At 37.1% G+C, this 72,089-nt stretch overlaps 2 protein-coding genes, 1 long non-coding RNA gene and 1 other non-coding gene across 10 annotated transcripts; 1 reads left to right on the top strand and 3 right to left on the bottom strand.

The window, feature by feature from the left end:
• Positions 1 to 35,432: 35,432 nt before the first annotated feature.
• On the bottom strand, positions 35,433 to 35,504 carry TRNAH-GUG (transfer RNA histidin (anticodon GUG)). The gene has a single exon. It is a non-coding gene; the product is annotated as a tRNA-His (tRNA).
• A 416-nt stretch (positions 35,505 to 35,920) lies between these two features.
• On the top strand, positions 35,921 to 36,597 carry LOC130997763 (uncharacterized). The gene is made up of 2 exons (XR_009093175.1): positions 35,921 to 36,149; positions 36,292 to 36,597. It is a non-coding gene; the product is annotated as an uncharacterized LOC130997763 (long non-coding RNA).
• A 53-nt stretch (positions 36,598 to 36,650) lies between these two features.
• On the bottom strand, positions 36,651 to 41,623 carry LOC130997762 (uncharacterized). Of its 7 annotated transcripts, none has more exons than XM_057923186.1 (9): positions 41,471 to 41,620; positions 40,961 to 41,064; positions 39,995 to 40,163; positions 39,303 to 39,355; positions 38,866 to 38,950; positions 37,983 to 38,752; positions 37,184 to 37,762; positions 37,054 to 37,110; positions 36,651 to 36,986 (listed from the first exon to the last, which is right to left on the bottom strand). In XM_057923186.1, the coding sequence occupies exons 3-9, from the start codon at positions 40,158 to 40,160 to the stop codon at positions 36,786 to 36,788; spliced, it is 1,911 nt and encodes a 636-aa protein (XP_057779169.1). In that variant the 5' UTR covers positions 40,161 to 40,163; positions 40,961 to 41,064; positions 41,471 to 41,620; the 3' UTR covers positions 36,651 to 36,785. The 7 variants fall into 7 exon arrangements, with proteins under 7 accessions (XP_057779169.1, XP_057779174.1, XP_057779170.1 ...); XM_057923191.1 differs by having other exon boundaries at positions 37,983 to 38,728; XM_057923187.1 differs by having other exon boundaries at positions 40,961 to 41,077; positions 41,471 to 41,598.
• A 753-nt stretch (positions 41,624 to 42,376) lies between these two features.
• On the bottom strand, positions 42,377 to 51,718 carry LOC130997761 (putative white-brown complex homolog protein 30). Its single transcript, XM_057923185.1, has 14 exons — positions 51,093 to 51,718; positions 50,927 to 51,003; positions 50,332 to 50,607; positions 49,325 to 49,388; positions 49,100 to 49,246; positions 48,956 to 48,990; positions 47,983 to 48,056; positions 46,963 to 47,807; positions 46,056 to 46,352; positions 44,257 to 44,706; positions 43,514 to 43,662; positions 42,974 to 43,263; positions 42,763 to 42,896; positions 42,377 to 42,656 (listed from the first exon to the last, which is right to left on the bottom strand). Exons 1-14 carry the CDS (start codon positions 51,329 to 51,331, stop codon positions 42,500 to 42,502), a joined length of 3,234 nt encoding a protein of 1,077 aa, XP_057779168.1. The 5' UTR covers positions 51,332 to 51,718; the 3' UTR covers positions 42,377 to 42,499.
• Between the last annotated feature and the right edge of the window lie 20,371 nt (positions 51,719 to 72,089).

Here is a 72,089-nt window from a genome sequence, read left to right as displayed (position 1 = left end):
GAAAATCACATCATGAGTAACAGAAGGATGAGAAAAAACCCAAATATTCGAACTCATGTTGTGTCTTGAATTTTGAAAACAAGGAATAAGATTCAGAGAACGCCAAAATCTTGAATAAGTCTTCTTGAGATTCGTCTTAGGCTCAATAATCCCAACAATCACAGGGGAGAAGGAGTCGCAATGCTCCTTTAAAACTCGTTTGGACTCGTCCGTAAGGCCCCGGACATTCCATACGAGGACATTCATCATAAAGACTGAGAATTCGTGTTCGGGTTTTCACCCGATTCCACTTCAGCTGCCCAACTCTTGGCCGCCACATTATTCAGGGCTCTATCATTCTTCGAGCTCCCTGACGTAATAATGAAATCTCGAGGTTTATCTCCTGCTTCCCAAGCTTTGTAAAGTTTATTTTTGATGAAATCTTCAGCCTGTTAGTTAGGTTGCTGGTTAGGTTGCTGCTCCACCGACTTTCGGAGACGACTCTTGATATTATCTTCCCCACGAATCATCGGTTTCTTTGCCGCCAAATCTTTCGGCGGTCTCCCCCTTTTTTTCACCTGCGCCTCCGCCTCACAATTCCTGAAAGTTTCCACTATCCGCTGAGCTTTGATAGCGCTTTCCATCATCCTTTCCTGTTTCTCCCAATTTTTATACTGATTGTCCGAACTTTCAAAAATAACGATCTGTTGTGAATTTGCTTCAGGCAGTGTATTGCCAACATCCGACTGCCCATCAGACTCGTCTCCCCAATCTCTCTCTTCCGTAACCGGCATAGTGATCGCCTGTAAGATATCCGGACCCGATGTCAATCTATCTCCATTGACATCCTCAAAATCAATATTCCTATCAATTAAAGCCAACGACTGATTGTGGTTCTTTGTTCCCCGCGGTGTCTGAATCTGCTCTTCTTCAACAGCAACCTGTTCCAAAACCCCCAACTGATTTATAATCTGCTCTTCTTCGACAGCCACCTGTTCCAAAACCCCAAACTGATTTTCAGTGATAATCTGCGGTCTGTGAGCTTGGGCAGTCCTATTCTGGTCCCAAGATTTAGGCTTCCAGTTAGGTGCCCTAACATCCTTGGCAGCTCCCTTATTAATTATTTCATTGTCTTTACCCAGCGGCATGTCTTTGGCCTTCCCCTTCCTGCTGTCCTCCTTGGAATTGTTCTTCATTCTATTGCAGTTATCAATAGAATGTCCAGTGATCTTACACTTAGAGCAGAAGGCCGGGAGTTGTTTGAATTCAAATTCGACGTGAAAGGAACGTTCTTCCCCGTCAACCAGCAAAGCCTCCGGAAGAGGACGCGAGAGATCAATTTCCAACAAAATTCTAGCATAATGTCCAGCAGCACCAAGTGCAGAAGCCCCATCAACTTTAATAGGCGATCCCATTGCCCTTCCAATACCCGTAATGACATCCAGAGTCCAAAATTCTAAGGGCAAATAATAAATGCGCATCCAAACTTCACAAAGTGAGGAAATTTCTTTATAGGGATCGAAGAATCTTACCCATTCGCGTAATCGCATGGTTCCGAAAGGTAACTCCCAAGAGGTGCTTTTCTGAACTAACGCCTTGTCTTCAGCGGTATTAAATTTAATAGTGTAGAAGCTCTTTCCCATGGGGATGATTTGCCAATCATTGTCAAAATTCCAAGCCACCTGAAGATCACGTTTAAGATCCGTAAGAAGACGCGGCTTCTCTCCTTTCCTAAGAAGAAGACGACCAATTAAAGCATGCTCAAATTGATTTATCTTGGGCAGCAGATGCTCTTTTGGCACCCTAAGCGTTGGTATTTCACCAGAGAAATCCGGTTGCAGCGAAGTGAAGCGATGAACAAGCACATCCGGCGTACGTTCAATTTGTCGGGGTCTCCTCAGAAGCGAAGCAAAAGAAGTGGTGCTCGGCCGATGAAGCTCCGTCGCCGATGCATTCTTATTATTGTTTTCCTTGATCAAATCCGGAACCCTAGTATTGGATGTCGTCGGCGTAGATTCCTCAGCCACACCCTTAGGAGATTCAGCAGCAAATTTCTCTTTGTCGTGACATTCTCCATGGCTATGACTAGAGAAATTATTGGAAACTTTCGGCAGATTCAGCCCTGACTTATCAACCATTATCGACAACTGTTGTTGGTTGATTTGCATGGTTGGCGTCGATGACTTGCTCGTCGACGTTGGCGGCATCGGTTGGTCGTTCGACGGCGTGCCAGCGATCTCAGCAAAGAAATCCATTTTCCTGAAGGGAGCGGACCTTCACCAATGGCTGCAGGGCGGAGGCGGAGGTGGCGAACGCCGGGTGGCGGAGCCACCAGATCGGGCCACCAGAAACACCAGCCAACATCCACCAGAACGTGTATACCTTCGACGGGATCCGAGGGCGAGCAGCGTCTGCAACCCTCTCTGAGCCGGCGTCCAGAGCTTTTGCGATCGCCGGATCCAGCAGCCCGCCTCAATCAGAGGGCGAGCAGCGTCTGCATCGTCTGCATCGTCTGGACGGACGAGCCGCGCTGAACTCTTCGCCGGACGCTGCTGAGGCCACCGAACTCCTGGAAGCCGCCACTGCTGATGCTGCTTGCTGCACCGGATGACTGATCTTCGTCGATCTGGTGGCAGCGGCAGACCGGAGAGAGATGGCGAGCGTGGCTACGCGCAACCGGAGAAGGCGGGGCGCAGCGTTGACTGCGATTTCTCACCGGAGAGCCGCGCTGCTGCTGCTCCTCTTCGACCAGTAGGCCGACGCTGCTGTGCTGCACCGAACGCCTGATCTTCGCCGGTCGTCGGTGGTGGCGGCAGACCGGAGAGAGATGGCAAGAATTCAAGATCCACGGCTCCTGCTACAGTAGGATGAGAGAAAAGTCCTCCTTGTCGCCCGATCTTCTCTTTTTAGTGGTATTGAACTGAACAATTCTTCCCTCTAAGCTTTTGATACTCTTAACTCGGAAAAAAAAATTAATTGATGTGGCAGCCATGTAGGAAATTATAATTTTTTTTGCTGTTAAATTCGAATTTTCATAATATAGAATTAAGGTATTAATTTTCCAAATCTCCAATTTTTCCCAAGTCTTAACGACGTCCTTTCGTACAATTTTAATTAAAAATTTCTTCAAATTAGAAAGGGACTGTATCTTGTACTTACACCATAATTTTTCAATATTTAGTGCAATACGTCATAACATGAATATTACGTGGAGAACTAATCCACATAAACTCCAAGTCAACAATTCGACGATCAGAAAAAATTGGGGGGGGGGAGGGGGGACAAAATTGTACAAATTAAAAAGATGGTGATTTAATTCACCACATTTCAAAAGTTACGTTAAAATTGTTAATTTGAAATAGTTCATGATTTTATTTGCCAAACAAAAGTTTTATCAATCTTGATTTTTTGAAGTTGTTTTGTATGAATTTGAAAAACTGTTTGAAATGTATTTTTGTATGAATTTTTTTTGCTGTTAAATTCGAATTTTCATAATAAAGAATTAAGGTATTAATTTTCCAAATCTACAATTTTTCCCTAAATTCCCTAATTTTACAATTTCCCCCATTTTATAATTGCCCTAGCGTTCAGAGTTGAATTTTGATCTGCTCCACAATTGCCCTAGCGTCCAGCGATCTGCTCCACATTGCCTTAGCTCCAGCGATTACACCAACACCAAGAGAGGCTCTAGCTCCGGCGATTACACTTGCTCTAGCGATTACACCAACACGAACCGGCGGCGAAGGCTCCGGTGCACGCGACGAACCGGCGACCAAGGCTCTGGCTCACGGGACGAACCAGGCAGGGAGACGAACGTGTCGCCGTTGATTTAAACTAGATTGCGATCTTTCTCCCAACACGAAAACTTAGTTGATATAATCATTTTTTGGCTGGTTTAAATGCATTTATCGTTGTCGTGTTGTTGATTATGGTAGAACTGCAGGGCTGATGGGAAATTGTTGTTTTCTTGGGATCTAGTGATGGAAGGTTGCGATCAGCGATGTCAGGAGGCCAACCATCGGGTTCAGCGCAAGCCGATAAAGATCTGTCCGTTCGACAATTTGTTGTGAATGAGGAAATTGTAAAACTAGGGAAAAATTGGGGATTTGAGAAATTAATGCCTTAATTCTATATTCTAAAAATTTGAATTTAATAGCAAAAAAAAATTATAATTTCCTACATGGCTGCCACATCAATTAATTTTTTAAAGGTGATGTGCAATTTCAGAAAATGAGGAAAGGTAATGTATTTAGGGGCAATTACTCCTAAAACTAAAGTCATGTTGTAATATAAGGTAAATGATAAATATAACTTTGAGTTTCAAAAAAGTATGTTTAGTTTATTCGACACAAATTTTAATAAATGATAGGTGGGCCATAGTGATGGAGTCATGTTCAAAAATAAATTGTGCATATTTTTGTAGGACCAATTGCAGAGTTAGAGGTGGGCTAGTGATGGAGTCTTGTTTAAAAAATAATATGAGTATTTTCATAATTTTATATTTAAAAAAAATATGATTTTATATTCGTCATTCTCGTGTTGAGCTATTTTATACTGTAATTGATAAGTATGCTTTAAAGTTAAGACGTTTTGAAGAAGTGAACACATAATTAATTTATAAATATCATGCTTGGATTGGATTCTAGAGATTTACTTTTTAAATTTGATATTGAAAGTTACTTTGCCTTACAAAGTTTTATGAAAATTTGGCAATAAAATTACAAACTATTTCGAATTTTTAATTTTAACGTGACTTTTGAGTGTGGCGAATTAAATCAGTATTTTTTCATTTTCGCAATTATATCCCCTTTTTTTTTCAATCGCCAGAGTGTTGAATTGGAGCTTACGTGGATTAGCAAAGACGACATCGTTTTTGTGAAATCTAAACGACGTCGTTTCGTACAATTTTAATTAAAAATTTCTTCAAATTAGAAAGGGACTGTATCCTGTATTTACACCATAATTTTTCAATATTTAGTGCAATACGTCATAACATGAATATTACGTGGAGAACTAATCCACATAAACTCCAAGTCAACAATTCGACGATCAGAAAAAATTGGGGGGACAAAATTGTACAAATTAAAAAGATGGTGATTTAATTCACCACATTTCAAAAGTTACGTTAAAATTGTTAATTCGAAATAGTTCATGATTTTATTTGCCAAACAAAAGTTTTATCAATCTTGATTTTTTGAAGTTGTTTTGTATGAATTTGAAAAACTGTTTGAAATGTATTTTTGTGTAATTTAAATGATATTATAATTGTGTTAATGATTATTATTTCTTGTAATTTAATTTATTTTTATTTTTTATTTTTTAGTTTAATTATTAATTTTATTTAAAAGAAATTGGAACCCCCGCCCACTAAATCGAAAGTCTGGCTCTGCCCCTGTATGGGACAGACGAAAAATAAAAGTAAGCATACTCTTATGAGACAAAGAGAATATATAAATATGAGAAAAATAAAATTTGAAAAAGAAAAATCAAACCTAACCCCCCACCCCCCAAAGTGTTAGGTCCTGAGGGTCTCGAATAGGTGTATGGGGGGGGAATACACCTATGAGCTATTTTTCAATCAATCCTCAATCAGAGGGATCTCAGTCAGAGATCAAAATGAAACTTTGCATGCAAACAAAGACGCCTATTTTACTGAAATCAGTTTTGACCGAACAGGGTTGACGACTGATACTGAAAGATGTATTAAAAACATCAACACTTACCTTGCCCGGATCTTTTGCTTTCTTTGGCGCTTCATCTTTGTGGATGTGGCATGGTTCATAGACATGGAAAGTTCGGCTCTCATCATGAACTCGCAGTGTGAGCTCTTCTTTCTCCACATCAATCAAAGCTCTTCCCGTTGCCAGGAACGGGCGCCCCAAAATCAGCGGAATTTTGTTCTCATCCTCAATGTCTAGAACCACAAAATCTGCAGGGAAAATAAAATCCCCCACCTTCACGAGTACGTTCTCCACAATTCCACGAGGGTAGGTGACCGACCTGTCCGCCATCTGCAGCCTCATTGATGTCGGCTTCAACCCTCCAATTTCCAGCTGCTGAAAAACAGATAGAGGCATAAGATTTATGCTCGCCCCCAGGTCGCAGAGTGACCTTCCGAAATGCTGGCCTCCAATAATGCAGGAAAGTGTGAAGCTGCCCGGATCTTTGACCTTTGCCGGCAACTTCCTCTGCAAGATTGCGCTGCATTCTTCATTGAGATTCACCGTCTCAAACTCTCCCAGCCTCCTCTTCCTCGAGATAATGTCCTTCAGGAATCTAACATACTGCGGCATCTCCTGCAGTGCTTCCACCAATGGAACATTAATGTGCACTTTCCTGAAGATCTCTAAGAACTTGGAGAACTGCTCCTTCACCCTCTCTTTCTTATGGCGCATGGGGAGAGGAATGGCCACAGTTGCTGGCGAAGTAGCTTTTTGCTTTTCATCCTTCTTTCTGCCAGAAACCTCAACAGCGACCTCCTCAACTTTTTCCTCCATCAGCCGTGCGCTCTCCTCTTTTGCCGTCATAGCCCCTTCCTGTGTAGTTTCGCTCGGCAGATCAACCATCTTAAAATGACGCTGGGGAAACGGCATCCACCCAGGAGGACGCAGATGAGGTGGAAGTCGTCGACCTTCCTCCCAGACTCTCCACGATAGCTCTGGTCTCTCCATCTCACGAGATCCATGGCTGCAATCTGAGGTGCCTTCACTATTTAACCCAATGGCCATGCACTGCTCCTTTGGGTTCACTTTGGCATTGTTTAAGAGGTTACCCGACTGTTGGAGCTTGTTGACGGCGGTGGATATTTGACCCAATTGGGTCTCGAACATCTTCATTTGAGTCCCCACAGCAACGGCATTGGACTCTAGCTTTTCCATCATCTCATCTGCCTTGGAGATGAACTTCATCATCAGCTCCTCTATATTTGGCTTCTTCTCTTCATTAATGATTCCATTCGTAACAGAGAAGCCTGGTGGAGGTTGGATTGCATTGTTGGGATTCCCATAAGCCAAATTGGGATGTGGATGCCCTCCATGATGAAACTGTTGTCCACTATTGTATCCACCCTGTTGCCCATGCTGAAAGTTCCCATAGCTTTTGCCATTGATGTAGTTGACGTCTTCTACGCCTGTCGGGATCTCTACAGCTGGCTCAGAATTGCCAACAGTCATAGCATTGATTTTCGAGTTCATCTCTGCCAGCTGAGTCAAAATCAATGCCACGGGATCTGAACTGGAGGTAGCAACAACTTTCTTCAAGTGAACTCTCTCGGATGGCCATTGATAGCTCGTGGTGGCCATGCTTTCAATGATCTCCATGGCTTCAGAACTCCCCTTCTTGAGCAATGAGCCCCCTGCAGCTGTATCCATGAACATCCTGGTGCGCTCTTCACAAGCGTTATAGAACATGACCACCAGAGTCCCCTCATCGAAGCCATGGGACGGGCACTTCCTCAACTTCTCCTGGTATCTCTCCCATGTCTCTGCTAGTGTCTCTCCATCGAACTGTTGGAATTGGAGAATCTCTATCTTTAACTTCAATGTGAGCCCGGGAGGATGGAACTTCCGCAGGAAAAGATCAGCCAAATCCCCCCATACAGGATTAGCTCCCAGCTGCAAAGTATGATACCATGACTTTGCCTTATCCCGGAGTGAGAATGGGAAAAGGCGGAGTCGTATGATATCATCTGGGACTCCGTTCATCTTGACAGTGCTGCACAACTCCAAGAATTGCGCCAGATGCGCATTTGGGTCCTCCACGGCTTTACCTCCATATTGGTTTTGCTGCACCATGGTAATCAGCCCAGTCCTTAGCTCGAAGTTATTCGCGTTGACTCTGGGCGGCTCTTGGTACTGGTACAGTGGAGTAAATGCCTCATCAATAGGCGGTTGTTTCTGCTCAGCAGCATTTTTCTGAGCATCCAACACCGCCTGCAACTGCTCTCTCAACGCACGGACTTCTTCCGCAGTGGCCATAGATTCCAAATTATCTTGCTTTGCTTGGCTGTTCTTGCGGCGGAGCGTAGCTTCAATCTCAGGATCAAAATCTTCAAGAGGAAGCTTCTGAGATCGCGTGTTCATGCACTACCTAGAAAACTCCAACGCAAGAATCAGAACCGCAGGAAAAATAAAGAACAGAAAAATAAATAACAGAAAAGAAAAAAAAAATCCAGAGTAGTATTTTGATGATGATTGCAATTCATTGAGACCATAATTTGAGCTTGTCATGATTGTGATATCTTGATGATAGGAGATACAAATGCATGTTGGTATTTTATTGACAAATCTGAAGCCATAATGTTATCCACTTTTCTCTACGCTCTTGTTGATTCATTCTTGGTTCATCTTTGTTTTGTCCGAGGACGGACAATAGTTCAAGTTTGGGGGGTTGATAAACATGCATTTTTACCTCTTGATGTGTCATTTTTTATGCTTAGTTGTGAGGATTTTGTGTGTTTGATGGTCTATTTGAGCTTATATTCGTTTATGGGCAAGAACTTGTTACTCGCTTGTGTTTGAACGAATGTTCAGAAATAATGAAGAAGAATTTGGAAGAATTGGCTGAAATACAAGTTGTAGTTCGTCTCGATAGGAGTTCGTGAGCATAAACGGATCATAAATCGGAGTTCGGACGAGAGAGAACGAGCCAAAACAAAATCGCTGCGCAAAGCTGTCAGAAGTCTGTTTCGTCACGCGGGTCAGCCATGCGGCCGCGCGAGTCGCCGTATTTCCGCCCAAAATTTGTTTTTTTTAGCGATTTTGGGTATTTTTGAGAGCTACAAGACCTAGGGCATATAAATACTCCCCAAGAACTTATTCTCTGCACTTTGTTTATCACCTTTTATCATCTTTTATCATATTTTTACTTTTCCTGAGAGCTGAGAGAGAAGGAGAACGGAGCGAGAGCAAGAACTGAAGATTCTCAATTCTACTACGGTTTTTCTTGTGGATGTTTATTTGTTTTATTGAGAATTATATTCTAGTTCATATGTCTATGTGTGGCTAGAATCCCTTTTTCCAGGGTTTAGGGAGTAGACATGATTTGAATTTCTGACTGTTTGATTCAATTAATTGAGATTGTTATTCCTTTCTATGTTCTTGTTATAATTGTTTGCTTTATTGATTGGCCACCAATTTAGCATAATCATAGGTTTTAATTTGATATCGGGAGATGATAATTATTACCTGAACTAAGAACATATAACACATATATTTAATTCTAAAGGGAATTGATAACTGTGAGGGCGTTAATCCTAGGAACTTTTAGGAGTTACATGTTAGAAGTGCGATCCAGGGATGGTAGCCTTGCATGAAATCAACGGTTTGTATGCCACGGGAGTGGGTATGGACTAGCTTAGAGATTGCCTTAGGAATCATCTTATTAATTGAATTGAACATGTTAGTTAGGAGAATCTGTTGAAACCTTTGCATTGGGAAATCTTGTCTCATCTGTTTCTCTGTTTCGCAGCTTGATTTGTTTTCTTTCCTGCTGTTTATTTATTTAGTTTAAAAACAAAAACTCTTAATTTCGTTTGTCCAGATAGAGTAGAATAATTTAGGATAGGAATTGGTAAATTCAGTCTCTGTGGAATACGACCTTGCTTGCTACTGTACACAATTGCACCCGTACACTTGCGGCGTGTTAAATAAAATAGCGAACATTATCAGTTAAGTTGCTGGAACTTAACTGATGCAAGTAAGGGCTTCAGTCGAATTTGCTAAAATAGAGATGATAACACTCTTCCTGACTATCAGAAGATAGATCAGTCAGACTGATATCATACGCAGAGGAAATTAAACTTAGTTTCGTAATAGCCTTGGTGGAGCAAGTTGTTGGTTATGGTTTCTCTTTGCAGTTAGTCAGTGTTCAGTTTTATCAATTGAAATCACACAGGTAAGAATGTAAAACTGAAAGCTGTAAACAACACAGAGACTTTTACGTGGTTCGGAAAAACCTTTTCCTACATCCACGGTTGGTTGATCAGACCAACAATCCACTCCGCAAGTGCTTAACAGGTGCACTGCAAACCAAACCGTGTGCTTGCTGGGTGCACACAACCGTACACTGAAGAAAACCCTTCTTCAGTACCCACGCTTCACTCGCGTAGGATTTCCCTTGCTTAACACAACCCGTGCTAAGACTCTCAGAGTCAGAAAACCCTTCTGACCTCCGAATCACTCAAAACACTCTTATGGGGGGGAGGTTTGAACGAGTGCCAACTATACTTACAAAGAACAAGTTCTTTGAAGCAAGTTTGACCTTTGGCTTCTGGGTGAACAGAGTTTTGCCTAAGGTCTAAGAGAATGTATGTAATCAGCAGTGACTGATTTTGGCTTTGGAATTCTCTTCTTCGATTCAAGCTTTGGGGAGTTTAAGCTTAAGGCTGAGTAGCAATTTCGGCAGAGCTTCAGCTTATGCCGTTGAATCGGTGAAGGTTGAAGTGATCCTCGAGCGCTATTTGTAGGAGAACTCTTGAATAGATCCGTTGGCGTAAATCATCCTCAATATTTCTTCCGTTGGAGAGCAATTCAAATTTGGGCTGAGGCTTCAATCTTCGAGGTTCCTTGTGTGGGTGGAAACGGCTCTCTTTGATGGACAGGAGATGTGACGTCTCTGAAAAGTAACCACCAGATAGGAATGACCTCTGCAGAGATAAGATCCTGAGATCTCTGCATTTAATGCGGCTGTACTTTGTGAGTACGTGGCTTCCTCTGAACATTGGAAGATCAGTCCAAGGAGGAATATTCAACTGATACTTGACTTTAGTATCAGTCCATTGCGCGCATTAAGTAATCAGTCTTCAACTGATTCTTCAACTGATACTTCAGTTGGTATCTGCAGTCTTCAGTCTTCAGTCCTTCGTTCTTCAGTCTTCAGTCTTCGACACCGCAAGCTAAAACTAGAAACGAACTCTAACACTTGAGTTCAAAACAATTCTAGTCTATTACAATTAAGTCCTATGAATTTTGGTATCATCAAAACAAGGGTTAGGATATTCCACAAGGTTCCCAACACAAAGTCAGCATCGCCTTCCTCCCACCCCCAGTTTCAGCGCCACCCTACTCCCCCCAAATCTTGTGTCGCCTTACCAGGCCAGAACAACCCACAGGTTTATACGCTGCCGCGGTGTCAGAGCATCTTTCCCCACCCCTGGCGACGAGTTCCCCCTCTTTGGGGCCTATACATTGTTGTGGCATCAGAGCCCCCACCCCCCAACAAAACTCATGCTTTCCCCGCATTTACGCCGTCGCGGCGGGCTGAACCACCCCCTCCAATTCCTTTGCCCCCGTTCCCTTCCTCTTTCCCAGACCTCTGGTACTCTCAACTTCTAGCCGCCATCCCCCGCCGCTGTAGTTATGCTGCCGTTGCTTCTTCTTTCTTTCTCACGATTCTTTTACTATCTCTCCTTCATCGTCTCTCCGCCCTGATTTTCCAACGTTGTCGTCGCCTCGACCTTCCCATCACCTCCCAACGATTTTTACACACTTTTACAACCTCCAAGTGTGCTTAATTAGTTTTTTTCAATTATTGAAATTATAGTATTTAAAAATAAAAAAATATGTAACTAAAATATTTAAATATGCATGTAATACAAATATATATACAATCTAAGTCGTTATCTTTTTCAATCAAGAATTGACTTTAGATAAAATTCGACAAATACATGTAAAATCGTGGAATATTCCTCTCTTCGGGGAATCATGGTAGCTTTGACAAGTAGTCGTCCAAGTACGGCGTGCGGAAGACTGGTTCAACAGGGATAGGCTCTGAGTCGTCTCCTTGAACAAAAAGCTTTAAGGCTTTATCTAAGACAATGGTAAACTAGCTAAGGCCCTCGGGAATGGAGATGTCAATCCCAAGTGCGCGATCTAACTCCTCTGCGTCCAACAGGTCCAGCAAGGAATCCAAGTCCAAGGTTGTCCTTTGCTCGAGGAAAGCACCAATCAGCTCCAATTTTTCGTCATGTTTTCTTTTTTGGGACGTCCATAATTTTTTTTTAACCTATTTTTGGACTATAGTCCATTTATCCTACAAGAGTGTGCATTTTGTCATTTCGATACGTCCCATAAGAGTGTCAATTTTTTTATTTTTGGACATTATTCCAGCAAATAACACTGCTAACTATAAAGTGGATCAGTTCTCCACTCATAAACACATGCATCTATCATTTATTAGAACTCGTGTCATGAAAGGTGATGCACAATCTTAAGGGACGAAAGGAGTATATAATTTATTTCATAATTTTAAATAATCATAATTTGGTAATATATATATATATATATATATATATATATATATATATATATAGAGGAGGGCTACAGTGAAAACACTTCTTAAAATATAAATATAAACGTTTTTTAATGTACGAATTTTATCCAACAGGGTTACGAATTCATCCAGCATGGTTACGAATTGTGAAAAATAATTTTTTGCTACCTTTGGGATTCGAACTCAGGACCACGAATTCATCCAATAAGGTTACGAATCAACCGTAGATCTTGATGATCTAAGGATTGGAAATTGTTTATATTTTATATTTTAAGAAGTGTTTTTATTTTAGCCCTCCCCTATATATATATATATATATATATATATATATATATATGGGAAGGGCTAAAATAAGAGCATTTCTTAAGATATAAAATAAGAATCATTTTCAGCCCTTAGATCATCAAGATCTACGGTTGATTCGTAATCATGTTGGATGGATTTATAGTCCTGAGTTTGAATCCTAAAGGTAGCAAAAATTTATTTTTCACAATTCATATCTTTATACAGCGAATTCATACGTGTTCTACATAAAATTCATACATTAAAAATTGCTCTTTTTTTATTTTAAGATGTACTCTCATGGTAGCCCACCCCTATATATATATATATATATATATATAATAAGTTTCTATTTGTGTTTTTATAAAATATACTCGTTTCATCCATAAAATAACTTTCTACTTTTTCTTTTTGAGACTTTCATAAAAAAGGGTAAATATTCGATTTTGTCTCATTGTATTAGCTTTTTAACGAAAATATCTCACCTTAAGGATAAGTGCATACAAGCACCCATCATTTCAGGGTTTAGTTATTTGTGTCCCAAAAAAAATTCCTACACCTGAGTACTAACGTGGAATGCTGGAATTCCACATTTGCAATTTACATAGCATTTTTTTATTGAACTGGCGAAAAAAAAGGAAGAATGCCAAGTAAAGCTATCGTTAAGGCCAACACTTAGAAAAATATTAGAACACTTAATAAAATTCTAAAGAACCCAAAACATGAGCGCAACCCCCATTCCATTTGAATTTGATATGAAGAACACAGAACTCCAACGCAACCCCAACCCCAACCCCGTAATTCTGACCCAAATTCTGCTCTGACCTAAACAAACTTAATGTTTTGATTCCAAGAAGAAGCTTCGTTGTGTTGAGAAATCATGGGAGTTAGCTAGGGAAATGGCGGGAATCAAGAACGCCACTGGGGACAGTGGCGGATCCAGGGGGGGGGGGGGGGGGGGGGGGGCTAGGGGGGCTTCAGCCCCCTCCCAATTTTTGAGTTTTTTTTTTTTTTTAATTATAGATATATATATTTATTATTTTGTTTTATATCTATATATATGTGTATATAAATAAAAAAATACAAGAAAAAATAAAGTAATACATTATTTATACATCCAACTATCCATATTAATTGCTCAACACATTGAGTTGTTACATTTATAGTATTATTTTTATCATTTTTTCTTTCTTAGTTAATTTTTAATGTTAAATTTGAGTCAATTCTAAAGGTAAAAGTAAAATTACTAATTACTAACAATGAAAATTAGTTTATTTGTTTAGAAGATGAAACAAATTTTTTTTAAGAAAAATGAATAAAAGTACGTTTTTATATGCTTTCAATCTACTTGATGTTGAATTAATTGAATTGCGAACAATTATCTTATTATATTAAGTGATTGTTGAAAAAATGTATGAATTGTCAATGTGGAATTCCAGACATTCTACGTCAGTATTCAGGTGCCAGAATTTTTTTTCGGAACACAAATAACTAAATTTTAATATGATGTATGCACTTATTTTTAAGGTGGGACATTTTGTTAAAACGCTAATACGATGAGATAAAATCGAATATTTACCTAAAAAAAATTTCTACTCATTTTTGGACTATATCTCACCACTTTTCAATATATCATCTACCTTTATTTTTCACATTTTCACCACTTTCAATATTAATTACAACACATTTTCACCACTCACACTATACTCAATAATATTTTCTCCACTCTCAATACATTCAACAACTTTTTCTTAAAATGTTTGTCACTCTTTCGTGTGAAATTTTTTCATAGACCGATGAAATGCATCAAAATTTATTTCATTTTATCTCGAAAAAAATTAAGAGATGACAAAAAATATTTGAAATTAGAAAAGTTACAAATTTGATAGGATTAAATAAAAATCTAGAGAGAGCATAAAATATCATCCTTGATAATTGAAATGGGAGCATAGGAATGGGACGAAACGACAATGATTTGATTTGATTCGACTACTGAATTAATTAAATGTCACGTGTATTATTCAGTTTCTGTAGTGTAAATATATTTTGTTAGCTGGCAATGAGATCTCCGCCCTCTATTTTAATTGTCTCCAATTCCATATATATATATATATATATATATATATATATATATATATAGGGAGAGGTTCAAGAAAGAACCATAAATAAAAAAAGAACGGAGAACCATTTTCAGCCATTCGATCATCAAGATCTACGGTGGATGCATCATCTTGTTGGATGCATATAGAACCTGGGTTCGAATCCTGAAGGGAGCATTTTTTTTAAATTTTTTTAGTGCATTAATTTTAACAGCGAATACATTAATTTTTACAGTGAATGCATTAGATTTGATGGTTCTCCCGTTCTCACAAATAATGTAGTTCTCTCTAGAACCACACCCTATATATATATATGCCCCTATATAGGCGCCGCTCCAATGAGACCCCCTAATTTTAGTGAGATCTAAGGTACGATCTGGTGCGTTTATTTTATCAATCCTATGGCTGATATTGTATCTGGAGGGTGATTTTTTTTCGCAGGGTTCGAATCCTGGAGGGAGCAGAATATTTTAAATTTTGTTATTCATCAGTATATACTGCATTGTTCATCAGTATATACGGCCCTGTTCATCAGTATATATGTCTTATTCATTACGAATTTTTTAAATTTTATTTTTCATCAGTATATACATCTTGTTCATTATATATATGTTTTGTTCATTAGTATTATATGTCTTATTCATTGTCCTAGACTCCTAGTGTTTCACGAAAAATATGGGGTCTCACTGGAGCGCGCCCCTATATATATATATATATATATATATATATATATATATATGTATATATAGGGGAGGGCTAGAATAAAAACACTCTTAAGTGTATAAAATATAAATGATTTTCAGCCCTTAGATCATCAAGATCTACGGTTGATTCGTAACCCTTTTGGATGAATTCGTGGTCCTGGGTTCGAATCCCAAAGGTAGCAAAAATATATTTTTCACAATTCGTAACCATGTTGGATGAATTCGTAACCCTGTTGGATAAAATTCGTACATTAAAAAATGTTTATATTTATATTTTAAGAAGTGTTTTTACTGTAGCCCTCCCCTATATATATATATATATATATATATATATATATATATATATTTTTACTCGTTTCGCTTAATTTTTTGGTTTTTTTCTCTTGGTTCTGGATCGGTTGTGAGCCGGGAGGCCTAAGGGTAATGGTTCGGCCGGAATCCTTGAGACCTCTTAACTCAGCTCTGTCAACCTTGGTCCTTGACGAGTACTCTTTTTCCTCTGCTGTTACGAGGTTTTAACGAGGCTCGGCCCTTAGTCTGCAGCTTTGTGCTTTCAAGGGTTTTTCGTTCTCCGTTGTAAAGTTTCTTTTCTTTTAATAAAATCTTATTTCAGCAGACTTCGATGACTTTTTCATCACAAATTCACAATACGATCTTCAATCGTCAATTTTCTCAGATCGAACTTTATAAATTTCCTGTTTTAACATTAGATAATTATTATCAGATACTACAAGAAAGATGGACATAATAAAACTGGATTGGCAATAATTTTAACTGTTGTTTTTTCTCATACGAGGCATCTTTGTAACTTGTTACTTGTGTGTGCATTTTAATTATTAGTTTATTATATAGATTTCTTGAGGAGGAATTGTTTTTAACTGTTGTCACTTGTGTGTTCATTTTTTTAAAAAATAACAACAATGCTTAAAAGTATGTTGTATATACTGTAGTAACTGTGTACTATAGTCAATTTGTTATCAGGATTTACATTAATGAATTCAATTATCCAAGTATTTAACAACAATTGAAAGTATGAAAATCCAATCTATCCAAGTATCTTCAAAGCCATATGTGATAGTAACTGCCACTACAAACAAATTGCGAAATACCGAGAAAAATTACCGACGGCGAAGTCTGTCAGTGAAGTTACCGTCGGCGAATATTAATGAAATATGTAATTATTATTTAAATAAAACTACCGACAACAAGAGCCGTCGGTGATTCCCGGCAGTGTGGAGTGCCGTCGGTAAACATAGCACAGGTCGGATAATATCGACGGCACCTGCCGTTGAAAATGTTGGGTTTCAAAATCGGGCAGAATGTTAGGGCACATTCGCGCCGATAAATTTGTTAAATTAAGTATGATTAAGTATGAATAAGTAATTTTTTTGAATAAGTATGTTGATAAATGTTTAAATATGCTAGTATGTGTTTAGGATAAAATGATTAAATATATGCTACTATATTGTGGGATAGATTTAATCAATTTCTTAAGGATTTTCTCCATTTGGGATAGAAATTGATTACTTCTTAAGGATCTTCTCCCAACAAATGATTATTTTTAATTTGATTATTGTATTTTTTATTGCTTATTTTATATTGTATTGCTTGAACAATTGAGGGGCCGGGTAGACCTAGTAAATTAGAACTATTATGGCTAACATAGTTGCTGGTAGAGTCGAGCACTTGGTAGTTAGGATAGTGGGGTTATGCTGTCAAAATTTCGTTTGATTGATCAAGTAATTTATGATATTTCTTTTTTCAATTATAATTTACAAGAATGAGTGATAATCGTCTGTGGATATATGCGAGATACAATGATCGTTCTGCATTTGAAACAGGACTTGAGGGTTTCCTTGAGTATGCGATAAATCAAACGGTTTACACAGATAGAGTAGGTAACATTAGGTGCAATTGTAGGAAGTGTAAGAACGAAGCTTTTTTATTTGTGCCTAATCGGAGAGCATATTACTAGGCGTAGGTTTGTCCACAATTACACAACATGGGTTTATCACGGGGAAGCACCAGTGTTAACCTACATAATGGATGAGGATGTTGAGTCGTACAATAACTACCAAAGGATGGAGTATGATCATGCTGGTCCTACTAATTTTGAATATCCTCCAAATCTCGAAGAGCCGCCCAATCCTGTCGCTCAACAGATTTATGACATGTTTTTTTTATCAGAAAAAGAAAACTTTTATAAATGAAACATGGCGCACATGGTACCAGGAGTACCGAGCTCAAACCGTGAATTACACAGAGACACTCTCCACCCCAAAAGTGGGCAAAAGAAATAAAAGAGAAGAGAAGAAACACCTTGAACACCAAGAAAACAAAAAGAGCCTTCCCAGTTCGGGATCAACGACAGAAACTACGATGTAAAGGCTAAAAGATTTGAGCACGAGAACCAGCTCCTGAACTCCAGATTTTTGGGCGTCGAACAAAAAGCCGCTTGCCAGCCCCAAGTTCTTGCTTTGATCTCCGCCAACATTTTTTCATTGTTCCATTTACCTCCATTGAATCTGCATTCATTGCGCTCTTTCCACAAGGACCAAACAGTGCAAATCCAAATCCCTGTGAGCAGAAGCGTGCTCGATTTCTTTCCAAGATTACGGAAAGCATTACAATGAATGGCGGCTTTACAGTGTAGGGCAGTTTCCACCCCGAGCCAGTCAAGAATTGGATCCCACATCTCTTTAGATTTCTTACAAGTGAAAAAGAAATGCTCGGTTGATTCAATCTCCTCTTCGCACGCCGTACATAAGGACTCGGAGGCCGAAAGATGTATCTACCTTCGAATAAGATTATCACATGTTGGCAACCTCCATTTGAAAAGCCTCCACGCCAAGGTCTTGGCTTTAAAGGGCACTTTTGCTTCCCAGATCAATTGGAAGTCTCCCTCAAGCTCACGGAGATGATTAGAAGCCATAGTCCCTCTTGCCTCTTTGTAAGCCGATTTGACCGAATGCACTCCACTTTTATCTGCCATCCACCTCCATCTATCGCACCTACCTGAAGTCAGAGTAACATTAGAGAGAGCATATTTCAAATTTTCGAGGGATTCAATTTCTCTCCCCCTCAGATCGCGCTCCCATCCAAAATTCCGCTCCCAGTTTCCATTGACCCAATCCCCCATACTTTGGATTGAGCCCTCCTTGTTGTTGCTGATCCGGTACAGTCTCGGGAATTTATCTTTAAAACTCCTCTCCCATTTCCAACAATGATGCCAAAAATCGAACAGATCACCTTCCCCGACATGAGCTTCCAGATTTTTCCTCAGCTATTTACCTTTTTCCCCGCAACTTAGTTTGAGGACCTTTTTCCACCATCCTGGTCTCACAGCCCTTCTCCCTTTGATATGGAAGCCACTGTTATCCCAACACAAATCACCATGACACTCCTTAATAACTCGTACCCATAATGACTCTCTCTCCGAGAGGAATCTCCAAAGCCACTTGGACATAAGTGCTTTATTGAAACTTTCAAGGTCTTTAATCCCCAATCCGCCTTCCTTGATTCCCAAACAAAAATCTTCTCACTTAATCCAATGAATCTTCCTTGCCGATGACTCATTTCCTCCCCACAGAAATCGGCTCATCAAGGCTTTGATCTGGGACAGCATACTTTTGGTGATCAAAGAGAAGGAAAGCTGAAAAATGGGGATTGAAGAGAGTACCGATCGAAGAAGAGTTACTCTTCCGGCAAAGGAAAGTTTGAGATTCTTCCACTTGCTAATTCGCCTTTTGATTTTGTCAGTTAAAAAATCCCACTCTGCTGATCTGAACAACCCTTTCCCTACCTTAATACTGAGGTATTTAATCGGGAGCTCTCCAATTCGGCAGCCAAGCATCGAGGCCAAAACATCCCTTGTATTTTCCTCAATACCCAAAACCACGAGACAACTTTTTTCAAAGTTCACCTTCAAGCCCGAAAGGAGTTCAAAAAGTTTTAGGATACTTTTGAAGGCCCAAGCATTCTCTCTTTTGTCGGTGGCCACAAGAATTGTGTCGTCTGCATATTGGAGATGAAGGAGTGAGATAATTCATGTGATACTTTTGAAGGCCCAAGCATTCTCTCTTTTATTTAGAGGGCAAATTTTTTTACTCGAATTCGAATCCTGGAGAGAGCGAAAATTTTACCAATTTTTTTAATATCGTTATTCATCAATATATACTACTTTATTCAACATTATATATTGTACTCGTGATCTCACAAAAAATAACAATCTCACTGGAGTGCACTCATATATATATATAGGGTTGAGTTCAACAGAGAATTATCTTTTTATTCATCATGAACAAATCTATATATTTTACGAACATATCAACATAACTAATGAACAGACGTATTTAATAAAAATATAGAAAAACTCGCCACCAGCAGGATTCGAACCCGGGGCAAATTGTTGTTCATGCGGTACATTGATCTGTTCATTAAAATTATAGATCTGTTCGTTTTTATTTTACGAATTCTCTATTCTCCACAATATTTAGCTTCTCTGTTGAACCCTTCTATATATATATATATATATATATATATATATATGGAGAGAGAGAGAGAGAGAGATATAGAGGTTCAACAGAGAATGACAAATATATAGAGAAAGGAGAATTAATCTAGAGCCTCCAAAATTATAAATCTAAGGGCCCAATTTTTTTTTTCTTTTTTTTTTCTGCTTATTTCCTTAATTATAGCCGAAAATGCTATATTTGTAAATGATCAATCCTACACAAATATGTAATTATCTTTTTTATTTTGGTAAGATTTGATTCTTCCATATCTTTTAACCAACCAAGTTTGAATTTTTTTACGGTAATCTCTGAAACTTTAGAAAATTATATCTTTCACGCTAATCTCTGCAAATTATATAAAACTTTCACCATTGATGATTTCTTTCTATCTCCAGTCTCGTCGCCCCCTTCCCCCATTTATTTATCTATCTCGTTCAAACACAGTGTTCATAATTTTGTTACATTTGTTCGAACAGTAATATATTAAATATTTTATGTCAACATGAAAAAATCGAATATTTTTTCTCAGGTGTTCGCAATTTTTTTATACTTGTTCAAAATATTTTGTACCAACAAGAATAATTCGAATATTTTTTCTTTTGATGTTTGTTATATTTTAATGCTTGTTCGAAATATTTTATGTTAAATATTTTTACAATTCTGAATCTGATTCAATAATATTATTCGGGAATATAATATTTTCAATGAACGAGGTCTAATTTTTTAACGAACATAACACAATTCTAAATGAACAAAATATATTCAGATTTCCCTAATAAAGAATATAGTTTGAATTGACCTTTCCCTACCGTTTCCCTTTTTTTCAATTGATCTCATTCTGCAACTGATTCCTTCAAAATTCTGCTGTCAACTTTAGGATCTTGTCGTCGTGCGTGAAAGATCGCCCCTATCTCTCCCGCATTGTGGTGGCGAATGTCACTGCCACCAAGCCCATCGCCTCGTGCAGAGCAGTGTCGTCAATCGTAGCGACGCAGGCTCTCGTATGGACAGCCGTCGTGAACCAAGAATTGAAGGTAAGGGAAAAGAGAAGTGACCAGATAATCGACAGCCGTTTGCGTCGTCTCTATCTACGTCGTTTGCAATTGGGACATCCACCCCGCCAACCCCCTCGTTCGCCGCGACGACGCCACAAAAAAGAAAGAGACGAGTGATTCAGAGAAGTTGAGAGACGGCTGAGAGGTTGAGGAGAGAGAGAGGGTTTAGGGTTGAGGAACGTGATGAGTGCTTTTAGGGTTTGCAGTTTTTAACCCAAAACGTAGTTACTGTTATGCCATTTTCTTAATAAAACCATAATTTTATTCATTTTAATTGGTAATTAAAATCGGGATACATATTTAATTATAACCGCACGATGAAGCGATTTTGATGGATGAGATAGGTCATTGTTTGTTCAACTTAACCCTATATATGTGTGTGTGTGTGGAAGAGTTCAATGAAGACTACTAAATATTCAAAGAACAGAGACCGAATCTCAGCCGTTGATCTTATCTAATCTAAAGGTCATCATTTATTCACGCCATATTCAACGGATTTGATGAACGTTCATCAAATCTGTTGAACATGGCGTGAATAAATGCTGATTTTTTGGGGGTTGTGGGATTTGACTCTGTATATGTTCAACAAAAAAATTCGTTGAACATGGCATGAATAAATGCTGACCGTTAGATTAGAAAAGATCAACGACTGAGATTTGGTCTCTGTTATTTGAATATTTAGTGGTCTCCATTGAACGAGACCATATTTATATATATATATATATATATATATATATATATATATATATATGCTAAAGTTCAATGAAGAAGGCCTAAATGTAAGAAAGAAGAGAGAAGTAATCTAATCCGTTGATCTTATCTAATCTAACGGACATGATTTATTCACATCATGTTCAACGGATTTTTTCGTTGAACATATGGGGGGTCGAAACCCAGAACCCCCAAAAATATTGTATATGTTCACGAATGTTCAACGAAAAAATCCGTTGAACATGGCGTGAATAAATCATGTCCGTTAGATTAGATAAGATCAACGGATGAAATTACTTCTCTCTCATTTCTTACATTTAGGCCTTTTTCATTGAACCTAACCCTATATATATATATAGAGAGAGAGAGAGAGAAGGGTTCAATAGAGAAGCTAAATATTGTGGAGAATAGAGAATTCGTAAAATAAAAACGAACAGATCTATAATTTTGTTGAACAAATCAATGTACCGCATGAACAACAATTTGCCCCGGGTTCGAATCCTGCTGGTGGCGAGTTTTTCTCTATTTTTACAAAATACGTCTGTTCATTATTTATGTTGATCTGTTCGTAAAATATATAGATTTGTTCATGATGAATAAAAAGATAATTCTCTGTTGAACTCAACCCTATATATATATATATATATATATATATATATATATATATATATATAGGGAAGAGTTCAATGAAGAATAGGGCTGTAAATGAACAGAGCTACTCGCAAGCTATTCGAGATTCGGCTCGAAAAAAGCTCGTTCGGAGCTCGATTCGATAGTAAATGAGCCGAGCTCGAGCCTGATTTCGAGCTCGAAATTTTTATCGAGCCGAGCTCGAGCCTGATAGTACTCGGCTCGTTGAGCTCGCGAACATGTTCAAACTCGATTGTTTGCGAACATGTTTGCGAGCCTATTCACGAACCTTCAGTCGAGCCTTCAATCGAGCTATTGTACGAGCCTTAAACGAATCGAACTCGAGCTCGAGTAACATTAATTAAGAAGCTTTTCCCAAATTTATAAGGAATTCGAGCTCGAATATCACATATACAAACATCTAACGAGCCGAGCTCGAACTCAAGCTCGAATTCGACATTATCGAGCATCATCCGAGCTGAGTTCGAACTGAGCTCGAGCTTGGTAAGTGGATTACTAGCCGAGCTCGATCAACAAGATAAAAGCTCGAATCGAGCTCGAGTCGAGCTCGAACACCCAAATATTTAAACGAGCCGAGCTCGAGCCTGCTTGTATTCGGCTCGGCTCGGCTCGTTTACAGCCCTAATGAAGAACGCTAAATATTCAAAGAACAATGAACTTTGAACATGTCAGTAATTTCCGTTGAACGTTAAACTTTCGTACAAATAATTTTATTGAACGTTGAACGGATTTACATCAGGGTTCGGACCCATAAACCCAAACGTTCAATAAAATTATTTGTACGAACGTTTAACGTTCAACGCGAATTACCGACATATTCAATGTTCTCTATTCTTTGAATATTTGGTGTTCTCCATTGAACCTAATCCTATATATATATATATATATATATAGGGAGAAGTTCAATGAAAATCACTAAATATTCAAAGAACAAAGATAAAATCTCAGCCGTTGATTTTATCTAATCTAACGGTCATCATTTGATCACACAACGTTCAACAGATTTTTATGTTGAACGTATATAGGGTCGAACCCCGAAACCCCCAAATATTCAATATAATTTGATGAATATTCAACAGTTCGTGGTCTCCATAGAATGCGACCCTATATATATATATATATATATAGGGGAGGGCTAAGATAAAAACACTTCTTAAAATATAAAATATAAACAATTTTTAGCCCTTAAATCAGCAAGATCTACAATTGATTCGTAACCATGTTGGATGAATTCATGGTCCTGAATTTGAATCCCAAAGCTAGCAAAAGTTTATTTTTGTCGATCGATCGTAGCGACGCGAGCTCTCGTATGGACAGCCGCCGTGAACCAAGAATAGAAGGTAAGGGAAAGAAAAGTGACCGGATAATCGACAGCCGTTTGCGTTGTCTCTATCTACACCGTTTGCAATTGGGACATCCACCCCGCCAACCCCCTCGTTCGCCGCGACGACGCCACAAAAAAGAAAGAGACGAGTGATTCAGAGAAGGTGAGAGACGACTGAGAGGTTGAGGAGAGAGAGAGGGTTTAGGGTTGAGGAACGTGATGAGTGCTTTTAGGGTTTGCAGTTTTTAACCCAAAACGTAGTTACTGTTATGCCATTTTCTTAATAAAACCATAATTTCATTCATTTTAATTGGTAATTAAAATCGGGATACATATTTAATTATAACCGCACGATGAAGCGATTTTGATGGATGAGATAGGTCATTGTTTGTTCAACTTAACCCTATATATATGTGTGTGTGTGTGGAAGAGTTCAATGAAGACTACTAAATATTCAAAGAACAGAGACCGAATCTCAGCCGTTGATCTTATCTAATCTAAAGGTCATCATTTATTCACGCCATATTCAACGGATTTGATGAACGTTCATCAAATCTGTTGAACATGGCGTGAATAAATGCTGATTTTTTGGGGGTTGTGGGATTCGACTCTGTATATGTTCAACAAAAAAATCCGTTGAACATGGCATGAATAAATGCTGACCGTTAGATTAGATAAGATCAACGACTGAGATTTGGTCTCTGGTATTTGAATATTTAGTGGTCTCCATTGAACGCGACCATATCTATCTATATATATATATAGGAAAGAGTTCAATGAAAAAGCTAAATATTCAAAGAACAATGAACTTTGAACATGTCAGTAATTTCCGTTGAACGTTAAACTTTCGTACAAATAATTTTATTGAACGTTGAACGGATTTACATCAGGGCTCGAACCCATAAACCCAAACGTTCAATAAAATTATTTGTACGAACGTTTAACGTTCAACGCGAATTACCGACATATTCAATGTTCTCTATTCTTTGAATATTTGGTGTTCTCCATTGAACCTAATCATATATATATATATATATTAGGGAGAAGTTCAATGAAAATCACTAGATATTCAAAGAACAAAGATAAAATCTCAGCCGTTGATTTTATCTACTCTAACGGTCATCATTTGTTCACACAACGTTCAACAGATTTTTATGTTGAACGTATATAGGGTCGATCCCCAAAACCCCCAAATATTCAATATAATTTGATGAATATTCAACAGTTCGTGGTCTCCATATAATGCGACCCTATATATATATAGTGGATGACTAAGATAAAAACACTTCTTAAAATATAAAATATAAACAATTTTTAGCCCTTAAATCATCAAGATCTACAGTTGATTCGTAACCATATTGGATGAATTCATGGTCCTGAATTTGAATCCCAAAGGTAGCAAAAGTTTATTTTTCATAATTCGTAACCCTGTTAGATGAATTCATACATTCTACATAAAATTCGTACATTGAAAAACGTTTTTATTTTTATTTTAAGAAGTGTTTTCCCTATATATATATATATATATAGGGTGTGATTCCATGGCAACCACTTACTTAGATGGAGAATAAAGACCATATCATGATCATTGGATCAATCTGAATCAAGGGTCAATATAATTCCATGATATTAATTTTCGTGTAATTAAATATTGTTAAATTGCTTATATTTGGCCGCTGAAGGACAAATAAGTAATACTCCATTTCAACGAATTTGGTATGTTCAACAAATCCCGTGAATTTCGCATTTTATATTCTGGTGGAATTCAATCCGATATAATGGATCAATATTGTAGGTTTCATTAGTATGTTCATTTGTATGTTCATTTTCTATTTCAACGAACATATCAATGAACATTAGTATGTTCATTTGTTTTTATATGAATATATCGACGAACATTAATATGTTCATTTATTTTTTATACGAACATACCATCTCCCTCTCACATACCCACATTCAGATTTCTCTCCCTCTCGAACTCAGTCACCACGGCCTTCCTCTCTTCCCAGGGACCTGATCTATTTCAACGAACATATTAATGAACATTAATATGTTTATTTATTTTTATACGAACATTAGTATGTTCATTTGTTTTTATACGAACATATCGACGAACATTAGTATGCTCATTTGTTTTTTATACGAACATATCATCTCTCACTGCTTTTACTCATAACTCACCTGTACCCGAATTTTATATCAATAGAAATGTATCTGCATATCTAATTTTCTATAATAAAGTAGATTTGATTACATGTAATTAAGGTAACCTACGGTTACACAAATGAGTAAAATACCAAAGTATCCTTAGCATATAAAATACTGCCAGTAATAGGATTGATTTACTACCGTCAGATTTCATCAAATCAACGAACGAGATCATGTCTCCTTTCTCTACCTATCTTTGTGTTTCCATAGAACTTCCCCCTATATATATATATATATATATATATATATATATATATATATATATATATATATATATAGGATGGATTGAGTAAATGTATTGAGTTATTCAGCCTTCGTTGTTTCCTTCTACATTTAGCATTCTTTATTGATCCATTCCCTATATATATATATATATATATATATATATATATATATAGGGAGAGGTTCAAATAAGAACCACTAAATAAAATTAGAACAGAGAACCATTTTAAACCATTCGATCATCAAGATCTACGGTGGATGCATCATCTTGGTGGATGAATGCAGATCCTGGGTTCGAATCCTGAAGGGAGCAAAAAATTTATTATTTTCGGATGCATTAAATTTAATAGCGAATGCATTAATTTATATAGTAGATGCATTGATTTTAATGGTTCTTATGTTCTCACGATAAGTGTGGTTCTCACTATAACCGCACCCTATATATATATATATATATATATATAGGGAAGGGCTAAAATAAGAGCATTTCTTAAAATATAAAATAAGAATCATTTTCAGCCCTTAGATCATCAAGATCTACGGTTGATTCGTAATCCTGTTGGATGGATTTATGGTCCTGGGTTTGAATCCCAAAGGTAGCAATAATTTATTTTTCACAATTCATACTTTTATACAACAAATTCATACGTGTTGTACATAAAATTCATACATTAAAAATTGCTCTTATTATATGCTCTCACGGTAGCCTACCCCTATATATATATATATATATATATATATATATCACACGCGCGCACATACATATATACTAGTTAAATATGTGTAGTTATTTTGACTGTCTTCTTCTTTTTTTCTTTTTCTTTTGGGAATATTTTATACCATAAAATCAAGTTAGTGGAAGCTTTCTTTTTATTAGAAAAATTTAGTGGAAATTGATTTTGAATTTAATTTTAAATAATTGTAAGTACCTTTTTTTCTCTCTTATTTTTCTTTATCTTTTTAAATCCTATTATTTCACTCTTTCTCAAAATTGTATTATTTCGTTCATAAAAATAATGTAATATATATTTTAAATTAAAATTTATGATAAAAGCTTTAATTTGATATATAATATGTAAAAATTAAATTTAAAATGAACCATCTTATAATTATTTAATGTTTCTCAAATGAATTAATTTATATAATCTTAATAAATTATCTAAGTTTTTATCTAACCGTCACATTAAGCATAATTTCAAAATTATTATGATTCAATTTGAAATTGAAGTTGCCTTTATAATATACTAGCATTTGCATCTCGCGCAATAAATATTTTAATGATTTTTTTAGATATATATATATATATATATATATATATATATATATATATAGGGTGCGGTTATAGTGAGAACCATAATTATCGTGAGAACATAAGAACCATTAAAATTAATGCATCTGCTATATAAATTAATGCATTCATTGTTAAATTTAATGCATCCGAAAAAAATAAATTTTTTGCTGCCTTCAGGATTCGAATCCAGGATCTGCATTCATCCACCAAGATGATGCATCCACCGTAGATCTTGATGATCGAATGGCTTAAAATGGTTCCCCGTTCTAATTTTAATTAGTGGTTCTTATTTGAACCTCTCCCTATATATATATATATATATATATATATATATATATATATATATATATATATATATATATATATGTTAAAGTTCAATGAAGAAGGCCTAAATGTAAGAAAGAAGAGAGAAGTAATCTAATCCGTTGATCTTATCTAATCTAACGGACATGATTTATTCACGCCATGTTCAACGAATTTTTTTGTTGAACATATGGGGGGTCGAAACCCAGAACCCCCAAAAATATTGTATATGTTCACGAATGTTCAACGAAAAAATCCGTTGAACATGGCGTGAATAAATCATGTCCGTTAGATTAGATAAGATCAACGGATGAGATTACTTCTCTATTCTTTCTTACATTTAGGCCTTTTTCATTGAACCTAACCCTATATATATATATATATATATATATATATATATATTAAAGCAAAATAAATCCTATTCTAACGGCGATATGATTAAATCCTATTTCAAAGGTTGTTTTTTTGTAGATTTAATAATTAAGGATACTTATCTAATTTCGCATTTTGAGATAAACTTTGTTGTGATTTTTAAGGGATCCATAGTTTTTTTCTATAGTAGGTTTTTATTCCTAATATACAGTAGGTATTAGAGACAAATTAAAATAGAATCAATTTTAAATCGTGTCCATTGAAGTATTATTGATTAAGGGCATAGATTAGTTCTACATTCTTATCTTAAGGGTGATTTTTATTTTAACCCAATTAAAGTATTATATACGTTGGAACCTGAATTGGTCTACCCATGAGGTCGAAGATAATTTGTTAGGGAATATAAATAGAATTAATAACATCAAAGTCATATATATTAAAGTAAAGGGTTAATGGCGGCTAAATTACTTAACTATACCCAAATTCTGGTTTAGGTACTATACTTCAATGTCTGTAATACAAAATACCAATCTTACAATTTAATCTGATTTAGGTTTTCCGTTCAAATTCCGGCAAGGGCAAAATAGGAATTCTGCATACGTGTCTACATTTAAGCAAGCTGGCGGCCAGGTGGCGTCCAACTGTGCGGAAGTTGAAACGACGGCGTTTCTGCACAAGAAAAGGCGCGCCAAACCCTCCCTTCTCTTCCTCTCTTCGTTTCCAGCTTTTCCTTCCACTTTTTCATTTCCACCTTTTCATTTGTCTTAATCTTTCGATTCCCAGAGTACTGACAAAGCCCGTTCTTCAATCTCATAGCAAAATTAAAGGTTTATTTTGTTGCAACAAAAAGGGTTTCGCAGGTGTTTGATTTGTTTATTGCCATTTCGAAGCACAAGTCAGTAAACTTGTGACCAAGTGGTCCCAAGGTCTTAAAAATGGTGAAAAGGTACTCCTTGTTTGATTCTTTAATACTTTTGTGGTATGCTTTGTCGCTTATTTGCAATACAAGTTGTATTATTTAGAATGAGTTGTCGCGCATTCTTGAATACAATATTTGTGGTATGCTTTGTCAGTGTTGTCGCCTTCGAATTAATATTGTAGCTAGGGTTTACTGTTCATGTTGTTGGACTTGTGTATGATTTCCTTTGAAAGTGCATGTCTGTAATTTTTTTTTTCTGTGTGAATCGCGTGCAGTTCTGAATTTGGTTTGCACATATGCCATGGTGGTCGCTTCATAAACAAATAAGCAAAGCAACACTATATGGGAGGGGAGTTTCTGACCAAAATAGGGTTAGACCCTGATCGTTTTGGTTATTTTGATCTCGTTGATTATGTCAAAGAAATAGGGTATGTGTCGTGGGAAAACCTTTATTATCGAATCCCTACCACTCAAAGACATATAGTAATCGTAGATGATAGTTGTGTCATGAATATGTTAACAGCAATGGGTAAGAATTTGATAATTACAGTCTGTGTTGAGGGTGGGGTTAAAGCTACAAAAGTTACAGAAAAGATAGGAAAAAATATTTATTTTTATATGATGCATATAACAAAAAACTAATCCAAATTGTGTGAATGGTTGGCATAAAGTTCTTTTTTTTTTTTGACATAGATCAAAGTGTTTAATTAACTTGAACATAATAATTCTACAATACATGTTCATTGATAAGTATTTCAGGTGCATTATCAAATATATAATCATTTTGGTTGGAATCTCAATATGTTCATGTTCGTTCCATTTATTTTTTGTGTTCCATTTTGCTTTATTAACGATGTTCATTATACATATTGTAATTTGTACATGTTCGTTCTAGTTGTGTGAACATATATATATATATATATATATATATATATATATATATATATGTATATATTTTTGATGAGAATGAATAGTTGAATGAACATAGATATATATTGTACCAGTATTGTTCGTTTATCTGTAATTTTATTTTCTCACATTTGTTATATAGTTATCAAATACTGATTTTACTCCTGTATCGTAAGATTTTTAACAAATTATTTCAGATTGATCAAAGCATATTGTGTTTATATTGTAGGAATTGTCGTTGGTTGAACTCCCTAGATCCCCTGCTTTGTTTGATAAGGTACAGTTTTCTCGTCTGTTCATCAAATAATATTTGCATGTTCATATTTATTCGTTATAATTCGTAAGTTTATAAACAGATGTTCAAAAGAATTTTTTTGATATACGCATAAATTATATAACATTCCTTAGTAACTATTATAATCGCAGGATGACATTGTGGACATGAATGAGTACAAGTTCACTATTATAAACTTGATCATGTAATTAATAAGGTACACTCTGTTATCATGTTTGCATGCGTATATGTACAAGTTCACTATTATAAACAGTAGTGTTTGTTATTTTGTAATTTCATTTTCACACATTTGCTATGTAGATGGCAGAAATATTGATACAAAAATATATTATGTTTATGTTATAGGAGCTTTCGTTGGTTGAATTCCATGGTTCTCCTGATTTGGTTGAGAAGGTAAAGTTTTAAAACATGTTCATTCAATTATATGTTCAAGTTCACCATAATTCTTGATAATGTTCGTAACGTTGTACACTGAAGTTCGACATTCTTTTAAGTATTTAATAGTTATTTTCCTGGATGTGGATTTTTGTTTTGAACTATTCTATTGGTTTGTTTCGTTGAGACATAATAATTAGTATTATATGCATTATTTGAATACATTGTTTTGTTTAACTTAGTTTATGAGTATATATATATATAGGGGAGGGCTACAGTAAAAACACTTCTTAAAATATAAATATAAACGTTTTTTAATGTATGAATTTTATCCAACAGGGTTACGAATTCATCCAACATGATTACGAATTGTGAAAAATAAATTTTTGCTACCTTTGAGATTCGAACCCAGGACCACGAATTCATCCAAAAGGGTTACGAATCAACCGTAGATCTTGATGATCTAAGGGCTGAAAATCATTTATATTTTATACACTTAAGAGTGTTTTATTCTAGCTCTCCCCTATATATATATATATATATATATATATATATATATATATATATATTTTAACAAATATCTATTTTGTTACATGTAGCTAACTGTTGAAATGATACACAAGTTGACGTTTTATACATTTCACATGTATCTCTAAGAAGCACCGCGCGGAGTCCATGAAAGGCATGGTAGTAGGTGTAGATAAACTTTACCTCGGGTTTGTCCGCGACTAGCGCTACCGGAGCAATTGATTTGAGCAGGGAATAGTACCAATATTGGTGGGTAGAAAATTCTTTAGGAATGTAGGACTTGTGCATGTGCACGATGTATGTGGATCTTTTGGATGAAATATCATTTCACACATACCATGTCATGTTCAACATAGAAATATAGTCTGTTGAACATTATCAAATGTATTTTTGAACATGTGTAAATAGCTCATTGAACATATGAAATGTGTATATGAACATGGATACATAGCCCATTGAATACCATCAAAGCTACATGTAATTCAGTTACCAAACAATGTTTTATAAAGCAACAATGTTTTTTTATAGTGTGAATATTTATTTATGAATTGTATAGAATATTTATAAAGCAACAATGTTTTTTTTTATAAAAGAATGCAAGAAAACAATGATGAGGCATAATTATTGATGTATAACGACCATTCATGGTTTTGAACATATGTATATCTATCATTTATATGTGAAGTTAAATCAGTCTTAACTACGTGGAATCGTGCAAGCTGTATAACGCAAATACTTGACAGCTTACAGCTTCATGTTTATATGCTTATTAGAATTTCTATAGAGCCAAATTTACAAAGTCTTAATGAATCACTCATTCATCAAAAATACGTGGAAAACCACTTAATTTTTTGAAAATTAAAAGATAGATTCAATTGATAGGATGAGCTGCCACATACTAAAGCCACTATAATCAAACAGACACGTATATAGAACTTGTATTCTGAACCTATCAATATTAAATTTTGGGCATGAATTTTGCCAGTAACCTTTTAAGCTTTCTACCTTCTATTACAATCCAACAACCAATATTTCACAACACACAGTAACTTAAAAAAAAAGGTGCACAAATAATCAACAAAAGAAAAGGCTGAAACAAGCAACTGTAACTCATGTTCATTGAAACTAGTAATTATGTTCTTAAACCCATTTAAGTAGTTATGTATACTATAACCTTTTGAACCTGTTCATTTGATCCATGATTAAGGTTTGATATATTTGATGTTCGCGTTCATTCAGTTAAGGAGCCGGCAACAGCAAGCGAGAGCAGCAGCAGCGCGCAAGCTCGGCCTCACCGCCGCATCGCCGGCCATCGTCATCTCCATGAGACACCAATAACCACCATCCTCCACTTTCACAACTCTGATCTCTCTTCGGTCAGCCATAGCAGCAGCACCGCGGCGGAACTGCCTCAGCCGCGCCGCCTCTCCGAGCTCGCTGATTAAGCTCTGCCGGCCACCGCCGCCACCGCTACTACCCTCCTACGCCGCTACCCTCACAAAACTAGCCAAGGAGGCCGTGGAACAGCAAGGGAGACGCCGGAAAAGCCCATGTCCTCTCACTTGAAATTTGAGCAGGAGCTTGAGTGGGCCCTCTTCGCCGATTTATTTCGTCGCCAACCGGCTACTAGGCCGTGAACCGGCAACCCGTAGTCGTTCGCCCATCTTCAGGCTACCACCGCCAATAATCGAAAAGTTCAAACACTCTCTATATCTCCCAAACCAACAACCGCAAAATCCTCCGGCGAATCGACGTCGGTGAACAATCTAACGTATCTATGAAACAAATCTTCCATAATAACAGAAGATTTACTTATGATTAATTACGGAAACCTACGGTTACAATGTTAAGGAAAATACCAATTTATCCTTTTGCATATATAATCAGCATATATTCATATTTAATCACATCCGTCGGATTCCCTAAATCCAATGAACGAGATCGTGTCTCATTTCTCCATCTATCTTTGTGTTTCTACAGAACTTTCCCATATATATATATATATATATATATATATATATATATATATATATATATTATTACAGTAGAAGACAGACAGAGACAGAACATAACCTAGAGTGAAAATACGGTAATTTATAAGAAGAGAATATCGTTTCACATTTTCTTTTGATAAAAGGAAACTTTTGGAAAAAGATAACCACAATTTCTCTTTCCTATATACTCCCTCCGTTCATGAAAGAACTTCCTAGGAGGGAGTGGCACGGGTTTTAAGAAAAAATATTATTTAGTGTATTAAGAGTGGATAAAAGGTAGTTGAGTGTATTGGGAGTGGTGAAAAGGTGTTATAATTAATATTGGGAGTTGTGAAAAATGAAAAGTAATAGGATTATAAGTGGTGGGGTATAGTCCAAAAATAGGTATGAAGTTCTTTTGTGGACGTCCCAAAAAGGAAAGATAGGAAGTTCTTTCGTGGACGGAGGGAGTATCTTTTATTTATTTATTTGTATCTTCTATCTCCGTAAGGTATATGACCAAGAAAAAAGGAATCAAATTTTGTTAAGTCTATCAGCCAATCACATGTGATTGCCCATTTTTCTCAAATTTTTGGTGGGGCAAAATATACATATTTTTATAATTATACATATATATAGAGGGTTGTCGATCGGTTCGGGTTCGATTACCCGTACCCGAATTTTCTGTTACCCGAACCCGAAATTGACATATTTCATTAACTGTTCCCGAACCGTTTTAGGTGTTCGGTTACCCAATAATCGCTTCGGTTACCCGATTCGATTATTTGGGTATCCGAAATACCCATTTAAAAAATTAAAATTCAAATAATTTGCTAGATAGAGGATTTGAACCCTAATCTCCATAAAATACACAAAGCAACTTGTCCACCAAACTAAAGCTCATTCTTATATTTTAAATATATCATAATTTTATTTTACCTAAGAATCGATTTCTTTAAAAAAAAACCAAATTAATGAATTAATAATTAAAATGTATATAATATATATATTAAATAATTTATTAAATAATGTTCGGTTATTTCGGTTAACCCGTTTCGGTTATCGGGTTAACCGATACCCAATTTTTTCTAAAAATGATACCTAAAACCGAACTGATAACCGAAAAATTCGGTTATTGGATACCCAAACCCGGGAATTTCGATTCGGTTAACGGATTATCCAAAATCCGATAATCAATTAGACAACCCTACAGTGATATATACATATATTAATTTTTTTTAGGAGGGGCAATTGCCCCACTAACCTATAAGGTAGCTCCACCCCTGTATATAGATCAAAGTCATATATATTAAAGTAAATCAAGTACGATTTTAAATTGAAATTGAAGAGTTGGATATCATGAAGTATAAATGTATAATATTACAATAATCATTACAACCTCAAAATTACAAATATATGTATTTTTCTATTTTCCGTGTATGGATATAAATAAAATTTAATTGATCTGTGGAATACTAATATAAAGATTTTTAGATATTTAATAGTTTTTAGATATATAATATTTTTTAGATATTTAATGGTTTTTGGATATGGAAATTAATTTAAAAATAAAAAATAAAAAATAGAAAATAAAAATGAACGAGAATTGAGAAAAATTAGAATGGAGTGATTGTACGACGCCACGTAGGATATAATTTATTTTGTTGGAATATTTATATAATGATTTTTTAGATATTTAGTTGTTAAATATATCATGATTTTTAGATTTTTAATGGTTTTTAGATATAGAAATTGATTAAACTTTAGAAAAAAAATAAGAATGTATGAGAATTGAGGAAAATTAGAATGTAGTGATTACATGATGCCACGTAGGGTATGACTTATATATATGGATTGAGGAAAATTATAATGAAGTGATTGTACGACGCCACGTGTAGGATAGAATTTATTTTGTTGAAATATTTATATAACGATTTTCTAGATATTTAGTTTTTAAATATATCATGATTTTTAGATTTTTAATGATTCTTAAATATAGAAATTGATTAAAATTTAGAAAAAAAAATAAGAATGAATGGGAATTGAGAAAAATTAGAATAGAGTGATTATAGGATGTCACATAGGATAGAATCTATTTTGCTTCAATATATATATAGATAGATGTGTTATATAGTGAGAGATAGTGGAACTGTGAATGGATCATTTAATTCATAACCTTATATATATTTTTAAAATTGTCATTGAAACCAATTCTAAATTAATTTGAAATTAAAAAAATTATAATGCTCAGTATATACGTTATTATATTGGTCCAAGAAACTACATAATACTATAAGCTAAAAGTTTTTAAAATTGTCATTGAAACCAATTCTAAATTAATTTGAAATTAAAAAAATTATAATGCTCAGTATATACGTTATTATATTGGTCCAAGAAACTACATAATACTATAAGCTAAAAGAAGGCAAAGAAAACAAAAAATAACTGTGTGGCTGCTGGGATTCGAGCCCAGGTCTCCACGGCCACAACGTGGAATTCTTACCACTAAACTACAGCCACTGTTGTTGTAATCAATGGGTACAATTTAATTTTTCACTATATCTGAATTGACAGTTGAAAGCTTTAATCTTGGCTTCGAGAAGTACCCAGTTATCATACCTGACCATCTATAATTCAACTTTTCGTTTTAATTTGTTAGTCCCAGATTTTATTAAGATGGACTTTTGATTCAATTATGTCAAGGATTGTAGTACAAAAAGTCTTCTCCACATCCTGATCTAATTCCCACTAAAATTACATATGACTTCACAAAGTGCCTAAAACAGTAAACCTAAAATCTCTCAGATTATTAGATTAACTTCGTGACTAATACTACCACTTGCAAAGTGGAATTTTCCTATTTAGGCAACTAATTTGACAAGTCTTTTTTTCTTTCTTCTCTTTCTATACTAATTGCTGAATTAAAAAGACAGAAAGGTAAAAATTGCTCGGGCACTCACCCTTGTCTACTTTGTGTAAAATAAAATAAAAATACAACTTTAAGATTTCATGTGACCGAACAATTAACAGTAACAACTTCAATCTCTGATATATATATATATATATATATATCCAAGTAGATGCCTTGATGTCTTCTCCAGATAATTTCTGCTGAACCCCAGGTGAATAATCTGGAAAGACACTCAAAAACCCTTTCATTGCGTAGTAAGTTTTCTTACCATGATTTTTTGCCTTGCATAAGTCTTTACAAAGCTAGTTTCCATGGCAACACATTATAACTAATCTCCACCTATATAGCTATGTTGTACTGACTAATAAGTAACACTCTCCTTTCCTCCCAAGTCAGAAGTGAAGAAAATGAAAGTGGTGACGGTTGCGCTGATGACTTACCTATGCTTAGTGAGCAGCGTCGTGGTGGCCGAGAAGACCAAAGTCGACGGCACCATAGAGAATCATCACAACATACCAAGGCAGTACTATAACCAGTGGGGCAGCGGAGGAGATAATAATGGCGACAATAAAGCTGCCTCACTCATGCATCCACTGCTTCCTTAATATGTCTTCGTTAATTCTTTTTTTTTTTTGGCTCTACTTTTTCCAGTACTTTTCTGTCTAAAACAATAAATTGCATGTTCGATTGTTGTTCAAACAACGTAAGATGCTTGTCGGTTACACGTGACTTGTCGTTTTTTTGGTCATACGAAATACCAACAAATTAACAAATGATAATACCATAACGCCGCAACGCTGACACCGTTTAAAGATGAGTCTGAAGGAACTGTGAGTTTAGGAAATGGCGTAGCCTATCTGTATTGATGGGTACAATTACAAACAGAAGAATCAACTGCCGTTAATACTTCGTAGGATCCTTCTATAGTCACTCAATGTAATATCTGTACTTTTATCCGGAGAAACATGACGAATATGTGCCATCTTCGGTTTCCCGCCCTTGGGATAAGGGTGCATAGCCGCCAGTTCACAAACACGCCGCAAGATGGACTTGGGCAGAGGCCGCCATGCCACGTTGCGCTTCTTCTCCCCCTGCATCAACTTGTGTATATCAAAAACAAAACCTTACATGATGAAAACAAGCATCAAGAGAAATTACCTGCTCATTGTGTTGTCCCTGCAAACCACTTGCTTTCAAGAGATTTCGCCATTTGTCCTGTGATAATTGCAACCAACAAATCACATGCTATCCCTGATTTGGCTTTACCTAAAACAGAAGACGATTTTACCTTGAGATCTACAGAGGTTCGATGGGCAGACGCAGGAAAGTAAATCTTTTTTATTCGACTCCATCTTCCAACGCCATACTCAGCGACACCATCAATTAATTTTTTAACCTCCGCAATAGTCCAAAGCCTATGATGCTTCCTCCGGCCACTAACTTCTTCAGGGCTCTCCACAGTAGGAGGGTCCTCTCTTTTCCTTTGACATATTGCTGTTGTACACTCATCCTTCTTTTTTGGGCTCCCTGTTTGTTCCCTTGTTTTCTGACTTGGTGCTGTGAGACGGTCATCACTTTTCACTAAATGCGCTCCATTTACATCTTTCTCTTTTTTCTTCTGACTTGCAGCCGTGACACTGTCATTCCTCTTTGTTGAATGAATATTTGTGATATATTGATCCTTTTTCATTGAATGGGCTCCACTAACATTGTCATCCTTCTTCTTCTGACTCGCTGCTGGGATACCATCAGTCCATTTGATTTGATGAACAACTGGGGTACATTCATCCCTTTTCTTTTGATTCTCTGAAGCAACGCAGTAATCTTTTGGCTTATTCATCAAAATTCTTCTATCTGAACTGCGCGCCTGTTATACCAAATACCAACATCATTAACTGGAGTTGAACAACAAATATGTTTCCATATTAGAAACGATAGGCTTATATAAGGCTAAAATGCAATCTAATCAGTACAATAAACCAACTTGTAGATAGGCCCTGAACACAATGGAGTATAGAAAGCAACCACTTTGGAGCAATGTCGATTAACTAGATGATGGCCAAACGAAACCTAGCTCTAAAACTTACCAAATTATATGCAGGACTCTCTGGGCATTCTTTACGCACAAGCGAGCCAAAGGGCACTTGAATAGCTTTAACAGCAGATTCTTCAGCAGGTAATTTGATGGCTTTAGATCCCATGTGACATTTCTTATTATCTTTAACTCCTACAGATTTCTCCCTAAAGGCTGAAGAAGAAACTTCCCGCCTTCTTTTTGAATGTCGTGAAATAGGATCTACAACTTCGTCGATGTACCTCTTTGTGGGCTTACGAGATCTCTTTAGCACAGGAAGGGCATCAGATGGGCTTTCCGCAGACAACAAAGTTATGGATTCATCCTGCCTATGAACTCTGTTGGACTCACTGCTTTGGCCTGTCTGCACATATTCATCACTTTTCTCATTCTTTGGACCAGAAAACATCTTCACTGGTTGGGGAAGGCTTGTAGCATTCTCATCAGATGGTAAATCATCAAAAGAGTGCCTGGAAATGTCATGGACCTTGCCAATATTCTCTTTTGGTGATTTCAGAGGCTTTTTCTCAGTTAAATTTTCAGACTCATGTTGAGGCCTAGGGATTTCACCAAATTCAGAATTCTTGAGATCAACTACTTCATTTTGGCATTCTGGCACTTCCATTATTCTGAATATATCTGATTTCCACGGAGAGTCAATACCAGCACATGTAAGAACTGGACTGTCTGAAACTGAAGTCTGCAAGCATTCGCTTGAAACATATTCCAGATCTGTAATGCTTTCAGCAAATCCAACACCTGCATACCCAATACAGCAGTTTTCTTTTTTATTGGTTTGGGTTGGGTAGGGGGAAGAGAGAGAGGGGGGGTTAGCAATATGAGCCACTTAATGACTGGAAAGTTTAATTAGACCAATTGAGCACAAGGATGCTTACCTAGAAGATACTCTTCTCCCATGCTACAGAAATCATTTTGCAATCTAAAATAGCCACTGTCATCTTCAGTGTGCAAATCAAGTACCTACAGATAACCATCCTCGGTGAAAACAAAAAAAGCTTTGTTCCTTTTTTTAAAATAAAGACAGTGACAATGGCATTTGGATATGATATACATGCAAAAGCATTTACGGGAGTAGACCGGGAAAAAAAAACAAAAAAAGAAGAAAAAAGAGTAGGAGGTGTTAATATTTGCTCAACAGAAAAACAGTAGCAATAATTTGGAACACACTTTCATGACCTCTCCAAAATCCTCAGATAAACAGCTCTTGATTTTTATTATTTCTATAATTTTCTTTGTTGAAAAAGAAAATTTATGCATCACACATTCGTAACCATCAGCCATTAATTCAGAAGAATAATTAATAATTACATACATCTCTATTGAGAATATCTCCCCCTTCATGAGCAGTACCAGCACTCGTCACACCTGCATGAAGCATGAATTATGGGCAATTGCAAGAGATAAAAAATACCACATCTATCAGAAAAGTATATTTTCTAACAATAACAAGTATAAAAAGAAGGATTTGGTACGTATGTCAATCATATTTCAGAGAGCAGCTAACAACAATTTTTTTTAACTTAAAAATTGGGGGAAAAGCAGCTGGAGAAAGGTTGTAAATTGTGAGTGATACTTCATATGCAGACAGATACAATATGACCTGTAGGGAAATCTAGTCAAGAACGGCCAAAATACATGCTCTGTGCAACAATTCTCATCTCCTTTCTGACAGTAATAAAAATTATACTTACTCCACAAATATAGATTACTGATCTGCAGCTTAGTGCATTTTTACAATAAATTATACCGCAAATAGACACAGGCAATATATAATTGAACAAATATGCAAAATCATGAAGTTAATCACTTGAGTATCAGTTCCCCATTCTTTTCTAGCAGATCCTTTTACCCCATCTTTATAGATATTTCAGTAGTATCTGTTCAAGTGACTCCTACAGCCATTTCACTTTTCACCCAACTGAAACAAGAATTCCTCGATTTTTGAATCTTTTTAGTCAGCGAGGGACGAGATACAAGTTAACAACTTAACACTGCAGGATATACCAAAAGTGCGGGAAACCTCTCGGATGTCGATAGCTTTCTCTGAGATCTTCTCATTAAAACACATGACACTATCCACTGAGACATGCCCATCTTGGGGTTCTACAAGCAGATGTTCAACATCAACTGTCCCATCTTCAAATTCAATTGTTGGAGGTCCATTCCCCATTACCTGATAAATATTATTGATAATAGGAGAAGTATACTATTAAAGCTTTACTAGAAGAGAAAGCTGTTTAAGATGATTTGACAGGAATTATAGCATAGCAATTCATCAATAAGTGCAATAAATAGAGGGAGAGGTCCCAATGAAAACCATTGAAAAGTATGACCCTAGATAAAGAATACTATTATTATTGGCTGTCTCGGTATGGTACGAACAAAGCAAAATATTATACTCAACCGAAATCCTTAGTTACATTAGCGCATCTTCGCATGAATTGACAATTATTGCACATGTACTCGACTCCTCGTTGATTTTGTAAATCTAATTATGAAGACAATCAACGTAATGATCACAAACATAATATCAGGCCAAAAAAACATTAAGACACAATAACCTGAAAAGTTAAAATGAATGCTTCAAAACTAAACCACATAGTCCCCATAACAATTAGTATCGGTTGGTATGTGAAGGGTTCGCAGGTATAGAAAGTATTATCATGCTTACTACAAATTGAGGATACAAAACAGGTAAGTCCATATTCGAGATTCCAATTGAACTAGCCTTATTCTGAAGAAACTAATTAGTTTCCACTAAAATCAATCCTTTCCAAACTTCAAGTCAAGTCAAGTTCTTGACACTAAAATCCAATTACTCTTGAGTCGAGTTTATTTTGATGATTGATTATGTAACCTCGCCATTGATCTCAAAATTGTAATTGTAGTAAGAGGTGTTGAGATTTTTTGCCATTGCATTTAAAAGTTAGATACAGCAAAGCAATTATACATGCAAAGTGAAATTAATACCTTCTAATCAAGCATCTCGTGTACAAGCTACGATAGACCTGTAATCGGTGACTCAGAGGTGAAATCCTTATCTATCAATCTAATATCTTCGATATTGCATGCACCTAAATGGAGAAGCTGAAAATTCATCAAAAATTACGGTCCAGCTCGAACGAATGCAATAATCTGCACTACTAAATTCGTCAGAAAATTATACTCTTGAATGCATTTCTTCATACCCTTCGTTTAATGGCCAAATTTCATGATTTGAATTCAATATATCCAGTCTAACCGAATAATATACTTTTAAAAACTACATATCTTTGCAGAATTAGACAAATATCATCCACCGATAGACAACCCCGCCCCAATAAAGAGAAGACCGAGCAGAAAACGAATCTAGTGAACTAAGCATTCGAATAGGAACCAAAAAAAATGTAGAAATAAATAAAAAATAAATAAAAAAGGAGCGCATTAACCCGAAGGAATAATGAACTAAAAAAGTAAACTTGTTCAAAAACAATATCTAACCTAACGCTTCAGCTGGCCGAGTAGTCCGCTTCAGTGTGTTTTGAGAGAGAGTAGGAAAGAGAAGGTTCGTGGGGAAATGTGAGAGAATGTAGCATTTATTAGGCGGAATCGAAAAGGATTTCACAAAGTTGTAATGGAATATGTTGCTTGGCGTCCGCCGTGGCGATGCGCAGTTATTATTTGCGAGTGTGACAACGACACCTTGTTGTGGGTAAAGGGGAATTTTCTTAGTTTTGTTGAAGAAAAAGATTCGCGTCTAAGTCAACTGGGAGTCGCCCCCTATATTACTTCAATTAATCCATAGTTTCTACTTTTATTAAATACTCAGTCATTGTCCTACTCATGTCACTGCATGTTTAAGTTTATGATCAAGAACCGAATATGTATAGTTTATGAAATCATAAATTTCACAACTAATTCCTCAAAAATACTCCATAACTAGAGTAATATTTGTGCAACACGCGTATACGAAGAATACATGATCTATTTTTTTGAGTTGTGGCATCATTGCTTTCTAATAAATGCAACTTCATTTAAATTCAAATGCTCACAGTTACAAAAGAAAATGTAAACATATATTTTTTTTATTAGGAAAAGGATCGAGAAATTTTATTAAAAAATAGAGCAGAGGAATGGTACAAGAGGTACCACAGGCGAGAAGTGTATAGCCGGAGAACAGCCATAAACCAATATGCTTATTGTAAAATCAATGAATTGGTGCAGTATATGTATGCATTTGATATAATTTTGTTAGTAAATCATGCAAAACTTATCTTGTGTTGAACAAAAAAATACATACTATATGTGTAGCATAGTGTGTTGGGTGTCTTCTAAAATACAACCATCCACATTGATATTAAGATACAGTTACCGCTACATTCTGAATTATTAGAACATGAAGAAGAATTAAGGGGGAAAATGAAGAGAATGCTCATAAGAGAATTGTGATTGAACGACCCAAAACTGAAGGCATTCAAAAGTTAGTCATATGATACAACTACTCTACCTACAACTAAACTAAAGGACAACTTATTTCTTTCCAAATTTAAGCAAACTATAGTAAGACATAACCCTAAAACCTATACCACTGAGGATGAGGTTAAGTAGACATATTAACCAACGATGAACATCGTACCCTAACTCGTTTAATGAGGCGCATCGCGTTATCAACCAAACTCCAGAGAATCTGCATATACAAACAACAATATTGATCACAAGAACTTGATGCAAGATATAGGTAGTTCTACGGAATCCGAATACGCCTATTTAGGTTGAGCATAAAATGTACTGACCTTTGAGCATTTGCTATCAGGAACGCTTCTAGAGCCCACGTTGGATAACAGTAGTTACGAAGTATCCTTCCATATTTGTCACCTTTGTCTTGATTTGCTACGAGAGTAAGAACAACGGGAAGAAGCACGCACCACTGTGAATAAATTTGCATTGTCAGCCCAAGAAATAACACAGATAGCACAAAAACATGTGAATATGCTGGCAAAGTACCAGTTGGGCTTGAGCGGGCTGGAATGCAATAGCAAAGACGTATCCTATCCCAGTCACACAGTACACAAGACAGAGCAAAACAATATAGTTTTCTGGGAATGTTGACCTTGGATTGCTGAAGGAATAGAACATGGAAAGGAAAACCAAAGGCTTGATAAGGACATTGAAAAGATCAACTGTATCCTTGGACAGGAAATAGGCTAGGGTGCTCATGCCAGCGTCACTCTCTCTTCTGTAGTGTAATTTGTCTGTTGAGAATGATCTTATAGCAGCAATCTTACACAAGAGTGCTGCAAAATAGAGACTAAAATAATAAACAATGAGGAAAAAAGGCAAAAATCAAGTCCACTAGATCTTCCAGAGGCAATGTTCTACGACAGAAGATGATCAATATCTAAAAATAAAGTTAACATCATATCAAGAATAAATAACCAAGAAGAAATGAGAAATTCAGGAACTTGAAGGAAATAAGCATGTGGAACCACATCCACACAGAAAATTCAATGAGGACATGAGATAACTGGTGGAAAATCTACTTACAGACTGCAATCACTGAATACATATAGCCGTAATAACCAAATGTGTCACCCTTCGTTTTTGAAAGAGTTCCTAAGCATGCTCCGGCTAGCAAAAGGATCAGAAAATCAGCTGCTTGTAACTGAGCTTCTCGCAGCCGTTGCTTGCAAATTCTGAAGAAATTGAAAGCGGATCAGCAATGAGCAGCATAGAGAATAAAGCACTGTATACTATATCACACCCAGGATACCAATTAAAGTGCATAAAATTCCTCAGGTTTTATGCAGTCTAGTAATGAACGTTGTAGCATTATGGTCCAACAAATGCAAGAGTGATATGGTAAAATAATCATCTCATAATCTACTATAGGTGTGGGCCTCTTGGAGGCAGGCTGAAATCGTGCAGATGTAACGAAGGAAGAAAAAGGGGAAAATATTGACTCAATTTTGGAAGAAGAAGTAAAACTACTATATAAGATTTCCACATAAACAAAAAAGAAGTATGGACCAATTAACCGCTAATGTCACACAAATATGTTGTTTCAAGGCAACAAAACTCACAATAGCTATGTGGATGAATTGGTAAATAACCAATCATAAATAAAATTGCCAATCCTCGTGCGACTTCTTTAAAAACTTTTACATTGTAGATTAGAACACCTCCGCACTTGATTACCTTGAAGGATTGGCAATTCCATTCCAGGATTGTGTATTGAAAAATGATGAAATGGAAACTATTAATGCTGTCAGAAGAGACAGCTTACATACCTTCCAAGAAAATATCTATACTGCCGCATGAAACCAGGTGTTTGGCGATTAGACAAATCATGTATTTTAAGGAATTTGATTGAAGGCTCTTGTTCATCCTTCCACTCACTTCCAGGAGTAGATGGTTCTGGCGATTCTTGAACACTACTACTACTTCCACCTTTAGAGGCAGATGCAATTTCATCACAGTAATGTAGCATATCTGGAGGCACAGAGTAGCCGTTGTGAAGCATCCATCGAACAGGTAGCTGTTCAGCAGTCACACCAGCACATGGCTTTACGATACCCTCAAGTATATCAATGAAATGATCTGGCGGATTGACACGATCAGGTACATGGATGCCAAAGCTTCCAAAGTATTCTTCCACTTTCTTCACCGATCCATGATATACAGTAAGACCACCTTTGGCCAAGAGTATCAAATCATCGAACATCTGGTATAATGTGTAGCTGAAGCAGGAAATCAAACCAAAGAAAGTTATAACATTTGAGAGCAGAAATATGTTGAACACCTCTTCTCCTGACATAAAATGCCATGGGTGAGAGCTCCAAGGATTTTTAAGTATTTAACCTTAAGAGATTCTTCAGTTGATGTGCATGAATTATGTCATAATGAGATTTCAGGTAGAAATGTGACTGAACCTAATGTATTTGGAATCCTACTCAATGCACATAATATTCTCACTAGGATAGCCCTCCGTTAAAACAAAAAAACATAAAGATATGTATAGCTAAATTAAAAAAAATTAAAAATCTAAATATGTTAAATGAGATTATATATTGATTTAGTGTTTCTTCAAGTAAATTATACTATTATTATATAATAATAATTGCATATTGTCTTATTAATAATTTCTTTTATATAAAATAAATAGACAAATAATTAAAATATTAAAATTAAGAAAAAAAAGTTTAAAAGAAAGTTGCTCGATTGAAGATATTACAACTTAAAGATATTTAAATTATCATAAATTGTTTATTTTAAAACCACATTTTACATATCATATATCAAATTAAAGGTCCTTCTATGATCTTTCATTCAAGACGTATATTACATACTTTTTTTTCAAATCATAATTAAATGAAAATATAAAATGTGCTTTATCTACAAAATGAGAGAAAATGAATAAATTTAAAATTTAAAAATTAGTGGTGGTTAATTGAGGGGCTAATGGACAGTTAATTTTATTTTCATGTGTTGATTTTAAATTTTGCATAGATTATGACATTGATTTCTCCTTAATTTACAAAATTGCCATTTTTCAAATTGAAGATTCCCTTTTTAATATAGTATAGATATTCAGCTCATCTTGCATTCTAGTCCATTTAACGACCTCATCTATACCTTTTCAAACGTTATATTTTCTGATGACGCTCTAGTAAAATTTCCCAGACTTTCCTAATATCCCAATAGTTGTTGGCCTTTTTTATTTTCTGGCTTTCTCTCATAGCCCTCGACCAATTTCAACACCCCCAGTTTCCTCAAGTTTGACCACGACGAAGGCAGGACCTAGTGCAGTTGAGAGAGTATAGGCTATTGTGTAGCCATAAACTAAGAAATATGTGCACATTGAAAAAAAATGATACTTCACTCTGGAAAAGTTCTATTTACGTATAAAATTGGTGCATATATTTTGCAACATATCATGCTTGATTTATTTGGAATGTAGTCAGAAGATACTCAAATTTAATGCAGCTTGGAGTCCATCACAAAGGTAAAACTTGCATGATATAACTTTTTTTGTGATGGCATCCTTTGATTCCAGGGAGAGAAGCAGTGAATAACCATTAGCACTTACCTGGGCTGGTGAAGAACCATGCAGATGTTTACTCCTTCAAGAGCCTCACGTTTAAGGGCTCTAATGAGTAAGTTGGAAGATGAACTATCTAAGCCAGACGTCGGCTCATCCAAGATCAGCAGAGAAGGTTCCATGACCATTTCTAAACCTACATTTACTCGTTTTCTCTGGCCTCCAGATATACCTCGCTTCTCAACAGTTCCAACAAGAGAATCTCTAATTGCCTGCAGTCCAAGGGCCTCAATCACTCTTTCAACAACAAGAACCTTATCAGCCTTCGGCATGTGAGCAGAAAGCCTTCATGTTGAAATCCAGCAATGAGTTAAGCAACATCAGCCGATCAGCGCACCAGAAAAGACATTAAAAGAATGTTGCGAGCCCAAAAACAAAAACAATTTCAAAAATAAATAGAATTTTACTAATTTGGATACAATTAGCATAGTTATTACAAGGTGCAGTGACAAAATTGAAGAAACATAGCATGTTACAGTAGTCAGTACTTAAGAATTTCTTCTACAGATAGTGCATCTATAACCAATTACAGAATATATGCAGTGAGCATGAACTCATCCATGTGTAGTTTATTGCCGCACAATGAGAAAGCGAACATAAAAAAATAGCATGCAAATAAAGGATTTGAGAGATTCAACTTAATTCATGATGAGCATGCAGAGAAGTTTACAATTTTATCCTTGACGCGTCACAAGACAAAATGATATCCAAACTAGACTGTCTTAACAATCACCTTGAAAAGCTTAGGACGTATGAAATTCAATTAGAATAAAAAGACCAACTATAGGAATGACCTCAGTTAGAAATCTTTCATTTATGAAGACAGTTTCTTTAGTCTCATATATTAGGGTATGGAATGATGGTAATTGCTCCACATGAATAATAGCTAACACACCTGCACCGAGCACTAAACCGGAGATTTTCTTCTACTGTCAAATTCCCATGAACAATATCATCTTGTGGGACAAAGCCCACAATTTTCTTGTAGCAGTGAATTGAATCAGGCTTTCCATTTATGAGAATTGAACCAGAAATATGGCATCCCCTTATCTTTCCTGCCACTGCAGAAAGAAATGTTGTTTTGCCTGCTCCTGATGGACCCATAACAGCAGAAATTCGTCCTGGCAAAATTTTCCCTGTCACACGCCTCATCAGATGTTTGTGTTTGTTTCTCAAAGTTATAGTAAGATCTTTGAAAGCAAGCTCAATGGTAGGCCTGGTCTTCACATCTGTCTCAGTGGCCATTGAAATCACACCGGAGAATGTTAAGTTTTGCTGCATCTGTTCCATAGCTTTCTCCTTTTCAAGTTGACCATACGCATACTTAAATATTTGGCTCTTAGTGTGCAACTGTTTGGCCTTTGGCACTTGCTTCTTAACATGCCTATCTCCAATCGCCATGTCAAAGCCAGACTGAGAATCTAGATCACTATCAAGTGATTGTACCATCTTAGTGAGATTGCCTGCTTCCTTTTTTGCATTATGAACACTAGTTAGTGGTTTACTTGGAACTGGAGCATCGCCTTTATTACGTGAAAATGTACGTGACAGCTGTTTCTGCAAGCCTATAGCTCCCTTTCTTGCTGCTTCTTTTGCAACTTGCCACCTTTCTCTTGCTTGTGCAGTTTCACGGGCACTTTTAATTGCTCTTTCTCTGGACTTGGCCATTCTTTCATAACGAGTTGTAAGGACTTGATCAGAGCAATTGTAGAACACTATCAATACCAAGCTCAACGCACCCTACATGTGCAAATCAGATCAAATTTTAGCAGGGGAAATTTGATTGATTGTCATCTTCCTTTTTATGAATTTTTATTTCCAGGAAAGGGCAATGAAACAAACATATGGAAAAGATTTGTTAAAGTAATATAATATCAGTGGTTAATCAAGGTCTAATGCCAAATAATCCACTTACAATGAGCATAAATCCATAGGCATGCAAGTTCTGTGTGTTAGAATTCGGATTGCAAGTACTCAACTTGAAGCAAGCTGCAAATCATTACGACAGTATTAGACAATGAAATAAATCTGCTACAAACTAAATGAGCCAGTATTAACAGACCAATATTTCCTGATTAGATACAGAGGAGAAATGTCACTACGGACAACCCTAATAATAATGATATATGAAAATCTGATAAGCCCAAAAATTACCGTAACTGAAAACCATACATCATGTTAAAGTCTAAATTCGGTCATCTAAAAAGTCATCAATTTGATCAGAGAGAGTAATACGTACAAACTATAAACTTTTCCTTTTTTATGACGAGTTACTCAGCAGTAGTAGTAGTAGTAATAGTAATTCCAATTAAATGCTCCCTCCTTGCCATATTGACATGTCAAGGAACTACATCACAAAAACAAAATCTTATTTTTGAGTCCTTTATACATCAATTCAATTATGAACCAATCTCAGAGGTTTTATAAGTGTTTGCTCATAATCTATATTGACAGGAAACGTCAGCGTTGAGTCCTTGATAACTAATAAAATTATATATTCAAACAATTCCCACAAATGAGTATGATATGACCCTAATTGGAATCGTAGTGTATCAAATAATACTACTACTTCGGAGTCTCGGACAATTACAAACTCTGAATTACTCACTCTTCGAGTGAGTGCAAGATTCTCAAGAAGGGAAAGAACTAAGTTATGTATTCCATAATGATAAAAATGCATAATCCTGAGTAAACAAACAATAGATAATAGGCAAAATTCAAACTAGATAATAATAATCTAGACATTAAAATAGATATAAACAAATAGAATATTTAGCAATACTAAATCTCTAAACTACATAACTACTAATAAATATAAAAGATTGAGGGTGTGTCAGAGTAATGATTTAGTTTTTCTAGGAATCCACTACCGAACTTTTGAAGATTACCTGTTTCTTCAGTAGAGCCCAGCCTGCAGTAATGTCTGGAGTTGAAAAAAGAATAAATATTACTAAACAGAGATACATATTTTCAAGTATAAAGAGTAACTGCCTGCTAAATGGTGCAAGAAGATTTCTTGATGGTACACATACCCTCTGCTGCACTGAATCATTTGGATTGTACTCGGACAGTAAGATCCTGCTGAACAAAATATTTCATCACTACCACCTACACCTGCCCATACATCTGCTCCACCGCAAGAATGAGTTGTGCTACCAGGAGGTAACTGATATGCATATCTGCAATCATTTATCGCCCAAAATGTCAAGAACTGATGGTAGAAATTAACAAAAATTGAAGCTGAGCTGCCAACTTACGGTTCACATACACCGGTTGCTTGGTTGAGCTGCGCACGCGGGCAATATGAGCCTAATGGACAAGCTTCAACACAAGAAAATAAGGGAAATTATGAGTTAGTTGCAAAAAGTTCACTCATTGACCACTTTCATATGATTTGTTACATGCTTTGCATAGGCTGATGGTTTTCACTGATTAGTGCAAGATACGTGCACAATAGTTCTATCAAAGAAACTTGAGGATTTTACATCAGAATACAACCAGATAAAAGCTATAGAAAGGTATTTGAGTATTCTTATTAGATACCCAAATTTATCTGTAAAAGCTTTTGCAACATATTGTAACCAAATTCCTATCATGAACTGAATTTGAATTAGTACTCTGAGTCTGAGTGCATTGGCATGAAGAAAAATGGAAAATCCTCTCAAAAGTACTAACTCAACCAGTTTTAAGCCCTACAAACTTTACCACAGACTAAATGGTTTATATGAGGATAAGGGTTCCTTTGGGTATGTACAATAATTTGTACTTATATGCAAATCACGGTTGTTTGTCGGCTTGATCCACCTTACTGCAGAAATTTTAAAGAAACCGGATAAACCATTTCTTCTCTCAATACTACAATTTAAACTTTTAAGATGTGTTTCACCTTTATCCACAACTCATCATTGGAGCTGTACCACACTATTCTCAAACTATTTAACTATTGTCTCCATCTGTGTTTTACCATATGAACTCAGGGTCAAATGCTTCATCTAAAACAGATCTAGATTATATATTTATTGTTCTGGCAAAAGAGCCAACCTTCTAAGGTTGATTAGCTACAAGTTCAAGAACCTAACATGCTAGTCCAAGAATCTATCATTGGAAAAATCATAAGAGATAATCAGTAAAAAAACAAGAGCACCTATAAGTTTAAACATGCTGCTTAAATATCTATATGCAGTAAAGACCTTGCATTTTATTCATAAGTCAAAAGTTGGGTTAGATACTCAGATGTAGTCTTAAAATTTGAAGAGGCACTTACGAATCATGCAGGTGAGACCTCTGGGACAGAAGAAACCTGCACAACAAGGTTGACTATCATACACCCTATCAGGAAATTCTTTTACGTTTTTCAGGTCAGCCTGTTGAGTCTCTGGAACGGAACAAGCCCAACCAGGCTCACATCCAGGAACCCACGAGGTTAGATTACAGTTCCTGTTGAGTTTTAAGATTTGCGCATCTGCATCTGCATTAGTGTTCATAAAACTGGAAAAGTAAAACTTCATTTCTGCTGCTGTACAGATCCTCTTGGTCACATCTGTCAAATTGGGCAATGCATGCCAACATTAATACATATATATGAATGAAGTATACAAATACTACGCATCACTGATATAGATTATGCAGTAATAACAGGTCCTACATCACATAGAAGACCTCATGTTCTTAATTTTTACCGTGCAAAGGACCACCCGTAAAACAGTTGAAGTTGGTCCAGAATAACACAGTCAACATCTATGTGAAATAAATAACACAGAGGCACATCTCAGTTGTTGGCATACGTAATCAATTGCACAAAGCCACTAACCACCCATTCACATAGACGTTACACTATTAGAACATAAAATGAGGAATACCTTTGGTCTCTTTAACACAATTACTAAGAAAATCCAAGTTGCTCTCGAACTCAAATGCCCCATTCAGATCATGATCCCTGGGATAAGGAAAACACCTTGATCAAATTAGCCAAGAAGCACATTAACAGCGTCGTGAGCAAATCAAGCTTGTCGAAATTCAACTAACACGTTTTGCGTGCAAAATCCCAATGTGGAAGTAATCTCCTTATTGAATATCTTGGTGAGGTTGCGAATTTGGTTGTAGATGAGAGAGGTGACAACCGGCAGCACTGCAGGGTTACCCGACTTGGAATACTCATCCTCACCCTGGCACAGGACGCGCCGCGGAGAAGAAGCTACGATCAGAACTGAAATCAACACCAGCAGCGATGCAACTCGAGAGGAATCCCCCCTAATTCCACTCATTTCAATCGTGCGAATCTTTAAAGCACTCGCACATAAGGATAATCATCAAAACGATTGCGTAGAAATTTCTGAAATCTTTTATGGAATTTTCCTGCGTAATGGTCCTCAATTAAGGTCGTGCAGCGAGCCCAGGCTTCAACGTAGCTGCAAAACTGTACATTTTCGAGCATGGACTCCAACAATTGACGGGTGAAGAAATGGACAAGTGTTTTCCTGAATGTTTTGGAGAAAATTGAGAATAGGAAAAAGCTTTTTCGGTTGAATTTTTGTTGAATTTGAGGTTCGAGAATGGTGCTTCCATGGCGATAGGAGGAAGAGTTGGCGGGGAGAGATTGATGGCGCAATTTTTGGACTCAAACAAAGCGGAAGATAGATATTCCTTGTTTTAGAAACATGATTATGTAAAAATTAAATGTTTTAATGCGCATTAGTTCATTGTTTTTTTGTTACTGATCCATCACCATAAATTAATTTAACTAATTACACTAATTTGACTACCATATAATATATTGATCTATTTTAAATATGTTCATTTAGCATTTTTGTAAATTATATTTTTTTGAATAAAAAATATTATAGTATCAGTTTTATATCGCAATTAATTTGATGGAGAAAATTTATCATAATTTACATTTGGTAGACTTAAAAAAAATAAGGTTAATTACGCAACTATACCCCAATTTCCAAACTTTCCATAAACTTTTTTTTTTATCAAAAATTCCTTGAACTTAAAGTGGTGAACAATTTTTCCATGATTTTCAAAAATCCTCAAATTGAGTGCTGACATGGCAATTCTAAGTAGCCTGAAATATGACGTGGCACCGCCGGACGGAAATCAAAACGACGTCGTTTTGAGCCCAAACCTCTCTCTCAAGGAGGCGGCGGACTGAGGAGCCTTCCTCCGACGGCACTGGGATGACAAACGGCGATTCCGGCCAAGGAAGACGTCGAACCAGGGCGGCAATTTTTCCAGAGTCGAGAGGACTGGGGGTTCGCCCTTTTTGCTTCGATTATGTGAGATTGAGAGGAGGATCGACCTAAGAATGCCATCTCCTCACCAGTTCCAAAGGCGGCGACGGCTGAGTTGTGTCGAATAGAGGTGAGCTAGGGCTTGAGGCGGAGAGGTAAAGCGTCAACTTCGTCGGATTCAGGCAAAGATGAGGGAAATTAGGGCTTTTCATCTTCGTCTTCTCAAGAGGGTTTGAGAGAAAAAATTAGGGTCGATTTGAGTGTGCAGTCGAGCTCAGAGAGAGAGAGAGAGAACAATTAAGAGAAGAGGGAGACAGTCGAGGGAGAGGCGACGTCAACCGGAGGAATGGGCGGTCGCTCGCCTTAATTTCAGAGGCGGTGGCGCTATTCTGATCGGCAGAAAACGCGAGAGGGAGAGAGAGGGGAAGGCGGATCTGCGGGGTGGTGGGGGAAGGCAGTGGGCGGTGGAGAGAGAGGCGGCGACAGATCTGGTGATGGTGGTGGGGGAAGGCGGTGGACCAGTGGCGGAGCCAGGAATTAATTTGGGAGGGGGCTGAGCTTACACGGGGGTTCGGGGGCGGTAGCCCACGAGAAATGTTTTTTGGACATTCCGTATATTTAAGGCATTATTTTATTAAAAGACGAGCATAATAGTAATAATAAAGAACAATATTTTCATAGATTATATAATTTAAATATATAACAAATTAGTTTCAATACATTACAAATTTTTTTTTGGGACATTCTGTATTTTTAAAGCATTTTTTATTGAAAACGAGCATAATAGTAATTATAAAGAACACCATTTTCATATACTATATAGTTTCAATATATTACAAATTAATTTCAATACATTACAAACTTTTTTTTTTGTCATTTCGTACATTTTAGGCATTTTTTATTAATAGACAAGCATAATAGCAATAATAACGAACAATATTTTCATAAATTATATATTTTCAATAAATTACAAGCTAGAATCAATAATAATAAAAGACAAGCATAGTAATAATACCAAACAAATTTTTTTTGGGCATTCCATCCATTTTAGGCATTTTCTATTAAAAGACAAGCATAATAGTGATAATAATGTATAATATTTTTATAGATTTTATAGTTTTAAATAACACAATTATCCTTAAATTAATTATAAATGGAAGAATATAACAAGCTAATCAACTTTTGTAAAACAAATTTCTTTTATAATATAAACATATATCTATATATATTAAAAAAAAAAACTCAAAATTTGGGAGGGGGCTTCAGCCCCCCCTAGCCCCCTGGCTACGCCCCTGCGGTGGACGGTGGAGAGAGAGGCGGCGGTGAAGTTAGAGGCGACGACGCTATTCTGATGGGCAGAAAACGTGAAAGGGAGAGAGATGGGAAGGCGGATCTGCAGGGTGGTGGGGGAAGGCGGTGGGCGGTGGAGAGAGAGGGGGCGGCAGATCTGGTGATGGTGGTGGGGGAAGGCGGTGGACGGTGGAGAGAGAGGCGGGAGTGGAGTTAGAGGCGGCGGCGCTATTCTGATGGGCAGAAAACGCGAGAGGGAGAGAAAGGGGAAGGCGGATCTGCGGGGTGGTGGGGGAAGGCGGTGGAGCGAGAGGAGGCGACGGATCTGGTGATGGTGGTGCGGGAAGGCGGTGAACGGTGGAGAGAGAGGCGGCGGTGGAGTTTGCCGGATAAGGGGGAAGAGAATGGTTTTTTGTTTTCTTTTTTCGCTTTTTTTTTTGTTCATTTTTTTTCCAAGTGTCAATTTTTCTGTCCAAATAAGCGCCATGTCAGCTTGATATTACCATGTAGGCGACAAGTCAGCCCGGAGCTTCACCGGAGAAAAAAGCGTGGAAAAATTGTTCACCACTTTAAGTTCAGGAAATTTTTGATAAAAAAAAAAACTTCATGGAAAGTTTAGAAATTGGGGTATAGTTCATGGCTTTTGGCGTAATTAACCCAAAAAAATATTACTTTATGTAATATAGTTTGGTTTCCTATGATAACACACTAACACTCGTGATTAAGACTTTTGATTATTCTTTTATGCTTTTTGTTTACCTCATTTTTGGGCATCATTTGTGGGTTTGTTTGGTGCACATTCGAGAGTATGCCCCGTGCATATTAGTGTCAGTCTATACTTGCTCGAGTGTTGTTTGGTGTATTCACCTTGTTTTGCAGGATGTTGGAGTATTGTAGACATTTCGCGAAGTTTGGAGCGCATTTCAAAAAAGAAGACGCGACCATTGCTGTCGGACGGCGGCCGCCGCCCACCTGCGGCCTCACGGCACCCGTAGGCTGCAGCGACGACGCTCGCTGCAGCACGCTGCCCGCCGCATTGGTTTTGCGAAGGTGGTAGGCGGCGGCCGCCTCCTTACTGCAGCCGCCGCCCCTGGGCGTTTTTGGCAATTACGGAGTTCTAGTATAAAACCCATTTTTAGGGTTTCTCAAGCCACCTTCGACTCCCAGCCTCCCTAGGCAATTTTTCCATCATTTTTTCTTAGTTTTGAGAGTTTGAAACTTGTCCTTGAATCACATTGATTAGAGAATTGCTTTTGGTTATTGTAAGAACTTCCTTGGATTCTTGTTACTAGCTTATTTGACTTCTATTGGATGTTCTTATTTTTATGAAAGTATTGATTAGGTTAAGAGTTTGTTGCTATTGATTTCCGTTATTTCTCTATTATTGATGAATTGTGATTGATCGTTATTTAGCATTTTCATCGTTCGATCCATTTATGCTATTGTTGATTCGTATTTGAATTGCGCCCTAGCTTCTTGTTTTGTTGGTTCTCTTGTTATTGGTTCTCTTGGTATTGCTTAGTTGTTGGTGTTGGTTGTCATATTTGCATTCATGTCACTAGGTTTATTAACTGGGATTGTTGCTTGATTAGTTTAGTCGAGTTCTCCATTGCTTAATCTTGTTCGTGTCTTATCTCGATTGAGCTATGTGCATTTCTGTTGGTGTGAGTGTAGTTATAACTTCTTTTTATCTATCGCTCGTTATGTTTTTGCTTTCCTTCTAGTTTATTTTCTGCCTAGGGTGAGTGAGAGTAACGCCAGACCAAAACTTTTGATTAGAGTATTTAGGATTTACTGTTTTTCTGTGAGTAGCATGATTAGTCGCCCTACTTAGCCTTCCTTGTGAGACGACTTGGGTTAGCTTACTACACTAGAATGACCTCGTAGGATTGCGAGTCAATGACCCATGTAGTTTTGTTATTAATATTGCTTTGGAGATGGTAAGGAAGCATCGGGGATGTTAGATTTGGGGGGCCGGGATTAACTTGATGCCTTATTCTATTTTCAAGCAACTAGAGTTATGCAATTTGAAACCCACTCGCATGTGTTTACGATTGGCAGATAGGTCGGTGGGGGGGTAGTTGAGAATATCCTTGTTATAGTGGGTGGGTTGATTGTGCTTGTTGACTTTGTTGTGTTGGAAATTGGTGAGGTGCATGAGAATGGTAAGGAGCACACCTTGTTGCTAGAAAGACCTTTTATGGCTACTACTAACACGCTAATTGATGTGAAAAATGGAACTATAAAAATGATCGTGTTAGGAAAGTCTGCGTCTTTCTCTGTACATAATAGTCGAGCTATGCCATCATCTACTTTGACTAATGAATGTTTTTACATAGATGTTATTGATGGCTTGGCTGAGATGGTTTTTGTGCAGGAATAAGAGCTTGTTGAGGTTTCTGCAGGATCGGCGAACCTGGAGGAGTTTGCCCGTGAAGCCGAGGAAAGAGAGAGAGCTCACCGAGCCAGGCTTCCCATTGATAAGCTTGTGGTTCCCGAGGACACCACGAAGAGTAATAAGCCGAAGTTGGAACTCAAGGAGCTCTCCAAAAACCTCAAGTATGTGTATTTGGAAGAGGGCGAGGAGAAGCCCGTGATTATATCCGCCGAGCTCACTTATGAGCAAGAAATGGTGCTGATGGAGGTGTTCACGAGGAACAAGTCTGCATTTGACTGGAGTCTTGCCGACATTCGTGGCATTAGCCCCACCACATGCATGCATCGGATCTACCTTGAAGCAGGAGCAAGGCCTAAGCGAGATGGCCAACGGAGATTGAATCCCGTTCTCATGGAGGGGGTGCGCAAGGAAATTCTTAAGCTATTGGCGAAGGGGATCATTCACCCCATCGCCGATAGTGAGTGGGTGAGTCCGGTGTATGTAGTGCCCAAGAAAGGAGGGATCACAGTCATTCTTAATGACAATAGAGAGTTGGTGCTGACTCATCCCGTCACGGGTTGACGCATGTGCATCGACTATAGAAAGTTGAATGCCGCCACCTAAAAATGATCATTTTCCTCTCCCTTTTATTGATAAAATGTTAGATCGTTTGGCCGGTCATAACTTCTATTGTTTTCTTGATGGCTTGTCAGGTTACTATATATCAGATTGTCATTGCTCCCGAAGACTAAGATAAGACGGCTTTCACCACCCCATTCGGAACCTTTGCATGGAAGAGGATGCCTTTTGGGATGTGCAATGCACCCGGGACATTTCAACGGTGCATGATGTCAATCTTCACAGAAATTATAGGTAACTTTGTGGAGATTTTTATGGATGACTTTTCTGTGTTTGGTAGCTCCTTTAGTGATTGCTTGGCAAAGATTGATTTGGTGTTACAAATGTGCATTGAAAGTGGCTTAACTTTGAGTTGGGAGAAGAGTCATTTCATGGTGACTAGTGGCATTGTGCTTGGCCACGTGGTGTCAAAAAATGGTATAGAGATCGTCACCCTACAGTTTTAAATGAGTCTGCGGCTGTGCACGTCGGTCCAATTCTTCCACTACACGCCTGTACTCTGTCATCTTGGAATTTTCAGCTTCCTTCTCATTTTTGCTATGGACGATCTCCATCTTGGGCGCATCTATGCTCACATTCTCGACCGTCTTCACAACACATTGCGGTTTAAACGCCTTCCTCTTCATCAGCCTACGGGGAAACGGAGCCTTAGGGATGTATTCCCTAAGCGGAACATGAGCCTTGTATGGTTCCTCAAATGGACATTCGTGCTCCTTACTTATCTCCTCACAGCTTGCTAGAAAGATTTCGATTGTCTCCTCATCTTCTGGGGACAGAGCGCCATCAAAAATCGCATTGCATTGGCCCTTTGGATAGACAGTCGTGTTGCTCGAGAACTGGTCTGGTTTGTGCTGTGCAACTGCTTGGTTGGCCATCTGACCAACTTGATTCTCCAACACCTGTACCTGCTTGGACAGTGCTGAAACATGATTTCCAATTTGACCCAATTGGGTCTCCATGTTGGTCTTCCACGCACCCACATTTGTTTCCAAACCATTCATCTTCCCCAACACCTGCTTCATCATATCCTCCATCGTATCTTTCTTTGGCTCATTGATCACTCCCCCACTAAAAACAGAGAATCCTGGTGGAGATTGTACATCATTGTTTAAGTTTCCATAAAATAAATTCGGATGTGGATGCCCTCCTGACTGATACCACTGAAACTGTGGACCTCTGTTATAGACTCCTTGTTGTCCCCTCTAAAAATTTCCATAATTTCTACCATATATTGACAAAATTGGCATCTTCTACGCCTGATGGGTCTTTCACAGCTGGCTCAGTATTTCCAATATTCAATGCACTGATCTTAGCAGTCAGCTCTACCATCTGTGTAGCTAACGTTGCTATAGGATCAGAACTAGAAGCGACTGTCACATTTTTCATCTGCGCTCTCTCTGATGGCCATTGGTAACTTGTAGCAGCCATACTTTCAATTATGCCCCACGCTTCAGAACTGCCTTTCTGAAGTAGAGAACCACCTGCAGCGGTATCCATATACATCCTTGTTATCTCCCCGCAGGCATTGTAGAACATAATCACAAGCGTGCCTTCATCAAAACCATGGCTCGGGCACTTCCTGAGCTTTTTCTGATATCGCTCCCAAGTTTCCGCTAGCTTATCTCCCTCAAACTATTGAAATTGCACTATATCTATCTTCAATTTCAAAGTGAGACCAAGCAGATGAAACTTGCGTAGGAACACGTGGGCCAAGTCTTCCCACGAGATAGCATCTCCCAAGTGCGGCGTATAATACCACGACTTCGCTTTGTCCCGCAGTGAGAAAGGGAAAAGACGAAGACGAATAATGTCATCAGAGACACCGTTCATCTTCATTGTGCTACAGAGCTCCAGAAAATGCGCCAGATGCGTATTAGGGTCCTCTATCGCGTGCCCTCCATACTGGTTCTGTTGGACCATCGTGATCAAACCAATTTTCAGCTCAAAGTTGTTGACATTCACCTGTGGGGGCTCCTGATAGTTGTAGTTCGGCACGAACGCCTCATTGATCGGAGGCTGTTTCTGAGCCTCTAGAGCAGCCTTTCATCCAACATCTGCTTCAGTTGTGCCTGCAGTGCTTGAACTTGTTCTGCGGTAGCCATCTTATCCAACTTCTCTTGCTTCTTCTGATTCTTAAGATTGCAACAGGTAGCTTCGATTTCAAGATCAAACTCAAAGAGAGGAAGACATTGAGATCTTGTGTTCATGCGTAACCTACAGAATCACCACTTCAAATTAAAACAAAAGGAAATAAAAATAAAAACAAATAAAACCTTAATTACTATTACGTCCTCTCAAAAATATTAAAGAAACTTCTTTTCAATCCCCGGCAACGGCGCTAAAAAGTTGATGTACTATTTTTCTAGCAACAAGCAAGTAAAAATATCGTCTTCACAGGGATTGCTCTAACTATCTCCTAAAAAACACAAATAGTAGACAAGCAACAGAAAAATAGAGGTTGAATTACTCAAACTAAAATGTAAACAAAAGAATAGACAAAGTAAATATATAGATCAAATAAAGAAAAAACAACTGATCCTAGGGTAGTAAGTTCATTAACTAAATCTACACAATTAATCTATTAATCATATGTACTAGTTTAATCCAGTTATGATGAGAGATCACTTAATTAATCAATTACTCTCGCTAGAGCAGCAACGATCGTAGATTAGTATATTTTCTATCTCCGCTAGGTCTCAAGAAAATCTACTAAGTCTCAAAAGCGCATAAGAATAGCTCCCTATGATCCACCTATCTCCGCTAAGTCTCAAGGTTAAGATCATATCATACATTCCTGAATCCGCTAAACAGTTATCTCAGCTAGGTCTCAAACCGAATAGCTAAACATGCAAACTATTGATCGGATAATTCACAAAAAATCAAGCACCAGGAATTATGAATCATAAACTGGACACACAAGTATTAATAAATTAATTACATAAATTCAATCAACTATTTACAAACCCTAGAATCAGTTAAACGAAACTAGCCAGACATAATAAAAGAAAGCATAAACATAATTAATAAGAACGCAATTGAAAGAATTGAATTAAATAAAACTGAGTAAAACTGATGAACAATCTTGAATCTTCAATCCTTGCAGAAATCCAATCCAAGCTCTAAAAACTGGAAAACAAATGAAAAACTAATGCTATTATACTAGGAAAGAATGTGTGGAACCCTAGATAGGTCAAAAGAGGATATATTTAAAGTGTCAGGGTAAAATAGAGTGTTTCGAAGCCAGAAGAACTCCAAAAATAAGAAAATCCCGCGTAAAAACTCGATTCGGCGGTCAAACTCAGCGCCCGTCGAACCGCCCAGACAAAGCATAAAAGTGAGACAGAGACTTTGGCGGCCAAATTGGTGCCCGCCGTTAATTTGGTCGTCGATTTTCTTCTTCAAAATGCCCATTTTCGGCGGTCAACGGCGTTTGACCGCCGAGTTTTGACTGCTGCGCGATATTTTTGTTTCAGCCATATATTTTTCGTCTGAACTCCGATTTGCAATCTGTTTGCGCTCACGAACTCCTATCGAAACGAACTACAACTTGTATTTCAAACAAATTTTCTAAATTCGATTTCAAGATTCCTGTAAATTCCTTCAAAATTCGAGTAAGAATCATATTTCACAAGATAAAGCAATATAAACACAAAACAATCATCCAACACTCAATTTTCTATAAAATTAACATCAAATGAACATTAAAAACTATGGAAACATGAGTGTTATCAATTGTGTATATCCCTAATTGCGTTAGTGAATTAGCATATATATATATATATAGGTCACGGATCTGCAGGGAGGCGCCTAAGGTTAGGGTTTTCTGGAATGCTCGTTGAAACCCTAGCGGTTCCTACTTCATAGTAAACGATCTCCCGCGACTCTCGTCTGACTTAGTCGCCAAGTAATTGTCGCGTTGAGAGTTTTTCCTGGCGGATTCACGTATCTCCCGCATATGTGTTTACTTTGGACCTTGTGTTATGAATGTGGTATGGACCGCTTTATCGGGCTAGCCCGTTGGGCCGTATAGTTATTGTTAATTAGGCTTATACGGATTTTATCCATTACACATCGCACGAGTTAGCGTACTAGTTATAGATTATAGATTATATTATAATCCCTCTGTCCCGTGAAACTTTAGCAGTATTATTTTTTAGGTTGTCCCAGGAAACTTGAGCACTTTCCTTATATGGCATTTTTTTTCTATTTATTCACTTTTTCACCTATTATACTTAATTAACACATAAAATACTAACTCTTTAAAACTCGTGTTAAAAAGAAATTATTCAAGTTTCGTGGAACTGAGAAAATAGATTATAGATTATAGATAGATAGATGGGCACATTTTGTTCATAAAAATTTAATACTGCCTGCCTGATGAGGAGTAAAATATGCATCAGGCCAGCACAGGGGATTCAACGCTGACCTTGGAATAGCGAGATCAAGTCAACCAGGGACTCCGTAAGAAGACCGCGCGATAAAGCTGACAGGAACGTGACCGTGTGCTGATTCTATGACAACGTGAGAGCACCGCTGCAGACAGGGAAGGGCTGAAACCAAAATGGCAGGGCTGGAATCAAAGTGGCAGGGCTGACGTCGACTGAGCTGAAGAACAACATCCACTACAAGGAATAAAAGGCAGGGAGCTGGGCTGTCTTTTGGCATGCTTAGGGTAATGTAGGGCAGGGCTGCGACCCTAATTTTACCGTTTTGCCCTTGTTTATCTCTGTAAATAGAACCATTGCACTCCCATGTAATTTACGTGATTCTCAATACAACAATTCTTAATTTTTTTGCTAATTGCTCTCAACTCATATTCAACGCACAACAGGTAAATCTCTCTGAAATCACCCACCAAATCTGGGCTCATCATTGCCCATCTTTGCCACATGCTCGTATTTACCTACTTCACCACGGTAAAAAAGTCAAAATCCCTCAACCACAAAATTGAAAAACAACAAATACGAACAACATTATTCCATTCTCATTTTATTTTATATAGAAAAGATAGTACTTGCAAACAAGTATAACACTGGAGTTGCAAACAACATTATTTATCAAATATTTTACAAATTACAATGTATGAACTAACACTGTTGGTGACATAAGTTAAGTGATTTTTTTTTTCTTTTTTCACCAATATAATTTGCAAATCATTACACGAATGTGATTGAATAAAATAGGTAATATATATATATACAAAAATTATCCATACTGATAAGATCTAAAACTTAGCTTCACATTGTCCCTATCAATTTAATATTAGCAATTAATGCACACTTAAATTGACCAAGTTGAAAGATGTTACTACCCTGGGAATTGGTCAAGGGTTATTACAACAGGGGTTACTGATTTATGCTTAAATTGCTCTATTTTTAAGGGTTTGTATGTGCGTATTTTAAGATAATCTTCTGGAAATTGGTGCGTTTTATGGTGTATTTTATGCTTTGCAGGAGATTTAGGCTTTCGAGATGGAAGAATGCAGTTTTGGAGAATTTTGGATGAATTTGGCGTTTTCTAGGTGTTCTGGTCTCCAGAGCAGAGGAACCGACATCTCCAGAGCAGAGAAATCACCATTCCTCTGGCGTCAGAGAAATCAAAGACCAGAGCAGCGAAGTCAACTCACCAGAGCAGAGAAACCAATCGCCAGAGGAACCGACATCTCCAGAGCAGAGAAGCGCCAGCATGCAACATCAGATAAGTAAAGTTCAGCGCTCAAAAGTCAGAGAAATCACCATTTCTCTGGCGAAGACAGAGCAGAGAAATCACCATTTCGCTGGCGACCCATTTCTCTGGCGAGGTCAGAGAAATCATCCGTTCCTCTGGCGAAAGCTGCGAATTCGGCAAGAGTAGGAGTATTTTCCGGAGCGCGCATCCAGCTGGAGAGTTGCCTTATTTTACACGATTCTATCACCATTAGAATTCTACTTTGCATGGCAATTTCCATGGTGATCGAAGGAAATCTGAAAACTATAAATAGGTCCTCTTTTGACCTATTTAAAGAGGCCCGAACACCGAACATTCATATTTCAGTTATATAGCTTTAGAATTTTATTGTTTTCCAGTTTTCAAGGCTTGGATCAAGATTGAAGATTCAAGCCGCTACAATCTTTCTTATTCAGTTTTTATATAATTCAGTTTTTTTTAATTGTGTTATTTTTAATTATGTTTATGTTTTATTTTAGCATGTCTGGCTAGTTTCCTTTCGCTGATTCTAGGGTTTGTAAATAGTTGATTGTATTTATGTGATTTATTTGTTAATACCTTTGTGCCTTCCAGTTTATGATTCATAATTCCTGGTGCTTGATTTCTTGTGGATTATCTGGCCAATAGTTTGCATGTGTAGCTATTCGGTTTGAGACCTAGCGGAGATAACTGTTTAGCGGATTCAGGAATGTATGATATGATTTTAACCTTGAGACCTAGCGGGGATAGGTGGATCATAGGGAGCAATTCTTAGGAGCTTTTGGGAGTTAGTAGATTTTCTTGAGACCTAACGGAGATAGAGAATTTACTAATCTACGATCGTTGCTGCTCTAGCGAGAGTGATTGATTAATTAAGTGATCTCTCATCATAACTGGATTAAACTGGTACATAGGATTAATATATTTATTGCGTAGATTTAGTTAATGAATTTACTACCCTAGGATCAGTGGTTTTTAATATTTGATTCTTCTACGTGCTTTTATTTATTGCTATTTGCGTTTTAGTTCAAGTAAATCAATCCTTACTTTCTGTTGCCTGTCTACTGTTATAGTCTGTTTAGGAGATAGCTAGGGTGATTTTGATTTTTCAGTTCCTGTGGATACGATACTCGGTTACTGATTATTTGCTACAATTGCACCGTGTTAGTTGCGGTATTTGTTGCTAAGAAATTAGTGATCAACTTTTTGGCGCCGTTGCCGGGGACTGATTAGAAGTTTCTTTAATATTTCTGATAGGACTTAGTAGTACTTCAGGCGTTTACTGTTTCTTTTTATTTTTGTTTTTCTAACTCTCATTTTTTTTCAGGCACTGCATACGATGACTACTAATGAACAGATTCGTGCTCTACAGGAGCAGCTGCAACAGCTGTTGGACGCTCAAGCTGCTAAAGAAGCTCAGAATCAGCCTCCGATTGCAGAGATGTTCGTTCCTCAATATGAGTATCAAGAACCTCCCCGTATTAATGCCAATAATTTTGAGCTGAAGACTGGTTTGATCACGATGGTCCAGCAGAACCAGTATGGAGGACACGCTATAGAGGATCCTAATGCGCATCTGGCACAATTTCTAGAGCTTTGCAGCACTGTAAAGATGAATGGAGTATCTGATGATATTATCCGTCTTCGTCTTTTCCCTTTCTCACTGCGGGATAAAGCGAAGTCATGGTATCATACATTGAATTTGAGTGCAACTACTACGTGGGAAGATGTAGCCCAAGCTTTCCTACGCAAGTTCCATCCTCCTGGCCTGACCATGAAATTAAAGATGGACATTGTGCAGTTCCAGCAGTTTGAGGGAGAAAAGCTGGCAGAGACATGGGAGAGGTATCAAGAGAAGTTGAGAAAGTGTCCGAGCCACGGATTTGATGAAGGCACGCTCATTATCATGTTCTACAATGCTTGTGGAGAGCGTACAAGAATGCATTTGGACACAGCTGCATGAGGTTCCCTGCTTCGGAAAGGCAGTTCCGAGGCGTGGAGCATCATTGAGAGTATGGCTGCTACGAGTTTTCAATGGCCATCAGAGAGAGTACAATTGAAAAGGGTGGCAGCTGCTTCCAGCTCTGATCCTATGGCAACGATGGTTACACAGCAGGCAGCGATTGCTACGCAGCTGGCATAGCTGACTACTAAGATTAATGCTTTGACCATTGGAAATCAGGAGCAAGCGGTGAGAGATCCCACATGCATAGAAGACGTAAACTTTGTCAATGGCCAAAACTATGGAAATTTTCAGAAGGTACAGCCAGGAATGTACAACACATGGCAGCAGTTTCAGCAGCAATATCAGCCAGGAGGGCGCCCACACCCAAATCTAGCCTATAGCAATCCCAACAATGCTTTGCAACCTTCACCGAGATTTTCTGTGTCTAGTGGAGGAGTTATCAATGAGCCGAAGAAGAGATCGCTTGAGGATATGATGCAGCAGATGTTAACAGAGATGTCTAGCATGAAGACAACTGTTAATTCAAGGATGACCAATTTGGAGTCTCAAGTGGGTCATATTGGAAATAATTTTTCAGCACTCTCCAAGCAAGTGCAGATGTTGGAGACGCAAGTTGGTCAGATGGCCAACCAAGCAGCTGCGCAGCACACACCAGGAAAGTTTCCTAGCAACACTCAGTTCAATCCGAAGAGCCAACATCAACAGCCTCAGCAAAATCAACAATGTCATTCCATACGGGTGGTTGATAATTCAGTTGAGGATGAAGAGCAGCGGGATCATACAGAGAAGAGGAATCACCATTCCTCTGCAGAGCAGCGAGATCATACAGAGCAGCGGGATCATACAGAGCAGAGGAATCACCATTCCTCTGCAGAGCAACGAGATCGTACAGAGCAGCGGGACGACAAGAATGGAAAGGAGAAAAATGTAGAGATTATGGAGGAGGATGACCTGGAGACGATTGTGTGCGATTCGCCGCCTACTTCTAAGGTATCGTCGAATACCTCTGCTGTTAAGAAGCCTATTCCTGCTCCTACGTTTCCCAGGTCAGAGTACAAGCCTGTAGCACCCTTCCCGAATAGCCTGGCAAAGCCGAAGATGGACCAGAAGTTAGCCAAGTTCATGGAGATGTTTTCAAAGCTTCACATCAACATTCATTTACTTGATGCTTTGAGAGATATGCCAGGATATGCCAAGTTCCTCAAGGATGCAGTCTCCAACAAGAGGAAGTTGGGGAAATATGAGACTATTAATCTTTCCGAGGAATGCAGTGCAGTGCTACAAAGGAAGCTACCATTGAAGCAGAAGGATCCTGGCAGCTTTACTATCGCTTGTGTGATTGGAGGGCAGAACTTCTCCCGCGTTCTTTGTGACTTAGGGGCAAGCATCAATCTGATGCCTCTCTCTATTTTCAACCGATTGGAGATTGGAGATATCAAGCCTACCTCTATTGCATTGCAGATGGCAGATCGTTCCGTCACATATCCCAAGGGAATTGTGGAGGATGTCCTAGTGCAGGTGGAACAGTTTATTTTTCCTGCAGATTTCGTAGTCTTGGACATGCCGGAGGACAAGAATACTCCATTGATCTTGGGGCGGCCGTTTCTAGCTACGGGCCGTGCATTGATAGACGTGCAAGAAGGAGATCTGACTTTCCGCGTCAATGATGGAAAGATGACATTGGGAGCCTATGGGGAAATTGTGATTTTCAAGAAACCTCCACCAAAGGAAGTTCCCCAGAATGAAGTGATTAATTTGGCTGACAGTTTTTTAGCAAATTCGGAGGATGAAGAGGTTGAGAAGAATGAGCTGCCCAAGTATGAAGCCAAGAAAAAAACTCCAAAACCAAAAGAAGTTCTGACTTTTGAGAAGTGTTTGTTTTTGGAGCATGATGGGGGGGGTCTTTGAAAACCCATACCCCCAAGAAGAAGAAAGTGAAATTCCGGATTTTTCGGAACAAGAATGAGAAGGGGGCAATGCTTGTGGAGGATGTTCGAGCCAAGAGAAGTGTTTTGGTGGAGAGGGCACCCAAGAGTAGAAAAGCTTTCCAATAGTTAGAGTGTTGTTTCCGACCTCCATGAGTTTTTGAGGTATTGTCGAGCTCTAGACGTTAAATTAAGCACTTGTTGGGAGGTAACCCAACTGTTTTTCTTTGTTTTATTTTTCTTTCTTTTAGTGTCGTTTTGTTTCTTTTTGTTTCTTTGTTTTGTTTGGGGTTTTTAGTGCGGTGTTGAGCCTGGAAGTTGAGAGAGATCGCGCTTTGTTCATGCCACCGCCAGAGGAACAGGTGTTTCTCTGCCAGATTTCTGGAGGTCTTCATGTTTCCAGCGCAGCCTTTTCTACTCTTCGATGCCCTACCCAGCACCGCCACTCTCCACTCTGCCCATGGTCACAAACCTCATTTCGCCGCCTCTCACGATGGTTCAGTTTTTCAATGCCAATAATCAGGGACGTTTTCTACACTCTTCTTATTTCTTTTATGCCCTGAGGACATGGCATGCTTTAAGTGTGGGGGGGTGTCTTGTTGTTGCTTATATTTTCAAAAATTTGGGTGAGATCAATCTTTCTACGCTTAGTTTTTGGTCTCGAATCTTGCTAATTTTTATGAATTTGTGGAAGAGAAGATGGTTTTCAATGTGCATTTCGGGTTTGTGTTTGTTTGGTGGTTATTCTTATTTTACTTTTAATATATGTTTCTTGATTGTGCAAAGAATTATGAGTTTTGTTGCAACACTTTTGTAAGTTAGTAAAACGTGATTTGTCCGGTAGATGCTAGAAGGAGTGTTGTCATTGTGATTGCCTACGATCATATCTTATCTGTGAAAAATGAAAAAAGTTGGACGAATTGCCAACTCTGAAATTGCCAGCTCTGAAACATCTTGCCTGTTCTGAAAAAGTGACAGCTCTGAGTCTCTGCTCCTCTAGTCTAACTATGAGCATGGGAAACCACGTGAAAAGACTTTGGATTACATCCAAATGGTTTTATTTCATGAATTATGGCTCAACTGTCGAAAATTCTAAGCACACAAAGTGTGAAAAATGGTGATATTGATTATAAAGGCGATCACATTAGGGAATTCACTTCTAGCGGAGAATTGGGTCTGATCGAATTACTTGCATTACTCTTTTGTTGCTTCTTAAAATTTGAGTTACTTGCATGATCGAGAGATGTGTGTTGATGGTAAAGTTTTGAATTGACTTTGTGAATGTTTGGATGGAAATTAACATTGTTGAAATCAATCTCTTCCTAGGATTCATATAGATTTTGCTTGAGGACAAGCAAAAGGCTAAGTGTGGGGGAGTTGATTTATGCTTAAATTGCTCTATTTTTAAGGGTTTGTATGTGCGTATTTTAAGATAATCTTCTGGAAATTGGTGCGTTTTATGGTGTATTTTATGCTTTGCAGGAGATTTAGGCTTTCGAGATGGAAGAATACAGTTTTGGAGAATTTTGGATGAATTTGGCGTTTTCTAGGTGTTCTGGTCTCCAGAGCAGAGGAACCGACATCTCTAGAGCAGAGAAATCACCATTCTTCTGGCGTCAGAGAAATCAAAGACCAGAGCAGCGAAGTCAACTCACCAGAGTAGAGAAACCAATCGCCAGAGGAACCGACATCTCCAGAGCAGAGAAGCGCCAGCATCAGAGAAGTAAAGTCCAGCGCTCAAAGTCAGAGAAATCACCATTTCTCTGGCGAAGACAGAGCAGAGAAATCACCATTTCGCTGGCGACCCATTTCTCTAGCGAGGTCAGAGAAATCATTCGTTCCTCTGGCGAAAGCTGCGAATTCGGCAAGAGTAGGAGTATTTTCCAGAGCGCGCATCCAGCTGGAGAGTTGCCTTATTTTACACGATTCTATCACCATTAGAATTCTACTTTGCATGGCAACTTCCATGGTGATCGAAGGAAATCTGAAAACTATAAATAGGTCCTCTTTTGACCTATTTAAAGAGGCCCGAACACCGAACATTCATATTTCAGTTATATAGCTTTAGAATTTTATTGTTTTCCAGTTTTCAAGGCTTGGATCAAGATTGAAGATTCAAGCCGCTACAATCTTTCTTATTCAGTTTTTATATAATTCAGTTTTTTTTAATTGTGTTATTTTTAATTATGTTTATGTTTTATTTTAGCATGTCTGGCTAGTTTCCTTTCGCTGATTCTAGGGTTTGTAAATAGTTGATTGTATTTATGTGATTTATTTGTTAATACCTTTGTGCCTTCCAGTTTATGATTCATAATTCCTGGTGCTTGATTTCTTGTGGATTATCTGGCCAATAGTTTGCATGTGTAGCTATTCGGTTTGAGACCTAGCGGAGATAACTGTTTAGCGGATTCAGGAATGTATGATATGATTTTAACCTTGAGACCTAGCGGAGATAGGTGGGTCATAGGGAGCAATTCTTAGGAGCTTTTGGGAGTTAGTAGATTTTCTTGAGACCTAACGGAGATAGAGAATTTACTAATCTACGATCGTTGCTGCTCTAGCGAGAGTGATTGATTAATTAAGTGATCTCTCATCATAACTGGATTAAACTGGTACATAGGATTAATAGATTTATTGCGTAGATTTAGTTAATGAATTTACTACCCTAGGATCAGTGGTTTTTAATATTTGATTCTTCTACGTGCTTTTATTTATTGCTATTTGCGTTTTAGTTCAAGTAAATCAATCCTTACTTTCTGTTGTCTGTCTACTGTTATAGTCTGTTTAGGAGATAGCTAGGGTGATTTCGATTTTTCAGTCCCTGTGGATACGATACTCGGTTACTGATTATTTGCTACAATTTCACCGTGTTAGTTGCGGTATTTGTTGCTAAGAAATTAGTGATCAGTTACATTACATATAATACAAAATCTCCTGTACACCCGAATATACCGTACACCCAAATTAACTTATATTTAAATCTTAACTCGTGTGTTAATTCAAATACGCATTCTGATCCAAATTATATAAATGACATTATTCAATTATACAAATGACGCTGTTTATAATTAACACAATTTAATTATATAAAGGACACTGTAACATTTTAAAATATTATAGTGTCGTTTTCCAATATTATAGTGTTATTTAAAATATTATAGTGTTATTTACGATCTTATTATGTCAATTATAAGAAGTGGCATTTATATTTCTGAATAGTGTCATTTATACGTAGTGTCATTTGTATAGTAAAATAGTGTCAATTACATGCAATGTCATTTGTATAACCGAATGATGTCATTTACACGTTTTGAAGCAGGATGCGAGTCACGATTTGAAGCAGTATGCGAGTCAATTAAGACCACCTCTACATATAAAATAAAATTGGAGTACCTTATTTCTCGAAGATTCTTCTAAATTTAACTTATTTACTATTAGTTAGATATTTACCCGTTTGGAATATAAACACATTGGATCCGATGAGCCGATTTTCATAATTGTAACATTGTTAATTATCATAATAAATGTATTAATTATTATATTTTAATAAATATTAAATAAAAATAAAATAAAAAGAATGTCATAATTATACTCTCAAAATTAAACTAAAATACTTAGGGCTTTGCATGATTAATAAAATAGATGATTGAGTATTTTTATTCCCAATAGTATGATTACCCTTTTGATGAAATAAGAATCAAACAAAATTAACTTAAATGATAAAAATAATCAAGTGCTTTGGGATATTCCAAAGTTTCAATCCAACAAAATAAACAATGAATTAGTCTTACTATATTTATCTATCAAGATTAATCATTCAAAGTAAACGCCCTTTATTGATAACAATGAAAATATTAAAACAAGACATTTAATAAAAAAACGGTGGAAGTAATAATAATAATAATCTTTATATATATAAAAAGTAAAGTAAATGTAATTTAATTCAATTACAAGGATATAATTGGAAATTAAGGAAAAATATTATAATGCACATCTACTACAAAACTGGCTGTAGTTAAACTCCATTAAAACTTTCCAAAACTATTAACCGAAAAATGAATTCAATATTAGCCAAAACAATCCTAAATGATTTGTGAGGAAACAAAAAATTAAATGATTGCCTATTTCAAAAATAACAATAAAATAAATATAAATATTAAGTAATTGAAATTTTTTAATGTGTTGCTAACTGCTATCTCTCTAAATAAGCTAACTCATTCAATATTAAATAATCTTTTTACTGAACCAATTGAATATTAAATATTTAATTATTGATGCACACATTAGTAAACATTACCATTTAGCTATAAAATTTGTCCGACAAATAGTAGAAAAATTAAAATAATAAATTATAAATTAAAATAATAATTATCGTGAACTATAAGTTTTTAAAACTATTTATCCGACAAATAGTACAAAAATTAAAATAATAAATTATCGTGAACTATTCTTAGATGCTAATATTTTACAATTTGAATATTAAATATATATACACACACATATATATATATACACACATATATATAGGGTTGGGTTCCGGTGGATCCCTATGCTTATAATAGATCCGTAGATCCAAATCTAGACCACACATTTATGACATGTGGCGCATCAAGATGGTGACACGTGGCAAGGCATTTCAAGACAAAATCTGGAGAGGGGTAAAATTGGAATGTAATTTTCGAAATTAAAAAAAAAAAGTTAGATTTTCTCAAAATATGTATATTTTAGATGCATAAAGTTTCATACGAGAATGCATGAACTTTCATATCAAAATGCATAAAGTTTCATATAAAAATGCATAAGATTTCACCCCACCCCCCACACCCCTGAACCCCACCCCACCCCAGAACCCCACCCCCTACCCCCACCCCCCACCCCCCCCCCCCAAATTTTTTTATTTTTATTTTTTAAAAACTGATTTTCTGACCACTGACCCACCCCTACCCCCCACCCCCTACCCACCCCCCCCCCACAATTTTTTTTTCTCAAAAACTGATTTTCTGACCACTGACCCCCCACCCACCCACCCCCCACCCCACCCCCCCAAAAAAATTTTTTTGGGGGTGGGGGTGGGGGGATGGGGGTGGGGGTGGGCCAGCAATCAGAAAATCAGTTTTTGAAAAAAAATAAAAAATTTTGGGGGTGGGGCAGGGGTGGGGTGGCGAAACTACCAGATTTATTAAAATGAAATGCATTTTTTGTATAATTTAATGCATTTTTATGTGAAAACTTTATGCATTTTTGTTTGATTTTATATGCATGTGAAACATGCCTACTTTTGGGGGGTGGTAATGGGGAGGGTTGGGGGGTGGTGTGGGCTGGATTGGGGGGTGGTATGGGGTGGGGTGGTGAAAATACCAAAACTGGAAAAATTAAATGCATTTTTCTGTTCAAAGTTATGCATTTCATGTGAAAACTTTATGCATATTTGTGTGAAACTATATGTATCTAAAATATATCTATTTTGAGAAAATCTAAAAAAATATATATATTTTTTTAATTATTAAATCCGAAAATTACATTCCAATTTTACCCCTCCAGATTTTGCCTTGGAATGCTTGGAAGCTCCTTGCCACGTGTCACCATCTTGATGCGCCACATGTCATAAATGTGTGGTCAAGATTTGGATCTAGGGATCTATTATAAGCATTGGGATCTATATGATCCCATTCCCATATATATATACATATATATTGTATGGGGCATCATGATAAATCTATTGCTATTTTTTATAAAAGCAAATGATACTTTGTATAAAAATAAATGATGTATATTACAAATTACACTTTTAATGCATGTAAATGATATTTTTAATAATAAAAAGTATACTTTTCTAAATTCAAATGACTGAGAAAATGATAGTTTTATAACGCAAACAATACTTTGTATAAAAAATAATGTCATATT

Source organism: Salvia miltiorrhiza, chromosome 8, assembly GCF_028751815.1.
Source record: "Salvia miltiorrhiza cultivar Shanhuang (shh) chromosome 8, IMPLAD_Smil_shh, whole genome shotgun sequence".
In the NCBI taxonomy this organism is placed as follows: domain Eukaryota; kingdom Viridiplantae; phylum Streptophyta; class Magnoliopsida; order Lamiales; family Lamiaceae; genus Salvia; species Salvia miltiorrhiza.
This window is presented reverse-complemented; position numbering and strand designations above follow the sequence as displayed.

Bases quoted from the DNA above. Each gene is read 5' to 3' on its own strand.
- LOC130997762 (XM_057923188.1), bottom strand. From the start codon at position 40,160: ATGGGGAATGGACCTCCAACAATTGAATTTGAAGATGGGACAGTTGAT. The intron at 38,951-39,302 runs GTATGTAATTAT...GGTTATCTGTAG, and splicing joins GAGATATTCTCAATAGAGAT to GTACTTGATTTGCACACTGA. The intron at 37,111-37,183 runs GTAAAATCGTCT...CAATTATCACAG, and splicing joins GAACCTCTGTAGATCTCAAG to GACAAATGGCGAAATCTCTT.
- LOC130997761 (XM_057923185.1), bottom strand. From the start codon at position 51,331: ATGAGTGGAATTAGGGGGGATTCCTCTCGAGTTGCATCGCTGCTGGTG. The intron at 49,389-50,331 runs GTAAGTGCCTCT...CTTGTGTTGAAG, and splicing joins AGGTCTCACCTGCATGATTC to CTTGTCCATTAGGCTCATAT. The intron at 48,991-49,099 runs GTATGTGTACCA...TTTCAACTCCAG, and splicing joins ATGATTCAGTGCAGCAGAGG to ACATTACTGCAGGCTGGGCT.